This window comes from Sciurus carolinensis, chromosome 11 (genome assembly GCF_902686445.1).
Source record: "Sciurus carolinensis chromosome 11, mSciCar1.2, whole genome shotgun sequence".
Taxonomy (NCBI): Eukaryota; Metazoa; Chordata; class Mammalia; order Rodentia; family Sciuridae; genus Sciurus; species Sciurus carolinensis.
In genome coordinates this window covers 47,210,932-47,283,020 of record NC_062223.1, presented here as the reverse complement: position 1 = coordinate 47,283,020, position 72,089 = coordinate 47,210,932, and the positions used below count along the sequence as shown (strand labels likewise).

Sequence of the window (72,089 nt, the reverse complement as noted above, 5' to 3'; positions counted from 1 at the left end):
GAAACTAAATCAATCTAGTAGAAAATCCATGGGGAAAGATAAGATTTTAGGACTTCCACTGGTGATTGCCAATATTTAAGAACATTTAAAGAAGTAAACTGAAATGGCATCAGATTCCCAAGGAAACCAAGTTTAGTGCCAAACCAGTAGAATAATCCCCACCCCAAAGAAAAGGTTGTGAAAATGTCAAATGAAAAACTACAAACATACAAAATAAAAATGATAGTTGATTTTACCAAGTGAACTCTGGGGTAGAAGGCAGGAATGCCTAATCAATAAATCAGAGATAACTCTTAAATATCGTTACTGGATCCTTTGTTATTTGCATTTATTGGCTGGTTTTATCATCATACATACAAGAATCATGAAATTTTGACAACCTACATGCAAATATCCATGCCTTTACAATTCCATTCACATGATTTTTCTATTTCTTGTTTGGAGCCATGTATATGACAACTGAATATCCCAGATATTCACCACCTGTCATTGTGAGTATACAAACCAGTTATGTTCTAAAAGGTCTAGTTCCCAGTTGAAGGAAACACATGTAATTATTATGTTCATGTGTAAAGTACAAAGATTAGAACAAGCAAAGGTGTATGTAGCCTCCAGTCTATAAAGGTTAATCAAAGTTCAACTAGGAAAAAAAAATGTACCAAAAGACAGGAATAGTCTGAAAAAGAAAACAAGAAAGGATAACTTTACCCTGATAATTAGATATGGCAAGAAGGTACAGTAATTAGCACATGGACCACTAGAATGGAAAAAAGAATGAGAAGATCAATACAGACCTATTTTTTAAATGAATAATCCATGTAAGTGGTCAAAAAGAATAGATCATTCAATAAGTGGTGTTGAGTCAACTAAGTAACCAAATAGGAAGGAAAATAATAGAGCAAGATCCCTACCAGTTTGTAGAACTAAATCATTTTCAGAAAGATTTAAACACTTAAAATGTAAAACCATGAGTATTCTCAAAGAATCAGGGAATGCATTCGAAATCATAGAATGGAAAAGGTTGTTCAGAAGTCATGACTACATTAGAAATCACAGTCAAGAGACTGGGAAAAATATTTGTAAAACATATTAAAAAGGAAAACTTTAACATATACAAAAGTTATATGATTAAGACAAGTAATCTAATACAAATAAGCATAGAATGAATCACTGACTTGTAGAAAAATTGTTTAAACGGTCAATAAGCATGAAAAAAATCACAATTAAAGAAATGTAAACTAACGTAATGTTAGTTCTAGTCACAGAATGGCAAAAGGTTTTTAAAGTTTCATAACAACCAGCAATGACACTATTGTTAGAAACAAATTTGTATGACATAAATTTATAGAAATAATTTGATTATCTCTTCCAATATTTAAAGTATTATATTAGTCAAGGTTCTCTAGAGGAACAGAATCAACAGGAAGTAGGATTATAAAAAGGGAATTTATTAGATTGGCTTACACGACCAGAAGCTGGATGGTCCACAATGGACATCTGCAGCTGGAGAGCTGGAAGAACTAGCAACTGCACAGTCCAAGAGGCAGAAGCCCCAGAACAAGAAAGGTCAACAGTGCTACCCTAGTCCAAGACCAAGGCTAAACTACCTGGAGCATCACTGGGAGATTCTGTTTCGGAAAAGTGAAGAAGCAAGCATCTGATATCCTCAAATGATCCAAGCAGCAATCAAGAACCCTTTCAAAAAGAGCCTAGCTTGAGTGTGCATCTGCTTCCTTGTTCTTCCAACTTTTATTTCATTATATTGGGCAGCACTGCCCATGCTTAGGGAGGGGCTCCACTTCAGGTCACTATCCCACATTGCAATCATTCCTAGTCACGCCCTCATTGGCACACCTTGAAGTCTCTTAATCATTAGCATCTCTTAATTCAATCAAGTTGACAATTCAAATTAACCATTATAAGTATACATACCTTTTACCAAACGATTCATTTCAGGGAACTTACCTACATCCACACTTGCAAAAGTTCACTGAGATATGTATAGGGTGTTTATTGTAACTAAAAATGGAAACATCAAATGCTTACACATTATATTTCTTATTAAATTAAATATGATATTTTCAGACTATAAAATACCATGCAGCTCATGATATGAGGAAGAAGATCTGTTTTATTAGCTGATAATAGAAAATGACCAGCTCATATTATTGAGTTGCAACTGTAAGTACAGAATAATGTGTAAAGCATGCTGCTCCTTTTACATGAATGAAAAATAGAAATATCTTTATCCTGATATATGCATAATTTATTTTTCTGAAAGCACAGAAACTAATTATGATAGCCTTCTGGACTAGGGGCTGGTAGTCATTTAGAACCTTTCTATACTGCTTAACTATGAGTACTACGAACATATCGTATTTTATTTTATGCCACAGACATTACAACTCATTTCTTAAAAATACTTTTCATGTTTTTAAAAACAATGTTATTTAACACTTTAAAAGTATAAATCAATTATCTGGAGTTCAGAATAAATCACCCACTTAGGACAAGCCTAAGAAACCTTAGTCTAATCACACATGCGACTGCATATTCTATTTCTATTTTCAACTGACCATGAGGGCAAAAGGAACATAGATGAGATTTCTGTTAGAAAGGTAACTGGTGCTTGCCCACCCTTTCACTCTTCCTCTCCCTCTCCCTCTCCCTCTCCCTATTGGCATCAGCTGCTGCCAGTATTCTGCCACCCCACACACACACCATTTTACAATGCAGATCGTCACTCTGTGAACATCCTAGCCTGCCATTGGTTGACTCATAAGCCTGTGAACATTCTCATCACTCATTGGTCCATTGTTGTTAGCCTGTGAAGTTTGACTACTTAAGAATAGCTCCACCACTATTCTCTCTCTCTCCCTTTCTCTCTCTCTTTCTCTTCTCTCTCTCACTAACCCTGCAGGCAGACACTCTGCCTATCCACTTAATAAAATCTCTTGTGTGAGTTCCCAAGTCCTAAGAGGTTTCTGGGTACTTTCACTACCCTTCAAGAAAATAACAGAATTTAACTCCAAAAATGAAGTCACTAGAGGGTCTTGAATGTGGAACTGACATAATCAGATTTACTTTCTGAAGGATTCCCTTAGTTATTTTGAAAGAATAGGTTTACAGGTGTACTGGGTTCTCTAGAGAAACAAAACTAATAAGGTGGTTGGGGGGGAGGATTATTACAAGGAATTGGCTCAGACAATCATTATGAATGATGAGAAGTCCTACAACATCTGCAATCAGAAAGCTATAAAACTGGGAGAGCTGGTAAAGTTTCAACTTCAAAGCTATCAGTCTTAAGACTGAAGAGGAGTGGATGTTCTAGTTCAAGTTCAAAGGCAGAAGAAAACCAATGTCTCAACTCAAGGAAGTTAGGAAGAGTTCCTTCACTTTCTTTTTTTTTTTTTTCTTTTTTCTTCCTCTTCTTTTTATTGAGGAGAGACATAAGGACCAAATCCAGGGACACTTTACCACTGAGTTATATCCCTAGTCCTTTTTAATGTTTTTATTTTGAGACTGAGTCTTGCTTAGTTGCTGAGGCTGATGCTGAACTTGTTGTACTGTTCCTGCCTTAGCTTCTCTGGTCACTGGGACTACAGACCACTGCCTCCATGCCTAGCTAGTTCCCTCTTACTTATGTAAGCCTTATTTCTTCTCAGACTTAAAAATTATTGGATGAGTCTCATCCACATGAGGAAGAGTAATCTGCTTTACTCAGACTACCAATTCAAACAAAAACACCCTCCCAGACACACTCGGATTAAGGTTTAATCAAATATCTGGTCACCCCAGGGCCCAGTCAAGTTGGTATAAAATTAACCACCCACAGGACAAGAGTAGAAATAGGCAGAACAGTGAGGAGCTTCTTGCATTTTCCAGGCAGGAAATGATGGCTTAGACTTAGGATGTAGCCATGGAAGTGGTGGAAAGTGGCAGAATTCAAAACAAATTTGAAATTAAGCCAATGGCAATTGTTATTATTATTTTGTTGTTAACATATTGGTAGCGACAACAATAATTATAACTAGTAGTTTACTCTTAAATGATTCTTAGGAGGTGCCATCAGGATTTTTTCCAAATGGTTTATTGTATACCAATTCATTTAATACTCACATATTTTAATGTTTTTAATCTCCATTTATAAGGTAAACAAGGTACAGAAATTTTAATAATGTATCAAAGGTCACAGAGCTAGTCTATGAAAGTATACTTATGACTCCTACTATATTCAGAGCAGCTTCTTGTGTTTACTTTTCTTTTTAGGGGGAGAGGGAGGATGACAATAAAGTACAGATCAAGAACTTGGTTTAAGATTAATTAACATTAAGATGCCTATTAGGTATTCAAGTGGATAGGTCAAATCAACATTTGAATATGAAAGCATGGAGTTCAGAGAAGAGGTTAGCCCTGGAAATGTAATTTTGAGAATGATACAGGTGATACAGAATGATATTTAGAGTTAAGGGAGTGAATCAAGTCACCTAGAGAATATGCATAGGCAGAGATGAAAAGTGGTACAAGGACTGAGCCTGGGGAATCCCCACATTTAGAAGTCAGGGAGGGGAAGATGAGCCAGCAAAGGCAACTGAAAGCCAACAGTCTCTCAAGTAGAAGATAAACCATAAGAGAAGAGTTCCAAGAAAGAGGTCACCCCAGGGAACTGACTCCACCTGCAACCCTGAGTTCTCAGGTGACTTCACTAAACATTTTACTAATTTTTTATTGTGGTAAAATATGCACAACAAAATTTACCATATTTTCACCTAATTTTTTTTATAATTTATATTTCTTATTTATTGATATTCTACAAACAGAAAAAAAAACACAATTTTTATTTTGTTTTTATTTTTAGAAACTAAGGAAAGGAACTGGCTAAGGAAGAAGTTCTCATAATAACATATTGCTGGATAGAATAAGGTCATCTAAATTGTAGCACACTGGGTTAAAAATGAGAGAGAAAGTAAATGCCTGGGTTTTAGTATAATTTTCATCATAGAAACATAATAAATTTTGCATACGCTTAGGGACACCAGCAATGGCCTCTTATACTACCACAAAACCTTCAGTAGTCTTCATGTTTCTGTTTGGCAGTATGAATTTACTATTTTCACCTGCTTCATTCTCAAAAACAAAACATTTTCTCAGAATACCCTACTGTAGTTGTATATGTACTATATTCATTCATATAGATATTTCAAGAAGCTTAAAAAGTCATATTGATGGAGAATGCAAGGCTAAACTGCATGCTTTGTCTATCATACATCAAGAATGATCAAAGTGCCCCTCACTTCAACTGTTACCACATGAGTCAAGTGACTATTTTCAAATTCCGGCAGCAGTAGCCTCTATACAGTCACATGCTTTCAATGTTTCCTATAGTTTATTCCCAAAACAATAGCCAGAATGATCCTTTTAAAGTATGGTAAATAGCACCACTCTTCTTTTTTTTTTTTTATTGTAAACAAATGGCATACATGTTGTTTCTCTGTTAGTAGATGGCGTAAAGGCATACCATTTGTGTAATCATAAATTTACATAGGGTAATGTTGTTTGATTCATTCTGTTATTTTTGCCCTTCCCCCCCACTCCTCCCCCCCCCTCTTTTCCCTCTATACAGTCCTTCCTTCCTCCATTCTTGCCACCCTCCCTAACCCTAACTCTAACCCTAACAGTAACCACTCCCACCCCCCCATTATGTGTCATCATCCACTTATTAGCGATATCATTCGTCCTTTCGTTTTTTGAGATTGGCTTATCTCACTTAGCATAATGTTCTCCAATTTCATCCATTTGCCTGCAAATGCCATAATTTTATCATTCTTTATGGCTAAGTAATATTCCATTGTATATATATACCACAGTTTCTTTATCCATTCATCAATTGAAGGACATCTGGCTATTGTGAACTGAGCAGCTATGAACATTGATGTGGCTGTATCTCTGTAATATGCTGATTTTAACTCCTTTGGGTATAGGCCAAGGAGTGGGATAGCTGGGTCAAATGGTGGTTCCATTCCAAGTTTCCTAAGGCGTCTCCACACTGCTTTCCAGAGTGGCTGCATTAATTTGCAGCCCCACCAGCAATGTATGAGTGTACCTTTCTTCCCACATCCTCGCCAACACCTGTTGTTGCTTGTATTCTTGATAATCGCCATTCTAATTGGGGTGAGATGGAATCTTAGGGTGGTTTTGATTTGCATTTCTCTAATTACTAGAGATGTTGAACATTTTTCCATATGTTTGTTGATTGCTTGTAGATCTTCTGTGAAGTGTCTATTCATTTCCTTAGCCCATTTGTTGATTGGATTATTTGCATTCTTGGTGTACAGTTTTTTGAGTTCTTTATAGATTCTGGAAATTAGCGCTCTATCTGAAGTATGATTGGCAAAGATTTTCTCCCACTCTGTAGGCTCTTTCTTCGCATTGCTGATAGTTTCCTTTGCTGAGAGAAAGCTTTTTAGTTTGAATCTATCCCAGTTGTTGATTCTTGCTTTTATTTCTTGTGCTATGGGAGTCCTGTTGAGGAAGTCTGGTCCTAAACCGACATGTTGAAGCTCTGGACCTACTTTTTCTTCTATAAGATGCAAGTTCTCTGATCTGATTCCAAGGTCCTTAATCCATTTTGAGTTTAGTTTCATGCATGGTGAGAGATATAGATTTAGTTTCATTCTGTTGCATATGGATTTCCAATTTTCCCAGCACCATTTGTTGAAGAGGCTATCTTTTCTCCATTGCATATTTTTGGCACCTTTGTCTAGTATGAGAAAATTGTATTTATTTGGGTTTGTGTCCGTGTCCTCTATTCTGTACCATTGATCTACCTTTCTATTTTGGTACCAATACCATGCCGTTTTTGTTACTATTGCTTTGTAGTACAGTTGAAGATCTGGTATTGCGATACCCCCTGCTTCGCTCTTTCTGCCAAGGATTGCTTTAGCTATTCTGGGATTTTTATTCTTCCAGATGAATTTCATAATTGCTTGCTCTATTTCTGTAAGGTACATCATTGGGATTTTAATTGGAATTGCATTGAATCTGTATAGCACTTTTGGTAGTATGGTCATTTTGACAATATTAATTCTTCCTATCCAAGAACATGGGAGATCTTTCCAGCTTCTAAGGTTTTCTTTAATTTCTTTCTTTAGTGTTCTGTAGTTCTCATTGTAGAGGTTTTTCACCTCTTTTGTGAGATTGATTCCCAAGTATTTTATTTTTTTTTGATGCTACTGTGAATGGGGTAGTTTTCCTAATTTCTCTTTCTGAAGATTCATCACTTATGTATAAAAATGCCTTAGATTTATGTGCATTGATCTTATATCCCGATACTTTACTGAATTCACTTATGAGATCTAAAAGTTTTCTGGTGGAATTTCCTGGTTCCTCTAAGTATACAATCATATCATCAGCAAATAGGGATAGTTTGAGTTTTTCTTTTCCTATTCGTATCCCTTTAATTTCTTTGGTCTGTCTAATTGCTCGGGCTAGAGTTTCAAGAACGATATTGAATAGAAGTGGTGAAAGAGGGCATCCCTGCCTTGTTCCAGTTTGTAGGGGGAATGCTTTCAGTTTTTCACCATTTAGAATGATATTAGCCATGGGTTTAGCACAGATGGCCTTTACAATGTTAAGGAATGTTCCCACTATCCCTATTTTTTCTAGTGTTTTGAGCATGAATGGTGCTGTATTTTATCAAATGCTTTCTCTGCATCTATTGAAATAATCATGTGATTCTTGACTTTAAGTCTATTGATATGGTGAATTACATTTATTGATTTCCTGATGTTGAACCAACCTTGCATCCCTGGGATGAAACCCACTTGATCATGGTGCACTATCTTTTTAATATGTTTTTGTATGCGATTTGCTAAAATTTTGTAGAGAATTTTTGCATCGATGTTCATTAAGGACATTGGTCTGAAATTTTCTTTCCTCGATGTGTCTCTGTCTGGTTTAGGCATCAGGGTATTATTGGCTTCATAGAATGAGTTTGGGAGGGTTCCCTCCTCTTCTATTTTATGGAATACTTTGAGAAGTATTGGAATGAGCTCTTCTTTAAAGGTTTTGTAGAACTTGTCTGAGAACCCATCTGGTCCTGGACTTTTCTTTGTTGGTAGGCTTTTGATGACTTCTTCTATTTCATTACTTGAAATTGGTCTATTTAAATTGTGTATGTCCTCCTTGTTCAGTTTAGGCAATTCAGATGTCTCTAGAAACCTGTTGATGTCTTCAAAATTTTCTATTTTGTTGGAGTATAGATTTTCAAAATAGCTTCTAATTATGTTTTGTATTTCAGTCGTGTCTGTTGTGATATTTCCTTGTTCATTCCGAATTTTAGTGATTTGGGTTTTCTCTCGTCTTCTCTTTGTTAGTGTGGCTAAAGGTTTATCAATTTTGGTTATTTTTTCGAAGAACCAACTATTTATTTTGTCAATTTTTTGTATTGTTTCTTTCGTTTCAATTTCGTTGATTTCAGCTCTCAGTTTAACTATTTCCTGTCTTCTACTACTTTTGGTGTTGGTCTGTTCTTCTTTTTCTAGGGCTTTGAGCTGTAGTGTTAGGTCATTTATTTGTTGAGTTTTACTTCTTTTATTAAATGCGCCCCATGAAATAAATTTTCCTCTAATTACTGCTTTCATAGTGTCCCAGAGATTTTGATATGATGTTTCTTTGTTCTTATTTACCTCTAAGAATTTTTTAATTTCCTTCCTAATATCTTCTGTTATCCATTCATCATATAATAGCATATTGTTTAATCTCCAGGTGTTGGAGTAGTTTCTGTTTTTTACTCTTTCATTTATTTCTAACTTCAATCCATTATGATCTGATAGAATACATGGTAGTGTCTCTATCTTCTTGTATTTGCTAACATTATATTTGTGGCATAATATATGGTCTATTTTAGAGAAGGATCCATGTACTGCTAAGAAGAAAGTGTATTCGCTCTTGGTTGGATGGTATATTCTATAAAGTCTGTTAAGTCTAAATTATTGATTGTGTTATTGAGATCTATGGTTTCTTTGTTCAATTTTTGTTTGGAAGATCTGTCCAGTGGTGAGAGAGGCGTGTTAAAATCACCTAGTATTATTGTGTTATGGTCTATTTGGTTTCTAAAATTGAGAAGGATTTGTTTGACATACATGGATGAGCCACTGTTTGGGGCATAGATGTTTATGATTGTTATATCTTGCTGATTTATGCTTCCCTTAAGCAGTATGAAATGTCCTTCTTTATCCCTTCTGACTAACTTTGGCTTGAAGTCCACATTATCTGAAATGAGGATGGATACTCCAGCTCTTTTGCTGAGTCCATGTGCATGGTATGTTTTTCCCCATCCTTTCACCTTTAGTCTATGGGTATCTCTTTCTATGAGGTGAGTCTCTTGCAGGCAACATATTGTTGGATCTTTCTTTTTAATCCAATCTGCCAATCTATGTCTTTTGATTGATGAATTCAGGCCATTAACATTCAGGGTTATTATTGAGATATGATTTGTATTCCCGGTCATTTGGTTCATTTTTTAAATTTTATTTATTTATTTATTTTTTTGACACAACTTGGTTCCTCCTTTATTTGACAGTTCCTTTAGGATAATTCCTCCCTTTGCTGATTTGCTTCTTTGTTTTTTATCTCTTCCTCATGGAATATTTTGCTGAGAATGTTCTGTAATGTTGCTTACTTTTTGTAAATTCTTTTAGCTTTTGTTTATCATGGAATGATTTTATTTCATCGTCAAATTTGAAGGTAAGTTTTGCTGGGTATAAGATTCTTGGTTAGCATCCATTTTCTTTCAGAGCATGAAAAATGTTGTTCCAGGTCCTTCTAGCTTTTAGGGTCTGGATTGAAAAATCTGCTGATATCCGTATTGGTTTCCCCTTGAATGTAATTTGGTTCTTTTCTCTCACAGCCTTTAAAATTCTGTCTTTATTTTGTATGTTAGGTATTTTCATTATAATGTGCCTTGGTGTGGGTCTGTTGTAATTTTGTGTATTTGGAGTCCTATAAGCCTCTTGAACTTGATTTTCCATTTCATTCTTCAGATTTGGGAAATTTTCTGATATTATTTCATTGAATAGATTGTTTATTCCTTTGGTTTGTTTCTCTAAGCCTTCCTCAATCCCAATAATTCTCAAATTTGGCCTTTTCATGATATCCCATAGTTCTTGCAGATTCTGTTCATGATTTCTTACCATCTCCTCTGTTTGTTCAACTTTGTTTTCGAGGTTAAATATTTTGTCTTCAATATCTGAGGTTCTGTCTTCCAGGTGTTCTATCCTATTGGTTATGCTTTCTATGGAGTTCTTAATTTGGTTTATTGTTTCCTTCACTTCAAGGATTTCTGTTTGTTTTTTTTTTTCAATATCTCTAACTCTTTATTGAAATGATCTTTTGCTTCCTGTATTTGCTCTTTTAACTGTCGATTGGTGCGATCATTCAATGCCTGCATTTGCTCTTTCATCTCATCATTCAATGCCTGCATTTGCTCTTTCATCTCATTGTTTGCTTCCCTGATCATTTTAATTATGTACATTCTGAATTCCCTTTCTGTCATTTATTCTGCCATGCTGTCGTTGGATTTTATTGATGTAACATCTAGATTTTTTGGGGGCATTTTCTTCCCTTGTTTTCTCATAATGTTCAGGAATCAGTGGGTCATTAAGATATTGCAGATTTCCTCTATTGACTTATAATGTCCCTGAAGATTGCTAGTACATCCCCTCTTATCCTTCAGTAGCCTGAAGTCTTGGAGGAAGTTGATAATGCAGTGCTCCACAAGGAAGCTGCCTCTCTAAGATTGGTGACCCTCAGGTGGGGTATATTCCCTGCTAGTGGGCAGAGGTGCCTCCACTTGTTGACCAATGGTCATCCAAAGGGGAACTAGGCTGTGGGCTGAGGCAAGGCCTATTTGTGCCTGTGTCTCTGGTTTTACCGTCCTTGTGGGAAAACCTCACCCGGCAGGGAAGACTCACCCGGTGGGGAGGTCTTGCTGGTCAGTTCCCCTCCTAGAGGTTCCCCTCAATCTACAACTACTGCCTGGGCTGGGCTGCCTTCCTCTGCAATGTTCTCAGGGGCCCGGACCTACCTCCTGGGCCTGGGAGCCTCACCCTTCGCAGATGAGTCTCCTTAGGCTGCCTCTCCTCAGAGAATCTGCCCGCAGTCCTGGAACCTTCATTCCGCCCCTAGGCGTGTCTCTGTGCAGCTCTTTCACCAAGAAGCCGCCTAGGTCCTGCGACCCTGCTCTGCACCTAATCACCTGGCTATGCGGCCCCTCCTCTGAGCTGCCACCTGGAGCCCCATACAATAGCTCTGAGACCCAGAGACCCGCCACACACCTCTTCCTCCGGACAGCCGCACGGTGTTCCAATGCAGTCACTAGGAGTCCAAGCAACTCACTTCACGTCTCCTCCTCCTGCCAACCGCCCGTAGCCCTAGGCAGTCACTCCGAGTCCAAGTGACCTGCCCTGTTCCTCCTCCTCCTCTGGGTAGCCCCCCGGATGTTCAGGAGCTGTCGCTCAGAGACCAAGAGACCCATCGTGCTCCTCCTCCAGGCAGGCCATCGGTGTTCAGGAGCGGTCACTTTGAGTCCAAACAACTCACCACTCGCCTCCTCCTCTGGCAACCGCCTGTAGCTCTGATGCAGTCACTCCTAGACCAAGCGATCCGCCACATTTCTCCTCTTCCTCCGGGCAGCCCCCCGGGTGTTCAGAAGCGATCGCTCTGAGTCCAAACAGCTCGCCACGCAGCTCCTCCTCTGGCAACCGCCTGTGGCTCTGATGCAGTCATTCGTAGACCAAGCGACCCGCCGTGCTTCTCCTCTTCCTCCAGGCAACCCCCCGGTGTTCAGAAGCGACCGCTCTGAGTCCAAACAGCTCGCCACGCAGCTCCTCCTCAGGTAGCCGCCCGGAGCCCCAGTGGTTGCTCCAAGTCCAAGTGCTGTGCTGAGCAGCCACCTCTATGATGTTCCCAGTTTTCCGTGTTTACTGCTCCAGCGGGGGGGGGAGGGGGGGCGGCGTCTTGCCGGGCAACTCTACTTCACAAAGTTCCCTGCGTTCCAGTGCTACCGCCCCACCCGGGACACCTCCCCAACGGGAGAGACTCACCCAGCGGCTTTGAGTTGGTCCCAAGTCTCTCACTATCTCCTCTTTTGAATCCTGCGTCCTGGAGCAACATGAAATGCAGCCGCCCTCTAGTCCGCCATCTTGAAACCTCCCCACTCTTCTTTTTAAATCCTTCCAGTATCTCCTGTTTTTAGTCATTTGTTTCCTCACTGTTGTGACCACAAGACGTGGTCAAGAACAATTTTAACAAGACAATTTTAGAGGAGGAAAAGTTTATTTGGGACTCAGAGTTTCAGAGGTCTCAGTCCATAGAACACCAACTCCATTGCTCTGTGCCCAAGATGTGGCAGCACATGATGGCAGAGGAAAGCAGCTCAGGACATAACCACCAGGAAGCAAACAGAGCACACATTTATCAGGGACAAAACATAAACTCAAAGGCATGCCACCAATCATCCACCTCCTCCACTCACACTCTACCTGCCTACAATTACCACCCAGTTTATCCCTAGTAGGATATCAATGCACTTATTAGGTTAAAACTCTCATAACCCAATCATTTCACCTCTGAACTTTCTTGCATTCTCTCCCATATGAGTTTTTCGGGAATAGCTCATATCTACACCATAACACTTCCTAATTCTACTCACAGAAATATTCAGATTCTTTACAATGTCCTCTATCGTTAGCACTTAACTAACCAATTAAAACCACTCTTCTACTCACTCTTCTCCAAATGACTTGACATCCCTGATGTTACTTTCTGAAGCCAGATATGACCCTACCTTAAATATTTATATTGATCATTCCCTTTGTCTGGAGAGCTCTTCTCAAATAGTCACACGGTTAACTCTCCCACCTCCTTCAAGTCTTTTCTCAAAGCGTATTTTCTCAACTAAACCTTCTATAGATAATGGGTTAATAATAAAATCCTTTCTCCTTTTCTACAACCTTGACCCTGGGTTTACATTTTAGCACTGTTCCCCTGGAAACCTGATAAAGGTGGAAGAGCAAGTCTGTTACCAAGCAACAGTGCTTTTGGTGAAGACAACCCCTGATTCACACACAGAAGCTTCTGGATTGGAAGTTATGCATACAAACCCATATCTTTAGACTTCTCAAAAGTGGTAAATCTTATGATTAAACATGTCCCTTGCAGGACTCCAGAAGCTGTGCCTGAGACTATAAAGTGAGATACCATGTTGCATTTGGGACACAGGGCTTCTAAGCCAGGTTAGATATTATAATTCCCCCACTGGAACTTTTCTTCTCATAACTGAGTTAAAACTTGGTGTTGGTAATGGAGCACAAAAAAGACCAGCTCATGAATGATTGGATTTCTGCCAGGACTGCTCCCACTGAAAAGAAATATTTGACTGACCTGCTGGCAGGCTCTTTCCTGGCATTTAGCCTACCTGAAGATTATACCCAGTCTGGCCTATGGAAGTTTAGTTGAATTAAGTAAAACTTTCAAGGTGATAACTATGATAAGACCTGAAGAATAAATGAGCAAGAAATCAGCCATGTAACAGACAAGCAGGAATGTGGGAGAACTAGAAAGGGAAACAGAGAGAGTGCACAGAGCATTGATGCGGACAGCCCAAGAATGCAAGACCAGAAACATGAAGGAGCCAGTCTCTTCAAGGACTAAAAGAAGCAAGTAAGCTCATCTACACACCTAACCTCCTAACACCCACATCTAAGATGCCTGTGTTCAGCTCCTGGTGTTTGAGTGGATCCTATGGAAGAAACTAGTGAACTTTCTACTGCTGTTCTCACACCTAATGATGGAACCAAAAATCATCTGCATCTGCCTGGAATGGGAGCCATGGTCAATCAGCAGCATTTCCTGGAGAGGCCACCTGATAAAGCATAGTAGCCAAGTCAGAACCATAGTTGCTGAGTCAGAACCTTAGACACCCTCTACCATAACTCTGGCAAAAAGTGGGGAGCATGTGAAGAATGATAGCTCTAGCTCTGGATGTTAGGTCCAGAAACTCAAAATCCACCTCACATTCCTTCCTACCCTCAACCCAGATAGTCTCCTGCCACCAAAAAATCAAAGTGAGACAATATTCAGGTATATTCTTGATTCAATCTCTCAATTCACATGAAAGGGATTTTTGAAACTGAATGGGTCTGGGCAGGGAGCATACTTTTGAGCCATATTTTGAAGGCATAGGCAAAAGCTAACCTGCAAAATCTTACAAGGCACCAGCCCCTGTGTTTCTATTTGTTTCACTAGGGAGAAGTTCACATTATCCAGAAATATTTTGGAGGGTTCTATTTCCTAATCAGCCAGCAGACCATGCCTCTAGGAGAATATACCATTTCCAAAGACCCTTCACAGTGCAGCTCCTACCTGCTGCTCCATCTTCATCAACTCCACTCCACTACAGAACCTTCCTGCCCTGTACTTCTCATCATCACTTCACACATTAGACGTTTGCCCACCTCCTTACCTTGTGAAGCATGATTCCCTCTGCCAGGCATAGACTTGTCCACCTCACTTTCTCTGTCTGGCTCATAAAAACTCTGCAGGCCAGCTGAGAACTTTAACCCTAAGTCACCTTTCCTATTTCCTACTCTCTTCCCCCTTGAACCTGCCTGCATTTTCATCAAATTCTCCTCAAATTATTCATTTTATGCATGTACCAGATTTTCCTACTGGGCTTTGATAACATTTATGGAAATTCACTGAACTTTTTCATTTGTGCCTTTCTTCGTGAGGATCATACTTCCCTCAATTATTTTATCCTTTTGTTCAGTAGTTCAGCAAGTACTGACAATCTTTTTCACCATGTCAGAGATTATACTGGAAGCCCAGGGATAAAAATGACAAGTGAGAAAGACCATGCCCTTGTGGAATTTACTCTCTAGCAAAGGCTTTGTTGGCATTTTTAAATTTGAAGGCCATCACACACATCATAGCAATGTTTTTAAATGTATCTACAAAAATTTTGAAAGGAGTCTTATAATTTTATGAATACGAGTAAAATAAAATTAATGAATTTTTATGATTTTTCTAGCACTTAGGCTTATTGAAGACTTTGAAATTAAGAAAAAAACTTCTTTTGTGTGTGGTATGGGCATTAAAACCAGGGGTGCTCTACCTCTGAGCTACATCCCCACCCCTTTTTATTTTTGTGTTGAGACAGGATCTCACTAAGTTGCTGAGGCTGACCTCAAACTTACAATACTCCTGCCTCAGTCTTCCACATAGCTGAGATTACAGGCCTACACCACAATGCCCAGCAAGAATCAAACTTTTTAAATGCAATAAAATATTTATCAATACCCAATTTAATGACGAAATAATATTTAACTAAATGTTTGTTAATTTAGATTTTATTTTTTATTTTGATTTTTTATTAATTTGAATTTCCAGCTTTACTTTCATATTTTAGAATTTTCTGAAAACATAATATTGATATTCACCAATAGTTGGCCCTCCTTCTTTATGAGCAAAAAGAAAGTGGCATATCTCATACCATACACTTGAGTAAAGTCATGTGATTAGTCCTGTGTAATGGCAGGTGAGTGGAGAGGCAAAGAAAAGCCTTTGCTCAACTCTTCGGGCTTTCTCTGCCCCTGCCTTGGCAATCAGGAAAGCGATTTTCTAGATGGTACAACTAAAAGATGGCAGAGGGTCTATCAGTCTGGTTTCCTGAGTGACTCTTTAGATCCCAGACCTCCCAACTCCTTATTGTAAACCTACAGTAGAAATGTAATATAAGCTAGTAATAAATCTTTTGATAAGAAGCCAGAAAGACCTGAGAAATAATTGTTACTGCAGCACAACCTAACCAGAACTGACAAACGCAAAGCTCAATTCTCAATTTTAGTTTTTGTTTTCCTTTTTTCACATCTCTTACATTTTCAGAGACCCTGCATCTGGTACTTAGACACTATGCAAACCTGCATCTAATGAATAAAATAACCATGAGTCTACCAGGGAAAATGGAGTCCAAATGAAAAGTGAAAATGAAGTTCAATAGCTGCAAGTCTGTCAACCAAGATTTATTGTTTATAAGACATATTGCTATGTAGAAAGAGGATAGGGTCAATTTTCTCTGAGTCACATGACCTACCTGAGGGGGAGTAGATGCTGGAACAGATTCAGAGTTGAGTAGAAGAGGGGTACAGGTTCTGTAGGCAATCCGAGTGTCACAGGACAGCAACTGCAAAATTATAATGAGCTACTTTCACCAATGAGCCCAAGTTGAAACAAAGATGCTAGAAGAAATACTATTTCCCTAGGAAGACATGCCAGCACACTGTACTGTTATGCCTTAATTAAGGTGGCCAAGAAGGATGGACTCAAAAAAGAGTCCATTCCATTAAAGACAGGAGAAAACACTTTTTTTTTACAAGTATAGTATAATAGAAAAAGAAATTGGCTGATAAATGATAGTGGCTGGGGAGAAAAAGACAGAAACAGAAGGCAAGGAAAAGCTTTCAAGGCTTCTGGCTCAGAGAGCTACTCTTCTCCACAGTATATTTGGCTGTTGGTAATTCTATCACTAAGATGTTACCTTATAAAATACTCATTGTAAGACTGTAGGTAGAAGCTCAGGTTCTTTTGACAGTTAATATTAGTGTTTTTGCAAAATGTTATAATTTTTAAAATACAATTTTCTGTATGTTGTAACAAAATCAGATAATAATCCTTCTTTATATTCAATTGTTTTATTAAGGCCTAATATAACTACAATAAAACTCATCAATTTCAAGTTTACATTTTGATGAGTTTTAAAGGCATAGTCTTACATCCAGCACCACTATTGAGATGTAAAACACACACACACACCCCAAAAAGTTCCCACATATCCCTTTGATATGCATTCTTTAAAATGTGGACTGAAGAAACTTTGTAATCCTCAACTCCATATGTAGACTCTAATTAGACTGCATCGAAAATGGTAATCCCATAGTCTTTGCTGGTGATTGGCTCAGGAATAAATGTGAAAGTCTAATTCTGACCTGGGAAAAAATTTCAATAGACTTTTGGGAAAGAAGAGCCACTCTCTTCCTGCCCTGAGGGAGTAATGGATACTGTCATTTATATCTAAAATAAATAAATAAATATGTTTTTTAAAAAGATCAAAATAAATAAATAAAAATAAAAATAAACAATTAGAAAGCTGAAAAAAAATGGTGAAGGAATTGGTTTTAGACACCAGACAGCAGGCAGTGTATGACTGTGATCCTTATGTTCACTCTTAATTTCTGCCCAGAGGTATGAGCCAAGTAGAGACTAGTTAAAGAACTGGAAAGAAAGAGATCAGAGTTTGGGAGGTTGAGCAGCTAGAAGTTGTGAGGTTGAGTATCAGAGAGAAGTAGAAAAAAAGTGCCAGAAATACACATCAGATCTGGTAGATTCCCAGAGGCCATGCGACTGGTCAAAGAAGAACCACAATGAAAAGAACGAATGTTAGGTTGTTATAAGCTGTGTATCTATTGGGAATGTTTAATTGTGATCAATTAGTTGAAGCATTCAACAGAAACCCTAGAAAGGTCACACATTACCATGTGTTCTTTAGCTTCCCCTAATGACATTCCAACTTAATTACTGCAATGCATGTTTTAGTTTTTCTTCCATAATAAATAAGCAACGTTTTTAAATGTCATAAGCATTTTCCAACTTAAATAAAATGAATATATTCTTAAAGTGGTACAAATTACCAATACATAAAGAAAAAGAAATGTGAATAGATAAATATCTATTAAAGAAATTTAAGTCATAATTTAAAACTTTGCTAAAAAAGAACAAACATAACAGTCTCATTTTCTGGCTTCATCCAGATAGAGAATTGCATCAAACACAGAAGAAAGATATAACATCAATCTTACACAAATTCTCTTAGGTAACAGTAGAGAACACTTCAAATCATTTCAGGCCAATATAATCCTTACACCAAATTGTGCCAAAAACATTACAAGAAAACTACAGATTAATAATCCTTAAAAATATAGATGCAAAATTATTCACAAAATATTTAAAAATTGAATATATAAATATGGAAAAGTAACACATCACAACTAAATAATAACTCCCAACTTTGCATGAATGTAAAGTTGGTTTAACATTGTTAAATCAATCAATATAACTTACTATATTATCTAATAAAAGCAAACAGGTATATGATCATAGATACATAGAGGCATGTAAAAAGATAAAGAGAATTCGACAAAAGTTTAAATTCATTCCCCTAAAAATCCTCAGAAAAATAAAAAATAAAAAATATAAAGAAACAACCTGATAAAGGACATTTACAAAAAAAAAAAAAAAAAAAAAAAAAAACAACAACAACAAAACCTACCGGTACCTAATTTTAATTCAGAATAATTAAATATGCGACTCCTAAGATCAGGAAGAAACTAATTTAACTTCTATATACATCATAGTAAGTGTCCTAGCCAGTACAATTAATAAGAAAGAAAATCGCAAAGAAATAAATTGTCCTTGGTGAAGGACTGACATTACTACATAAATACAGTCTACAGAATATAGAAGACAAAAATAACTAGAATGAATAAGTAAATTTAGCAAGAGTTCAGGATGCAAAGCCTATACACAAAAACAATTCTATTTCTATATGTTAACAATAAAACAATTGAAAAAAGAAACAATAAAACCAACAATACTTTTGGAAGTATCAAGTGTTTTGGTCAGCTTTTTCACTACTGTGACTAAAGGATCTGACCAGAACAATTTTAGGGAAGAAAAGTTTGAGGGCTCACAGTTTCAGAGGTCTTAGTTCATAGAAGGCTGACTCCGTTCCTCAGGGCTGGAGATGAGGCAGGACATCATGGCAGAAGAGTGTGGCGAGGAAAGCACTCTCATGATGCCCAGAAAGCAAAGGCTCTCCCCTCTCCAGAGACAAAACATATACCCCATAGCCACGCCCCCAATGAACCACTTCCTCCAACCACACCCCACCTGCCTCCAGTTACCACTCAGTTAATCCCATCGGGGACTAATTCACCGATTAGGTTAAGGCTATAGCCAAATCATTTCTCCTCCAAACCTTCTTGCATTGTCTCACACAGTGAGCTTTTGGGGGACACCACATCTAAACCATAACATCAAGTAAATATAAATTATTTAGGTAACAAAAATATGTGTAAGACCTGTGCACTGAAAACTATAAAATGATGTTGACAGAAATCAACGATGATGTGTATAAATAAAGAAATATACCATGTTTTGGGTTATGATATTTAATATATTTAAGATATAGATTCTCTGTAGATCTTTAAATTTAACACATTATCAACCAAAGCTCCAGCAAGATTTTTTAGAGAAATTGACAAGTTGATCCTAAAGGTTATTTGGAAATGTAAAGGAACTAGAATAGGGAAACAAGTTTAAAAACAATGAACAATTTTGGAGGACTTACAATATTTAATAATAAGAATTATTCTAAAGCTAAACTAATAAGGACAGTATTCCACATATAGTCCAATGGAAAAAATGGAAAATAAATAGACCCACATGTACATGGGCATATCATCTGTTTAAAATAAAGATGGCAAAATAATGCTATGGGGAAAGGACCGTCTTTCCACCAAATAATGCTGCAACAATTAAATATTTGTAAACAAAAATAAATAGCCTCCTAAAATCAAACACAAAAATAAATTTATAAGCATATAGTACTGGTACGTGAATATTTTAAAGTTCTACGTATAGTAACCAAAAGATAGAAAAAATTTAAATTGATGGGTGAATGGTTTAACAAATTGTGGCATTTCCATACAATAGCATACTCCTGAACAGTAAAAAGGAATGAAGTATTCAAATATACCATGACATGTATGCATCTCAAAAGGATTACACTCAGTAAGGGAAGCCACACACAGCAAACTGAATGATCCCATTCACACAAAATGCTAAGAAATGCAAAACTAATGCTTAGTGACAGAGATCATATTAGTATCATCCAAGATGCAAAGTGGGATGGGGAGATCATCCAGAAAAGACCTCTAGGGAACTTCTAGGGATGAAAGTTGGAGAGGATGAATAAATTTGCCCAAATTCATTGATCTTAAAAATGGGTGAAATTAAATGTAAATCATATCTCAATAAAGTTACTTTGAAAAACTTTTTAATTTTAAAATTTTTTTAATTTTTAAATTTGTTCTGGTTATACATGACAGAATGCATTTAGACACATTGTACACAAATGGAGCACAAATTTTCATTCCTCTGGTAGAACATGGTTCAGAGTTACACTGTTAGTGTAATCATACATGTATATAGGATAATAATGTCAGTCTCATTCCACTGACCTTCCCATCCCCAAACCTCTCCCCTCCCCTCTGCCCAATCCAAAGTTCCTTCATTCTTCCCTAGCCACCCTTCACTATGTATGGGCATCCGCTTATCACAGAAAACATTTGGCCTTTGGTTTTTGAGGATTGGTTTATTTCACTTAGCATGATATTTTCAAGCTCCACCCATTTACCTGCAAATGCCATAATTTCATTCTTCTTTAAGGCTGAGTAATATTCTATTGTGCATATATACCACATTTTCTTTATCCATTCATCTGCTGAAAGGCATCTAGGTTGATTCCATAGTTAAGCTATTGTGAATTGAGCTGCTATAAACATTGATGTGGTTGCATCACTGTAGTTTGCTGATTTTAAGTCCTTTGGGTATAAACCAAGGAGTGGGATAGCTGGATCAAATGGTGGTTCCATTCCAAGTTTTCTAAGGAATCTCCATACTGCTTTCCAGAGCAGTTGCACCAATTTGCAATCCCACCAGCAATGCAAGAGTGTATCTTTTTCCCTACATCCTCATCAACACTTATTATTGCTTGTATTCTTGAAAATTGCCATTTTTGACTAGAGTAAGATAAAATCTTAGAGTAGTTTTGATTTGCATTTCTCTAATTACTAAAGATGATGAACATTTTTTTCATATGTTTGTTGATCAGTTGTATTTCTTCTTCTGTAAAGTGTCTGTTCAGTTCCTTAGCCCATTTATTGATTAGGTTATTTGCTTTTTGTTGTTTTTTTGAGTTCTTTATATATCCTGGAGATTAGTGCTCTAACTGAGGTGCATGTAAAGATTTTTTCCCATTCTGTAGGCTCTCTCTTCACATTGTTTCCTTTGCTGAGAAGGTTTTTAGTTTGAATCCATCCCATTTATTCTTTTTGTTGTTGTTGTTGTTGTTGTTATTCATTTAATTATTATAGTAAACATGTAATGGCTACTATTTTCCTTTTTTAAGTTAATTTTTTATTTGTTCTAATTGTTTATACATTGATTCTTCATTTTACTTCTTGTGCTTTAGAAGTCTTGTTAGGGAAGTCAGGTCCTAAGCCAACATGATGAAGATTTGGGCCTACTTTTTCAATACATTAAAAAAAAAAATGAATTATGGTTTCACTGGATTCAAGACTTGCCAATCAAGTTAAATGTGATTAAAACCAGGAAAGTAGGGCTGGGGAGATAGCTCAGTTGGTAAAGTGCTTGCCTTACAAGCACAAGGCCCTGGGTTCAATCTCCAGTACCGCAAAAAAAAAAAAAAAAAAAAAAAAAAAAAACAGGAAAGTAATATAGCTCTTGTCTAAGCATGGAGTCACAAAATTACCAATGTGGAACAAGATTTTAAAATGCAACTCCTTTCTCTAACAATTTGAATTACCACTTTTGAGATTTCAATTAGTTTATTTCCCCAAGTACAAAAGGAATTAGTTTTTTGCACTACTTAGTTCATGGAAGATGGTCATCCTTGGCCTTTGTGGGTTCTCTCTCTTACTCTCTCTTACTGTATTACTTATTTTTTACCCTAGATGAACACAGTCATTTCCCAATACTCACCAGAGGAGACAACAACTTGAAAAGTTTAATTTATGTATTGATTATGCTCATACATCTCATAAAATGGTCCATTGTTTTGTGTTTGTATTTTTTATTTTTGTACTTTTTAAATTTATCACAGGATTTCAGATCATGTAGCCATATTTAGGTTTACTTTGTTGTTTTTGATGCTGTATTCTCTTCAGCATAAATTTCTGTACTTTGGTCCCCCATATTTTACTTACCCATTGTTATGGTACAGATATGTGCAAGACAATGCAAGAATGTTCAGAGGTGAAATGATTAGTGTAGGAGAGTCATAACCTAATCAGTGGATTATTCCACCGATGTGGATTAACTGGGTAGTAACTAGAGTCCAATAGGGTGTGGCTGGAGGAGGTAGGACACTGGGGATATGCCTTTGGGGTTTATATTTTGTCCCTGGTGAGCAGAGTGTCTGTTCCTCACTCTGACCCCTGGTTGGCATGTTCTGAGCTGCTTTCTTCTGCCACAACCTCCCATAATAATGTTCTGCCTTACTTGGGTCCAGAGCTATGGAGTCAGCAGACCATGGATGGACTTAAATCTCTAAAACCATTAGCCAAAATAAACTGTTTCCTCCTTTAACTTGTTCTTGTCCCATATTTTGTTCACCACCACAAAAAGCTGACTAAGACAGAAATTGGTACCCAGAGTGGGGTTCTTGCCGTGACTAATATGGTTATTCCTGACCACGTGGTCGAGAAATCTTTGTTGCTGGTTGGTGGGAGAGATTTTAAAACGTTTACAGATGCCAACTGAAAAAGCTTTATAATATTGTAAACATAATTTAATGGATGGTTCTGGTAGGAGCTCGAAAGATCAGAATGCTGATAGGACTGTGGACAAAGACAGGGTTCATTAGGTTTCAAAGGAGAAGACTCTATTGGAAATTTGACTAGAAGCCATTCATGTTATATTCTGGCAGAGAAGTTGTCTACATTTTGCCATGTCCTGAGACTTTTTATGAGATTGAATTTAAAGGTGATGGATTAATGAATCTGGTAGAGGAAATTTCAAGGCAGCATGCTACTCAGGGGTGGCATAAGTATTGCTGGCAGCTTTTAGCCAAGTTTACTGTGATAATCAATAGCAGAAAGGACAGAAAGATAAGAAAAACTTGCAGTTTAGCCAGAAAAGTGCAAGTAAAACTGGGGCTAAGGAAGATGCAGTTGTTAAAGAAATTATAGCAACTAAAGAAATGCTAAATACTTTACACAGAGACAATAGGAAAGATAACTTGAGGGCATCTCAGGAATTAGCAAGACCATGTGCATCTCAGGCTCAAGAAGAAGTCATGGGGACCCCCTATCTGCACAGGGACCTAAGAAGTTGTATCATCATGCTTAGCCACCCAGACACTGAGGGGCTACCATGGTCTCAGCTCGGCTATTTGCTCTGGACGGTGGCAGACCTTGGCACCAGCCACAACTATATGGTGCTGGTTATGTAGGATTGCAGAATGCTGGAGTTAGGGGGTCCTGGAGGCTTCCACCAAGATATCAACGGAAGGCCTGGGAGGCCAGACAAGGTGTAGCATGGCTGGAATTCCTACAGACTGCGCCCAAGTGGGTGATGCAGGAAGATGTGAGAAGGGAAGCAAAGTTGCAGTGCAGCCCCCAGAAATTAAAAGATGACAGTAACATGGATCATTTGAAGAAGAAAGCTGCAGAAATTGAGTAGAGACAAGCCAAGAGAGAGGCCATGCGAGTCACAATCAGCAAGGCCATGAGGGAGGAGCTATAAGAGGAGCTCTTTGGAGAGAATATCACAATCCAGAAATTGGATGTGTAGCTGTGGGACTTATTTTCACATCTGTGTTTTATCTCGCTTTGGTCACTTCCCTTCTTTCTATGCCTTTATTTCTCCCTTGTGGAATGGAAACTTTTATTCTATGCCATGAAATTTTGAACTTGGACTTTTGGGCAATGCTGGAATTGTTAAGACTAGGGTGACTCTTGAAAATAGACTAAACATATTTTGCATTGTGAGATGGACATGAGTTTTGGGAGACAGGGGCAGAATTTTAGGTTATGAAAGTCATAATCTAATCAGTGGATTAATCTTCTGTATGGATTAACTGGGTGGTAACTATAGGCAAGTAAGGTGTGGCTGGAGGACATAGATCACGGGGGATGTGACTTTGGGGTTTATATATTTCGTACATGAGCAGAGCTCATTCTCTCTTCTTTGTCTCTCTCTATCTCTCTCTCTCTCCCCCCAACCCCCACCAGAATGATCTGCCCCATCCTGAGTCCAGAGTTATAAAATCAGTCAACCATGGACTGAACCACTGAAACCATGAACCAATATAAACTTTTCCTACTCTAACTTGTTCATGTCAGGTATTTTGGTCATTGTGACAAAAAACTGACTAAAACATTCCCTAGTGATGACCATCTAGGTTGCCTTTGAATTCCAGCAGTGATGTATATCCTTACAGATGCATGTGTAGAAAATTTTCTGTGTGATACATCCCCTGAAATAAGATTGCTGATTCATAGAGTCACACTGGACTTTGAGCTTAATTTCCAGAAATCTTGCACCAAGTTCTGTTGCCATAGAAAATGCATTGTGTATTTTAAACTTAAACTTATTTAAAATGTACTCTAGCACTGTTGAAATATTAACTTCATTTTGTTTCTGCCTAGTCCACACTCACACTCGTAATGAAGAAAGGAAAGACATTGTTCATTTCCACCACTGGAGGAGACTTGATTTCTAAGGCCTGGGCTCTTCATAAGATCTAAGGAAGAGTATATTAAAACAACAACAACAAGTAATGGTAGTTTAGAATCTATAATTAAGCAAGTAGCTAAGGAAGAAGAGAAATTTTTAGGTCCTGTTGCTTTTCATTGCTGGGCTCACAGAACTTTCTTCCAAGTCAGAAAGTAAAAGAAAAGATTCCACCTAACATTCTCTACTTGGTTCAACATAGGACTCTGAGTTAAAAAAAAAAATAATAATAAAGCTATTATCCATAATGAATGTCATGGCATTGCTAATTTATTTAAATGAAGAATCCTCATCTGTGATTTCTTGTCCTTGCTTAGCCAGCTGAATTTTGCCTGAAGCAGAAAGCATACTGGTGGTCACTAGACTATTACTAATATTAGTGGGTTTAGCTCGTTAAAATGATTTTAGAGCTTCTCAGTACAATAAGCATGCCATGCTGTCACTATTTCTACATTTATTTCTTTGGGATATCAAACTGGACTGGATGATAACAGCAAGTGACTGCAGCTAGCTTCTGGGGATGTGAAGAACAGGGCCCTCCTAAGCTTTTGCTACATTCTCAATAGGTAGGAGGTGATTGGATACTTTAGTCAGTGAGATCTGCATTCTGCAGAGAGAAGTTACTTATCCACTCTGAGCCGTGCCATTGTTATCAGTGAAGTCAGAGCAGTAATGCATACGCTACAGAATTGTTAATAATTAGAGGCGACATCTAACATACATCTGAGAAGTGATTGATAGATGATACGTTAATATAGCTCTCAGAAGACTGAAAAAAATCTGTACAAATGGGCCCCCTCTCCTCAAGTTCATTATCAGTCAAGTATATCCCCTTTCGTCCAGTTCTACTTATGTAAGACTGTCCATTCTTCATCAAGCCGAATCACAAAAATACACAGGTCTCTCTGTTTCACTGGATCTTCACTTCTGAAGGCTCCTGTGTCTTGTAAAACTTATATTACATAAATTTTTATGTTTTTCTATTGTTAACTGATCTATGATTAGTGGTTCCTGAACCATGAACCTTGTAATTGGTAAGAAATCTTTTGTCTCCTATAAAGACAAATCAAGAAATAAGATAAAAATAAAATCTAGACAATATAAACAGACATTCAACATATCTAAAATCAGTGTTGTCTAACAGAACTGTTTGCAACAATGGCAATGTTCTGTCTTCAACTGTAACTACAAATCTAGCTATTGACATCTAGCTACTTAATATAGGAACTGAATTTCTATTATTTTATTTCGATTAACAAATTTTTATATTGTTTGTTCTATTTAGTTTTACATGACAGCAAGAATGCATTTTGATTCATTGGACACAAATGGAGTACAACTTTTCATTTCTCTGGTTGTACAGGATGTAGTCACAACATTCCTGTAATCATACATGCACACAGAGTAATGATGTTTGTCTTATTCCACCATCTTTCCTACCCTCTGCCCCCTCACCTGCCTTATTTCCCTCTACACAATCCAAAGTTCCTCCATTCTTCCCTTACCATCCTGTCCTCCCCCACCCATTATGTATCAGCATCCACCTAGCAGAGAAAACATTGGCCTTTGGTTTTTTGGGATGGCTTATCTTGCTTAGCATGACATTCTCAAGCTCAATCCATTTACCTGCAAATGCCATACTTTTATTCTTCTTTATGACTGAGTAATATTCCATTGTGTATATATACCAGTTTTTTTTTTTTTTAATCCATTTACCTATTGAAGGGCATCTAGGCTGGTCCCACAATCCAGTTATTGTGAACTGAGCGGCTATAAACATTGATGTGACTGCATCACTGTGGTATGCTAATTTTAAGTCCTTTGGATATAAACTGAGGAGTGGGATAGCTGGGTCAAATGGTGGTTTCCAGAGTGGCTGCACCAATTTGTAATACCACCAGCAATGCATGAGTGTACCTTTTTCCCCACATCCTCACCAACATTTATTATTGCTCATATTCTTAATAATTGTCTTTTTTGACTGGCGTGAGATGAAATCTTAGAATAGTTTTGATTTGCATTTCACTAATTGTTAGCAATGTTTAACATTTTTTTCATACATTTGTTGATCAGTTGTGCTTCTTCATCTGTGAAGTGTCTGTTCAGTTTGTTAGCCCATTTATTGATTGGGTAATTTGTATTTTTGGTGTAAAGTTTTTGAGTTCTTTATAAATTCTGGAGATTAGTGCTCTATCTGAAGTGCTTGTGGTAAATATTTTCCCCTACTCTGTAGGCTCTCTCTTCACGTAATTGTTTCCTTTACTGAAAAAAAGTTTAAAAATTCCACCACTTCTAGAACTAATAAATGAATTCAACAAAGTAGCAGAATATAAAATCAACAATCATAAATCATAAATTTCATAAGTGATGAACCCTCTGAAAGAGAAGAGAAATTAAGAAAACTTCCACATTCACAATAGCCTCAAAAAAATAAAATAAAATACTTGGGAATCAATCTAACAAAAGAGGTGAAAGACCTCTACAATGAGAACTACAGAACACTAAAGAAATTAAAACTTTAGAAGATGGAAAGATCTCTCATGTTCTTGGATAGGCAGAATTAATACAGAAAAAATGGTCATACTACCAAAAGCGCTATACAGATTTAATGCAATTCCAATTAAAATTCCAATGATGTACCTCATAGAAATAGAGAAAGCTATTCAAATTCATTTGGAAAAATAAGGGAACCAGAATAGCCAAAGCAATCCTTAGCAGGAAGAGTTAAGTAGGAGGTATGACAATACCAGATCTTAAACCATACTACTGAGCAATAGTAACAAAAACAGCATGGTATTGGCACCAAAATAAGGCAGGTAGATCAATGGTATAGAATGGAAGACACAGAGACAACCCCACAAAAATATATTTACCTCATACTAGACAAAGGTTCCAAAACATACAATGGAGGAAAGATAGTCTCTTCAACAAATGGTGCTGGGAAAACTGGAAATTCATATGCAGCAAAATGAAATTAAGCCCCTATCTCTCATCCTGTCCAAAACTCAACTCAAAATGGATCAAGGACCTAGGAATTACACCAGAGGCCCTGCACCAAATAGAAGAAAAAATAGACCCAAATCTTCATTATGTTGGCTTAGGACCAGATTTTCTTAATATTTAAATTTAAATTTAAGGAGCTACATATACCCAGTGGTTACTGTAATAAACAGCACAGTTCTAACCACTAATAGAATGCATAATTCTCATGTTGAAGAATATTTAATATATTAAGTATATTATGTATGAAAATTTAATTAAACTATTTGATTCATCCACCAAAGGAGGAGAAAAGCAACAAAGAACAAATGGGACAAAAAAAAAGATATTATAGTGGTCAGTATATACTCAAATATATCAAAATGATATTAATTACAAAAAAGAATTGAGAAAAATAAGGATTGTCAGACTGAAAAAGGAAACAAAGGACTCCATGCTGCTTACAATCAATACATATTTAATTCTGGAAAATCCTTTAAATACTGCCTCTCTTCTACTTGCTCTTCTCTCATCCTCTAGAATGTTCAAATAGTAGATATATGTTCAACCCATTCAGTCCAACTCTGTTTCAAACTTTTTGCTCTATTTTTCCATTTCTTTATATCTTTGTTGAATTTTAGTTTTCCAACTCTGCTTTCCATTTCAACAACCCTTATTTTAGCTATGGCCTACTCACTCTTCGACCTACCCAGTGAGGTTTTTATTTCAATGATTTCATTTCTTGGCATTTTCAATTAGTTTTCAAATTCACATGTCCTTATATCATAATATCATATCTCTCTGGTTTTTATTCTTACCTTTTTCACTGTAATTGTACTAAGCATAGTAACTACAGTACTTTTGAGATTGTTATAGGTTCGCAAGCTCTAGAAATTCTAATATTCCTGTTCACCATGTCTAATTGTGCTCTGTCATGATCAATTATTTTCTTTTATGATTTACAAATATTAATCACAAGCTCCACTTGAGAGTCCCCTATTGGGTGGAGTGCTGCAAGGGTAGCCCCAGAAAGGTTTGCTTATGCTAAACACCCTACGATTTCATTGATGTGAAAGATTAGTGTCCATGTTCAAATTCTAGGGAGAATGTCAAATGAGACCTCACATTTGAATATGGTAAAGGCTTGGAGCTTTGGTTTCACAGAGAAGATTATTTCTTTTTTGGTTTTCTAGTGCCCCTGTCACTGAGAGATAGCAACTCTAAGATCCTGCCTTGGTGCAGGAACATCAGTTCCAACCTCCTCACACAAGTCAAAGTCTTGTCTTCTGGACCCAGGAGGGCTTTAAAAATACAGACCCTAGTTCCTAGTGGCTATAGCTGGTCTAAAACTCCCCCAGGTCACAGTAGTAATTGTTCCTTTTGTTGTTCTGACTTTAATTTTCCTTTATTTGATACTAGTGGCATCTCCCTTATGATAAACAATTTGTTACTTATTTATCCATAGTTTTCATGTGATTGTAGGGGATGAGTAGCTTTGACTCAGCCACCAAGCTCCCAGAACTAACCCCATGAGCTCTACACCATGCTTTCTCCTTTTTCTGCCTCCACTCCTAAATTTGTTCGGGTCTGTTTGCTCCATGCTACCTTGGATCTAAAGGCTTCATTAGCGTACACAAAACTTCCAATAATATGTCTTGTTTTTAATAGGCTTTCTAAAGTTCTGTGATGCCACAGGGGTAAGAGAATCTCACTGAAGTATGTATTGCTGTCTGCATCTGGTTTGTGTCAACCATCATCTTCATACTTCTCAACAAGACCCTTTATTCTCCGACTTTTCCAAAAGCCCGTGCTCTCAAATGTCTTCTTCCTGAGCATGCACAGGAAGGCTGGTTCTCTTCACTGAAAGTAAACCTTGCTTACCCAAAGCAGATCTGTGTTCTCCTAATTCTGGGTGAATAATATTTTTCCTGTCTCCTTAGACTCTCATAAATGATGCAGAAGAGGACAGAAGACCAAACAATGCCACATTGCCAGAGATTTTTTTTTATTTAGAAAACTACAGTTAATCCATAGAAAAAGAGAGAGAAAATGAGAAACAGCAGATTTAAGAATTGTTTTGACATTTACACACACACACACACACACACACACACACACACACATGCTATAAAACATTCAACAAATATTTATTAAGCACTTAATAAGCAATATTCTAGCTTACAAGAATATAATTAAAAACAAAATCATTTAATTGCCTCCCTTTCCTTCTAAACTATAAATTTTAGGAGGGCAGAAGCTGTGTTTTGTTTATTCATTGGGGGACCCAAACATTTAGCTCTGTGCTGGCACTTAACTGTATTTGTTAAATGAATAAACGAGAAGTCATATTAACACACACATAAATGATGTTACAAAGATAAAAAGCCTAAAGAGAGGCTGGGTGTATAGCTCAGTAGTAGAACACATGCTTAGCATGTATGAGACCCTGAGTTTAATCCCCAGCACCAAAAATTTAAAAACAAAACAAAATAATACCTAAAGGGTAAATCATATGAAATTGTTCCTTAATACAGCAACTATTAAAAAATAATAAGACATACTCCCTTCCCTGCTAGTTTACTCATACGGTCAACTTTTTCTATGGGCAAGATCTTAATAACCTCTACACACTTGTTTCCTTCACTTTCTCCCCATCACCTCTTCTGTTTCCTTGCCTGCTATTATGGTTTAGATATGAGGTGGCCCCGAAAGCTCATGTGAGACTAGGCAAGGATGTTCAGAGGTGAAATGGTTATATTATGAAAGATGCAACCTAATTAGTGATTAATTCACTGATATGGATTAATGAGGTAATAATTGTAGGCAGGCAAGGTATGCCTGGAGGAGGTAGGTTCACTTGGGGTATGCTTCTGGGATTTAAATTTTGTCCCTGGTGAGAGAGCTCCTCTCTCTCTGCTTCCTAGTTTCCATGTCCCTAAGTGCTTTCCTCTGTCATGCCCTTCTGCCATGATGTTCTGCCTCACCTCAGACCCACAGCAATGGGGTCTGCTGACTATGGACTGAAGCTCTGAAATCTTGAGCGAAAATAAATTTTTCCTCCTCTATTTTCTTGTCAGGTCTTTTGGTCAGTCACCGTGATGCAAAGCTGACTAAAATACCTGCTCATCCTGGACCTATGACTACCTTTCTGAAATATTCTCTTGCTAATATAACTAGCACATTATGATAAAAGTCGTGGTTTAGTTTTTTATATCTGGTTATTTATTTATTTCAGCATCACTCTTAGTTTGTTCAGTCAGCTATAATAAAACAACATAAACTGGTGATTTATGAACATTGGAAATTTTTTTCTCATAGACCTGAAGAAAGAAAATCCAAGATCAAGTTTTTGGCAAATTCGGTGTTTGGGGAACACACATTCCTGGTTCACAGATGGCATCTTCTTGCTGTGTCCTCACATGTTGGACTCTTCAGTTTCTTATAAGAGCATTAATCCCATTCATGACGGTTCTACCTTCATGGCCTAACCTCCTTCCAAAGACCTCTCACTTTCTAATATCACCACCTTAGGGAACAGGACTCAACATATGAATTTTCAAGTTGTAGCATCTCAACTCATTAACTGTATTGTGCAAATTATTAGATGACTGTATCATATGGTTCAACCTAGTACTTAGTCTTTTTAAGCTTATTTTTCCCCATCTGTAATTGATGATTACACAAAAGATTGCTGTGAAGATGAATTAAGGTGATACATGCAAAGCGCTCAGTCCTGTTTAAGACATAAGTGCTCAATAAATAAAGTTCCTTTATAAAACTCACCAAATTCTATTTAGTTCCAAAATATATATGGAATTTCTCTCCTTTATTTCATCACTATTTACTTATTCACTCTCTTAGCATAATAACCATATGTTCCAGGTACTAAGACAGATGTTGGAAATGCAATGATGAAGTAGACATGACTCCTGTTCCAGTGGTGAGAGGAAGGAAGACTGCTGAATAGCAATTTAAATGGAAGTAGTAAAAGGTAATGACCCTATGGCTTTGCTCTGGTTAGTGAGGGAATATTTTCCATGTCCCATTCCTTTCCTCCAGGGTCCTGGGTAAGGGAACAAATGATAAATACAGAAACTCTTGCCACACTGATTTATCTAAATCACCTACATGCCTTTGTCACTTGCTATCTAAACCATTCTATGGCTCTTAGTTGCCTTCAGGGTAAACTCCTTAAAGTGATAGATTTCCCACCTCTCTCTTAGCACTCTTCTTCTCATTGTATGTTTCAACAAAACTGCACTATGCAGCCCATGAAACGTCCTTCACCCTCTGCCTTGGCAACTTCTCACACCAATTGGGATTCTTGTGGCTGCAAAGGAAAGAAAACTATCTCAGAGTAGTTCAAAAGAAAAGAAAATTGTATTATAAGGATACTGGGATGTCTCATAAAACAGAGCAATGAAGTGGCTGCACACTTACTATAGATAAAAACAGAATGTATTCCTCTGGGAGATGCAGGGAGGATGCACTTCCTTCACAGTCCTCTCTGCTTCTCTCCGGTTTCAGTATAACTCACATGGTTGTTACTATTGTTTTTCCTCTATCAAATGGCAAAAACAAAGCAATTGATAGTACTCAAGCTTCTCTGAGTCCCGTGGTGCAAAATCCTAGGAAGGGACAATGATTGGCTCAGTATGTTTTGGGCACCCACATGTGGCCCTGGGATGGAGTACATTAATATACCAAATGGGTGCCCTCACCATAACTATGTAGACTGGGGAGGGAAGCACACATAAAGCAGATAAGGAGGGACAGGGAAGAATAAGAAGTGGGATGCATTTCTGCTCATCCTTTATGACTTAGTTCAGGTAACCCTCCTCCAAGAAGTACTCCAGATTTCCTTTGTTAAGTTAGGTGCCTGTGTTGCATGCACCTTTAATGTCCCATGAATATGTCCAACACTGTTGTTAAAATTCTCAATATTATGTTTTTGTGACAGTTCATTATGAATTCTTGAAGTGCAAGTGTGTAATACACTCAGTTTTGTACCTCTACCTCTGAGGATACTAAAAACAAAGCAATCATGAATGTGCAAATGTACTTAGAGGAGTTTTGGAAAAATGAGGAGGTACTTCAACCAATACTTGAATTTTATTCTAAAACTTAAGCTATAAAAAGTCATCATTAGGGCTGGGGTTGTAGTTTAGTGGTAGAGCACTTGCCTAGCATGGGTGAGGCCCTGGGTTCGATCCTCAGTACCACATAAACAAAACAAACAAAAATAAGAGTTAAATTTTTTTTAAAAAGTCATCATTATAAACTTTCTCTGAAGTCAATATTCATTTATACTCTTACATAGGAAAATCAAGAGACTAAATAATTCCAAACCTTCTTGATACATTGCTACTTTCTCTTAGGAGTAATTATTAAAGGTAAGATAATCTATATAATGGGTTTGAACATATGTGTGTACATTTACAATCAATTAATACAATATTACAGAGAAAAGCAAGTGAAAGCTTATAAGTAAGCTTCTACTATGCTTAAGAAGTTTCCAAACCAGCTGAGTTGATGGCCAGTTAAATAAAACTCTAATTCAATAATGGAAACATTTTCTGCCCTCCCCAAAAGTACAGGAAAGGGTAGTGGTTTACTCACAATTGTCAAGAAATGTACTAAGTTAGTGGGTAAAATAATCAAAATACACAACAGAACGAGGAAAAGGTTGATGAAAAATAGCAAAACAATGTTCTGTTCTCCCTCTGCTGGCATGTGAGCAGCATAGCTCTTCAACATTTTGCCCAAAGAACCAAAGGAAATTATTTTCAGGGAATTCCAGAAGCATTTGGAATTATTCATAGTGTTCATATGAATAAGACCCACCAAAGCCAAAACTTCCCCACCAAAGCCATCGGTAACTTCTCTCCCTAGCACTAATTATGACTGATACAGAAAAGAGAACAGTAGAATCTAATGACTTAACTGATTTTCAAGACAGCAATTCAAAAGAAGATATGAAATTATATATTATATGTACTATATTATATTTTCTGATTTTTCTAAGAATATGATCCCCACAGATTGAGATGCAGCCTGACAGAGTAGTGGAACACCACCTCTTGAGTTAGAAGTTAGAAATTAGAAGTTAGTATGTTTGAGTGAGTCTGGACTCCTCCTTTTTTCTTACCAGTAGTATAACCCTTACAAATACTGGTTGTCACTTATACATATTGGTTGTATAATTTTGGCATTTCTGAAATTGAGTTTCATCAACCTCTAAATGAAGATGCTGTGCAACAGAACTGTTGGCTCTGTTTCTAGTTCTAATATTTTAAAATTCTAAGTGCTGTTGAATTACAAAATTTTAATGTTTTATTTCTGCTTTTTCTTTATGTCATTTGGGTCATTCTGAGACATAAGCTCAATGGTTGAAGCCATTCCTGTAGATATCCACTTCCTTCTTTGACAGAATGCCAAACACACTGTGGACACCCAGATGAATCTTAATTGACACAATAATGATTATTATGGCAATGGAGGGCCCTGGGACTTTAATTTGAGCCAAATTCTCTCCTGGCTATATGGCTAGTATTTTGAGTAGCAGCTGTGAGAAGATCTGTATTTCCTTCCCCACGCCACCCCCGCAACAGTCTGAAATCTTCACTTTAAATGAGAAAAATCAGAAGCTTAAAATGCAGTTTCAATCAATCCTACTAGCCAATCACCAGTTAAGCTCCCTATGTCATACTTCTTTAAATCAACTGATCATTAAATATTGTTGTCAGGAAGGAGGGGACAAGATGGGTGAGAGGGAACTCAGGAGTTAACAATTCAAAGAGCAACTCCACCTTTCAGCTCAATATGATCTTTTAAGATTGAAACAGCATGTCATGAATGAGAGAACATGTGTGCACTGATCCCCCAGTGTTTCTAGACATAATTGGAGGTCCATAAATGGCAGCAAGAATAATTATAGCTACCAGTTATCAAGTGCTTACTATGTGCCAGGCTAAACCCTTTATACCTATCTTTATGTGCATATACAAAGGGTTACTTATACACCCACATACAAAACCACACACTAATCTATTCCACAAAACAATCCTACAAGGTAGATGTGATTATCTTCATTTTATACAGAATTTGAAGCCTATAGAATTACAGTAATTTTCCCCAGGTTACACCATTAACTAGTAGCCAAATCAGATTTGAATCAGGCATTCTGATTCTAGAGTTCACTTAGAGTTTTGTTTGTATCCCCAAATTGGAAAATGAAGCAACTTAGCTTTAGAAAATTACTTCTGTACTCTCTAGAATAACTAAAATGAAAACCTACAATAGCAACTGGAGACCCCAAGCATTGGTGAACATGCTTAGGAATGTAAATTAGTGCTGGGAGGTGTATGAATTTGGAAAACTCTTAGAGCATAACTTTGGAAAACTCTTTGTCAGTATCTACTCAAACAGAACATATATATTTCCTATGATCCAAGAGTTCTGCCACTATATACCTGATCAAAAGTATGAATTTATGTGCACTGAAAAGCAGAATGCACATAGCAACATTATTTGCAAATGCTCCAAACTGAAAAAAACCCAATGCCTACCAAAAGTGAAATGAACAGAATAAAATTTTAGCACCTTCATGTAAAAGAAATATAATTGGCAATGACAAAGAACTATTACTACATACAACATGAATGAATGTCACATAGTATTGAGCACAAGTAGACAGACACAGAGGAGTATACACGGTACAATTCCAAAGTTCCAAGTTCAAAAAACTTCCCAAACTAATCTATAGTGAAAGAAGTAAGAACAGTAGTTACTTTCAGCAACAGGTGTTAAAAACTGGGGTGCAGTACAATGGAGGATTATAGAATATTAGTAATTCTTGACCTGGGAAATACATATAGGAAAATTCATTAAGTTCTAGACTTAGAACTGTGTTAAAATTTAATATGAAAGTTTGCAAAGAGAAAACAATTACTAAGAATTCATCCTCCTTCATTTATCATATCACCCTTCAAAGTATTATACCATCTCATCCCAAAATTGGGCCCCACTGCATGCTAATATTTCAAGTCTCCTATTTCCTGGTTCATTTTCACATCCATGAGCGTCTTTCATGAGAAGGTGAGACTTGTCACAAGAACAGCTCTATCGGCTGATATCCTAAACTTCACTTCTATTCTCTAACCGTAACTATTTACTCCTCCAATTTGTTTGCAGTTTTCTTTACCTCCTTACCTTCTGTTTTGATTGGAGGGCTCTAGTTCTTTTCATTCTCATAGTCATCAGAATTCTATCTTGTTTGTTTGCAGAGATTTCTCACTTCAACCACTCCATTCACTTAACTAATAATGCTAGGCTCTGGTAACACTACAGTAAACTAAACAGACATTGAATCTTCTGAAGAATTCTTGTCATCAAGTGACTTCCCTGATAAACCCTTAAACTCTTTTTTCCCTCGTCCTTCTTATGCAACTGACTGACCATTCTTCTACCTTGAATTAATTCAGTTGTCTGCCTTCACTGGTCTCACCCAAGAACACCCACATTTTAGAAGAGAAACTGAAATTTTCATGTCATGCATTTATATATTTGCATATTATATGATCTCTAACTTCATGTAGTCCCCAAATCCTGTTCTTATAATATGTCCATAGTTGGCTATTTTTCCTTTTAGCTGAAATCTGGCATTCCATTTATTTGCACATGTAAACAACAAATTACTTGTACCAGTAGTACCCATTAGTACTGCTATAGTACTAGTAATTTGGTCTACAATGCCAATAACTTGACAATAGAAATCCCCAATTTTTTATAATAGAGTTGTTACAAATCTTTTGATACTCCTCAAAATTGCTACTTTGAAAATATGGTAATTATTAGATTTGATGCTAGATCCTGCGATTTTATGCATTAATATAAGCATAGCAGCATTTTAAAAACAAATCTGTGTGTTTTCTAACACTTCTCCAGTCAGGTAAATAGAGGCTGTGCCCCTTCCCCTTTGAATCTGGGCCAAGCTGAATGACTCTCGCATACAACAGAATGTAGAGAAAGTGACACTACATTACTCCAGATGCTGTCTTACAAGGCAAAGCAAATTTCACCCTATTTGTCAGCCCTGGGAGCCCAGAGCCATAGTGAAAGAAATCGAACTATCCTGTAGATGCCACATGGTTGATGGAAACACAAACTGTTTCCATCCCTGTTACAAATACCAGAAATTGTTTGGTCTATTGCTTTAGGGGCTTTTTACTTCATCCACATTGAACTTCACCCTTTTATTGCATATATCAGTATTCAGTCAAAGGTACAAGGGAACACTTCTATAGATGTCCAAGACTCTGTTTCTATGCCACCTCTTCTTCCCTGATACTCTTGCCCATTGGCCTCCCTGAATTCCCATTTGTCTCTTCCATTCAGCTAAATGACTGGCCTCCATATGAATCCCCTCCTTTCTCTAATCACTCCCTGGACACTTCCTCTACGTGGTAAGCTAGAGTCACTATAAATCTCAACATTTGTTTCCCTTTGCTCAGGGATCACAATCCTGCATAGCCTGCTGTCCAAAGTCTGAAAGCAATTATTTCTTATATTTAGCCCATGTTTCTAGTTGTTTCTAGTAGGACAGCAATTCTGTTGAAGCAAAAGTTCAAATGTAATTCTTAAATCTTAATATTAAAAGACTTGAATTGTGTTGTTTGATCTTAAAATTCATATTCAAAGGTATGAAAAGTAAAGTTCTTCACATTTAACATAGTAAAGTTTCTTGAAAATATTCTCTAACTTTTCAATCTTTAACAGGGTATATGCTCTCTTCTACCCTTATCTTCACTTCTTTGAAAAAACTGTTTTCACACCCTGTATGGCCATCATATTACACTAGCTGAAGAATACATTTTATTCTTTTTTATTTCATTTCTTTGCAGTTCTTCTCAATTCTTTTTTACATGACCTTCGTCAGTTGTACTATCCAATGCAGTAGCCACCAGTCACATATGGCTACAGATACTTTAAATGTGGCTGATCCAAACTGAGACATGCTGAAGGTATGAAACATATCAGATTTGTAAGATAATAGGGAAAAAGATATGACATACCTCATTAATTTTTATGTTAACACATGTTTAAATGATTTTTTTTCGACATTTGGGTTAATAATGTGTTTCTGTAATTAATTTCACCTGCTCCTTTTTCACCTTTTTAATATTGCTACTAGTAAATCTGCAATTCCACTTGTGACCCATATTATACTTCTAATGACCAGTACTGCCCTACAGCAATCTTATCTACTGCCAGAACCCTGCTTTTAAATTCTCTCCTTTATTGGTTTGTGGAATTCTCCTCTTCCCTAGTTTTCCTGTTACCTTATTGCTTCTTCTCCAACTTCTTAGAGTAAATCCATTGTTCTGAAATTTCATAGTGCTTCAAAATAACTCAGGGTTGCCCGCAAACAGAACAGATTCTTGGAACTTACATGCAGAAATTCTAATCTGATAGACTGGCCTGGGGCACTTTATGGTTTAGATATGAAGTGTGCCCCCAAAGCTCATGTGTGAGACAACACAAGTAAGTTCAGAGGTGAAATGATCAGGTTATAAATCCTTAACCTAATCAGTGTGCTAATCCACTTGAATGGACAAGTGGGTGGCAACTGTAAATAGGTAGGATGTGGTCACTGAAGGTATGCTTTGGGGTATATATTTTGTCCCTGGTGAGTGGTGCTCTCTCAGCTTCCTGATTACCTTTCCTGAGCTCCTTTCCTCCTCCATCTGCCTTGATGTTCTGCCTCACACTGGGCCCAGAGCTATGGAGTCAGTCATCCATAGACTGAGACCTATGAAACTGTGAGCACCAAATAAACTTTCTTCCTCTAAAACTGTTCTTGTTAGATATTTTGGTTACATTGTTGAAAAAGCTGATTTAAAAAAGGACAGAAATTCTGATTCAGTAAAATGGAATGAAGGTCCAAAAATTTGGATTAATCTTCAGTCCTATTCTTTCTCATTTTACCCTATATATTCCTTGGGTAATTCATCTTCATTGCCCTACTCCATCCCCAAGGATAAAACTATTGTTTCTCACAGACCAACATTTGCCAGATTCCTCTCATCTCCTGACCGTTCCTTCTAACTGCCAACTGTTCATCTTCACTTGGATGTCCTAAACTTAGCATATCCAACAAGTAAGTCTTTATCTCTATTCTCCCTAACCCATTCCTCTTTTTGTCCTCCCAGTTACCCAAACCAGAAGCCTAAAATCACCCTCTCCTTCCTAATATTGCTATCTAATCGGTTACAAAATCCTACTCTTCTTGCTTAACTTCTATCTGCTTCATGCCTTCTTAATACCTTCAGTTTAGGATTTCTCAATCTTGGAACTACTAAGGAATTTAGTCAAATAACTCGTGTTGTAGGGGGTTGATTTGTCACTGTGCAATGTCCAGCAATTTCCCTGCCCTTACCCTCCTACATACCAGTAGCATACCGGTCTCTAAACATTACCAAATGTTGGAGGCAGGGAGTGGAGTGAAGGGAATCAATCCTCATCCATAGGGTAACTACCTTAGTTAATTTAGTTCACTGAAGCTCTCACTATCAATCATCTATACTAGGATGAGAGATTCCATGTCTTGCCCAGACTGTATCTCTCCTCCATTCTCCATATTCCTTATGGTTTTATAGTTTCCATCAGGATAAAATATGGTATCTATAATAAGGCATAGAAAGGGTATTGTCTTCTACTTATCTCTCCAGCCATACTGAATTCTTCTGCAGTTTAATTAGGGATGTATGAAATTCATAAAAAGTGTTGTAAGAAAGCTAGTAGCTTATGAAATAAATGCAAAACTCCCAGGGTGTTTTAAATATAGAATATGAGTAAGCAAGTACTTTATGAAACATAGGCAGAGTTGTGTTAAATATGCATAGTAAGTTAGTAAACTATAAGGCATGCCAAAGTTAAAATACATAGAAAATATGATGGAACAGAGGGTCACTTATAGTTAAAAAGGGATTGAAAAATGAGTCATGAATAATCATGACATCTCTAGACTGACAACTATGTCACTCCTACGTCGGCCACATACTGGTGAAAGCTACAACAGTCTCATATGTTCTCTACCAAAGAAATGCAAACAAATGTTCAGCAGCCTACTTTGTAAGTTTTGGTTGTGGCCAGGCATACCTTCTCACATCTACCCAACACAGCACGTACTTGCCATTGGCCCAAAGCATTTTCCACCTGCAGGCCTCCTTGGTGAAACCTCACCTCTGGTTGTCTTAAGCACAGCTTCAGTGGAGAAGGCAAAGATGGCAGAAAGGTCATGTGAACATTGCTTAACCAGTGATTCAGGTAGTTTCCATCTGCTTGCACCCTCTCCTAAACATGTCAACTTACTACAATTCCTTCCTATTGTTTTTCATTTGATACTTACATTGATTCAATAGGCCATAACATTCAAGAATCTTAATTTGGTCTCTTGAGCCTGCTGTTTCACACCTCTGCCCTACTAGCTAGCCCAGTGTTCACCCAGAGGTCACCAATGCATCAAGTCCATTTCCCGTCTGACAATACAATTCAAGCATTAATCACTTCCCCCCACAGAATGCCCTTGCACATTAATTAGTACCTCAAATTTTATCCTGTTCATATCCCTATGCTTTTATTATAGCACTTATCAAATCACACCGTGATTAATGATTTATTCCTATCTCACTAATCTGTGAACTCCTTGGAAGCAGGAATACATTTTATTCATTTGGAGTCAGTATATACTTAGCAAAGCGCCAACCACAAAATTACCAGCAAAAGAACTATCCAAGGCAACCTCCTACCCACACAGTTAAGGGAATTACCCATGGATTTTGCCTTTCTCCCATCCCCTAATTCTAAGATTGGTATAATACGGTCAGTGTCAAAATCCTGCCTACCTGAGCAGCAGTATGAAAGATCAAAATGTTGGAACGGACCATAGGCTCACTTCAGAAAACAGTTTCCAGTAGATATATGAAATTGCCAATAAGCATGAACTCCCTGTCCTATGTTGTTCATTTGCAGGTTAAAACAGGAATAGTTTTTGGGTTTTGTTGTCCTCTTATACCCACATTGATATGGTTAAAAAATCATGAACCTTCAGTGAAAAAGACATTAAGCCTTATGTATGAGTGTCTGATAAGAACTATCAGAAAAGACTCTGCTAAAATTGTTTGCCCTGAGTTAATATGTCTGATTTGACAGACATGCTTTTGAAAAAGAAAAAAGAAATTCATATCCTAAGATATATATGGACAAATAAAAACTATTAAAGCTTACCTGCATAGATAGCCTCACCTGACTGTAATTACTACTAGGACCTCTGGTAACTACACTTTGGCTCCTATTGCTCAGTCCTTGTCTTTTTAATCTCCTAATAAAGTTTGTATCTTCCAAAATTAGAAGAATTACATGTTAAGAGGGTGGCAACAAAAGAATTCCAACTCATCCCACAGCTGAGAGCAGTGTCTATCTCCTTTAGGTCAGTCAGGATGAGACCTTTGATCTCTAAGGAGGCAGGGTTATCACCCCAAGCCAGCCTAAAATAGTCATAGAAAATGGATCTTTCCCACTCACCAACTCTTTGGATTAAGGGATCAGTATCTGGGGCAGCTGTTAATTAGGAATTTGGGATAGAGAGATATACTGAGTCTATAAGCACCCATGAGCCTTTGAGGTGCAAAAAGCGCTCAGGAACAACTGCAACTCCTAAGCAACATGACGTTGGCCCATGCCCTTGTAACGTGAGGGCAATGTTCAAGTGCAGAGAAAACTGGCGGGAAATCATGCAGCTTTACCCTGCTTCTACCTCTAGTCCAGTCCCTAGCAACCAGTCCTCTATAGATGTTCATACACCCACCACTGAGTTGCTGTCTGTCCCTCTAGAGATAGCCAGCATGCTCTCTTGAATGTATATTCCCTGTTTTACCCCAAAGCCATCTCTCTTGAGATTGCCCCCATTTTCCCTTGAATATGTAGGTACTTTCCTAAATAAACCTCCATCTATGCCTTTGCAAAAGAAAGAGGGTGGGCGAGAGGGAGAAGGATGGACATGAGCTCTAGATGAGCGTAGGTGAATAAAGTCCAATTTAAAAATTAATGAGCGCCTACTTGTGGCAGACAATAGGGACACAAGGAGGCCATTTCTTCCCTCTGAAAATCCCTGGAGGCTACAGTTTACTCAAAATAATATCTATTTCATGGTTCATTATTTAAAAGGGGGGGGTAAATTTTTTAGAATATATTTCGTTTGAACGAAAGAAGCAAGATAAAACCTGTGACCTTAAAATCAAACGCTCGTTCTTGAGGTGCTTTTGACGCGTCCACTCCCCTTCAGGGGTTAGGGGTATCTGGGAGCAAAAGTTTGGGACCGTGCACAGGCGGAGAGATTCGACGGCAATTCAAGTTAGCAGAACCTGCGTCTCCTAACAGATGAACCCTAGAGACCTCCCAATTCCCTAACCGAGCGGGGACGGTAAATACCAGTCAGCGTCTGAAGCAACTATTGCCTCGCGTTGAGTCATTTGCTCATTCTTGCCACCGAGTCCTTTTCACCCCACGGACGTGGCCAGGCGGGGTTCCGCTCTAGGCTGCTGTCGGGCCTCTCTTGATGGTGGCGCTGGGCCTCTCTAGCCGGCCCTCGCCGTCCTCTCGGTGGTAGCGCGGGGACGACTCGGAAGGCGGGCAGGCGAGTTAGGCCTTCCTGAACGCGGTGCTGCGGAGACCCGGCGGAGAGCTCCCGCTAAGGTAGAAGGGGACTGGGGGCGGCTCTGTGGAGGTGCGCGATTGTGGAGACGGGTCCCTGGGTGGGGAGGGAGCCCGGGGGCCTCCAGGTGTCTAGGGAGTTGGTAGAGGGAGCCTGCGCGGTGAGGGGTTTCCAGCTGCGGGCTGGGGCCTGCTCCAGCCTCCCAACCGGCGGGGCCCCCAGCTGTTCCTCGGGTTCATCTGTGACCCCATTGGGTAAAGGCCCAGCACACTCCTGTCACCTCCGCGGCTGTCGCCTCTCTTGGGGAGGCTCAGAGCCCTCTAAGCTCTAATTTAGGCTTGAACTACTTAGGATTATTGTGGGCTCGAACCCCGTAAACAGTTTGTCTTTCCTGTTTTGAATTTTTTTTTTTTTTTTTTAAATCAAAAGTCCCTCACCCTGAACAGTTTGGTTGAGGCCTGAAACCAAGTGATAATTTTTTTCTTTTTCTCTGGTACCATGAGCTTAGTAGGTGCTCATTGGACGTATCTGCTTACTTCAGTTATTTTGATGTAACTATGAACCAGGGGCATTGTGTATGGGACCACTACAGGTTTGGGTGAGAATAATCGAAAGATCCTGGGACTTAGCCACATTGATTTGAGGGAGATTCAGCCTTCCTGATTTGAGATTCTGGGAGTTTCTGAACATGTATTCATTCAAAAGGTGTTAAGTGTCTGTGAAGTCCCAGTGTTGTGCTAATTAAAGAAGCCACAACTGTAAACAGGACCCAGGGGATTTCTTGCCCTCACAGAGCTAAATATATAAAAGACTAACAAGTAACAAAAAAAAAAGTGATATTACTATGAAAATTGAAGTTCCCAAAGTTATTCTTTTACATTGGTTGGTGGAGAAAATAACATCATAATGCTGTTTTCTGCCATCTGAGAGGTAATAGAGAAAAAGTCTCAATACATTGAAAGTGTATGCAAACACAGGAAGAGGCCCTTTAACAGTAGTATTTCTGTAAGACTGCCTGATATAAAGAGGCTGGTGGTATCTTGAAGGTTAAATAATTATTGCATGGCACAGAAAGTGCCAAAGGTTTTTTAAGCAGAGAGGGCACTGTAGAAGCATAAAGTGTAAAAACTTCGTAGGTAGTGTAGTTTAACCTGGAATATGTGGCAGTTGGAACAAGTTATTCCAGAGTCCAGACTTTATTTTGTAGGAAGTGTTGCAAGTTTTTCAACAGTACAATTACAATTCATTTTCCCACTTTACTCAACATCCTAGGGCTAATAAATACTGTTTGGTAACATCTTAGAAGACCAGAAACACAGCATTAAGAGAAATCAACATATTAGAACATACATTGCCACACCTTTCCTACAAAATCCACAGCGTTCCTACAAAATGTGGGAAGAAAAATTAAGTTCCCTGATTAATCCTCACTTCCCTCTGCTATTATTAGATCAGTGACTATCTTATTTGTTTTGTTAATTGGGTCGTTATTGGCTATTTTGCTGTAGTTTTTGTTAGTGATGGTAGTAGTGTTCTTTCACCCACAGTAAGAGCCTTAAGACTTGTGTGCACCCTGGCCATGTGTGTTTGCTCAGCTTCCTCAATCCACCTAACCTATTTATCTTATAGTTTGATAATAGATAGCAAGAGATAACACGTAAAAGTTCAATTTGAACTAAAGACATGAAGTTAAGCTGAATAATTAATTCCCTGATTTGGCAGTGTTCAAACTGCATGAGAAACAAATGCTTTGTTTACTACCTAAAGTAGTAGAAGTGGTCTAATAAATCTACTCTACATTATATCCTTCTCTCTTGATTCTTCTGGTAATGCTAAGAAAACATTAAATGTTAATCTTAGAATCAAAACATAATATTACCAATTAAGTTATTAAAATAGTGACAGCAATCCTAAAACGGGAGAAAGTCCAAACTGCAGATTCATTTAAGAGAAAGTGTAAATTTAAAAGTTTGGAGTTAGAAGCAAAGATTTTATTCCAATAGTTTACTGCAAGAAGAGAAAAGAGTGTTTTAATGGGAAGAACTGTGACCAAAAGATTTGCAGGCATTGCAGGGGAGAAGTAAAGAATGCTAGAAAGAATTGTTGTTAGGAAGTGGGATATTAAGGTGTTTTGATCTAATAGTGGATTAGAGAACATTTTACCCTGAAGCACATCAGTTCTTAGGAGGAGTTTTTTGGCTGTGATAGTTGACCAAAGTTCAGGAACCTGGGAGAAGAAAAGAACTTCAAGTTTGTTTAATAAGCATTTTGTCCCAGTTGATCATCATGGAGAAACAGTTCAGCAATCATTCATAAATTAATAAATGAAGAAAAAATTGGAAGTTGAAGGGGTTTTGTTTGGCCTGGTCATAGGTAAACAAGAGGTCATCCTCTTGGATGAAATCCCAGAGGATTTCTTTAATTATGGCTGTTAAGGAACCAGGAGTTCAGGGCTCAAGTGAAATACAGCTTGTCAAAGGTATTTCTGCTGTTTGAAATTCAAAATAAGTACATAAATATCTATACAGGAAGGCCTGAGAAAACCCATTGACCCATTCAGGAACTAAGTAAGTTAATATTTGTAAATTTACATCACTGGGTGTAGTTATTCAAATACTTGAAACCCTATATTTCATCTGTACCTTGGTGAAATCTTCCTAAGCAGGTGGGGGCATGGGCTTCCAAATTAATGAACTCTAAATGAACACATTTAGGGTTTTTGCATGTTATTGGTTTGCTTGTTATCTGATAAGAAATGGGATATTTTTTCTTCTATTAAGAATTTTAGATATTACGCTAATCAAAATGATTGGCTGGAACAAATTGATATATTCCTCTGTTGAAAGATACATTTACACAAAAGGGAAGAGGATTAAATCATGACTGTCACACATATAAAATGAACACATGTTGAAGATTTTTATTTAACTTATCTACCAGGTAACTGGTAAGATGGTAAAGTACATTTAAGTGAAAATGAAAAGAGCAGACACATTTATAGATAGGGAATATTGAAATAAATGAGCAAATGGGGGCAAAATGACTTCTTCCACAGTAGAGGCAGGGAAGTTCATTGAACCTTCACCAGTCAAAATTTATAAGAATATTGACAGTTATTGTACATTGCTATTGGTTATCTCCAATTGTCAGTTGTAAAGTAGTAGCTCGAAGCTAGTGGAAGACAGAGCTTTCATATAATCAAAATGTGAAAACCTGAAAAACTGTGCCCTCAACAATATACTTTTCTATTGAAGCAGATAATTTTTCTCTGTATCTATTTTATCAGATTCAAAATGCACCTCATCCCATAATCTTCCCTTGTGTTAGGCTTCCTAAGAGGCAAGTACATGTGTATCTAGTTTTGGATTTTTTTGTTGTTGTTTACTTTTTTTATATACTCTACACAATATGCAAGATGCCTGATAAGATTTTTTTAACTAAGTTATTTGTAGCAGTGCATCTCAAATTTATGAATCATCTGGCATCTGTGCAGTTTCTAATTCAATGGGTCTGGGTTTTGGTACTGAAATTCTACATTTCTACTAAGGTCCCCAGTTGATGCCAGTCCTGGTTCATAAACAGTAAATAGTAATGCATTTTGACTATGTTAATTAGGGAAGGGGTTAGATTGATCTTCATTTTGATCAATGAGAACACCTCTACAGGTGAAAGGAACAACATGAAGCTGTTCGACTGTCACTTGAAGAAAATAAATATTAATTGTAGACCACACTGCCAGGACACAAACCAAAAGGAGCAAAGAAACAGTTGCTAGGAAACGGATCCAAGAGTTGTCCAGCAGAACTTTAAAGGAGGACAGAAAGAGCTGGAAATGAGGACATTGAAGAATATAACAGAGGCACAATCAGAGTGTATAATGTTTAGACAGCAGACAGTGACCACTTAAGATCAATGCCTGAAATTTTGTGCTTGAGCTAGCCTGACTCTTTGTCAGTAAATGAACAGACTGCCTAATCATACATCAGGAGCTTTAAACATAAACTCTTTTAACTCAGACATGTACACTTTTACTTTGGTAGTTTACATAGGTCAATGATATTGATATGTCACTTGAGTTTTAGTCAATATGTTAAGTTTATCTTTTACTATATCATAAAATTAATTAAATTTTTTAATTTGAAAAAATTTTAAGCTAAAATGTTCGATGACATTTTAACACTTTAAGCTTCTATTTTTTAATCTTCTAAATTCAATATGCTGACTTAAAACAAAGCTGTACATTTATTCACCATTTTTTGTTATATAAGACCCAGGGTCTTATCTTTGTGCTTTTATAGTTTTTCTCTACAGAAACCACATCAGATAGTATCAAAGATTTCTAACCAGTTTTGTTTCTCTCTTTGTTTGCTTTTAATGTGGAGCAGAGCTTACAAACACTTGAAAAATTGCAGAATCCTAGATATCACAGTTCCCTACCACCATCCAGATTTCAGTGTTTTACGTCTTTGTTCAACAGCATTTTTTTTTCTCATAACTTGAATTTGTTGCATCTTCTCTTAAAATTCAACTTAGTTTTTTTTTTTTTTTTTCAATTTGCTATGAGAAATTTCAAACAGGAAGTATAGAAAGTAGTGAGACATTTATACATGTCACCAAACCTTATTTTATATAAATCTCCTTGTGCGGGTAGGGAAAGTTCTTTCCTCCTCAGACATATTCATAAATTTGGTGACTTACTGTCATATATATTTTATATGTATTCATGTTTCCATCCTTAAATCTTATATACTATTTTATGTGTTTAAAATTTTACATTAAATATATCCCGTACATCCTTTGGCAACTTTTTCATTTAAGATTGATTTTGAAATTTATCTATGTTAATTCATGTAATTTATTCATTTTAATAGTTATATAGAAGTCACCTGTATTAGTTACCCAGTTTCTCATCCTAAAGTTAGATTATTTCTTACTTTTCACTAGCAAAAACAATTTGAATGCTTAGTACTTGTATATCACTTGTTCTCATATCAGAGATATTTTCTTCCAGTAGAGGTATCCAGCATTGGAAGTGTAAAGCTCAAGGTTTATGCTTTTTCAATTTTGTTGGAAATTGCCAAAAATATTCTAAAGCAGTTTTAGCAATGTATATTTCTTCCAATATATAAAGAACATGTAAGAGTTTGCTGTATCTTAGCTAGATATCAGATGTTTTAATTTTTTTCAAGCAAATATTCAACAAATGGTATTTAATTTTCATTTTCCTGAGAGTTATGAGGTGAATGCTTTTTATGCTTTTGTGGATTTTGTTCTCTTTTCTTTGAATTTCCTGTATATAATTATTTAGTTTTCTAATGGAATCTCTGTCCTTTTTAATCAATTTTTAAAAGTCAGGATTTATTCACATATTTGGGATAAAAATCCTAACAATACCTTTCAAATTTTTCCTCTTTTAGTTATACAAAAATGTATAATGTTTATATCATCAGGTGTGTCAGTTTTATGATTTAATATGTGCTTTATTTGAAAAATTTTTCCTTACCCTATAACACATAATCATCTTTGTTTTCTTACAAACATTTTGTAATTTTTCATGTGTAATTATTTAATCCATCTGTAATTGATTTTTGTTTGCAGAAGAGATATAATTCTGTCCTTTTCCATATGGTTAACCAGTTAAAATTCTTTCCACATTAATGTGTAAGGCCCATTGATTTATAATACCACATGTCATATACCAAGCCCTCATCTATTCATGGATCTGTTTGTCTATACTATAGCAGTACCACACAGTTTTAATTATAATAGTTTTATAGTAAAACTATTTCCCTTCTTAGACCTTTGTTCTTCTGGAGTTTGTTTTGTTGTTGTTTTTTTTTGTTTGTTTTTTTGTCTGTTTTTTTATTTGTTTTTTGACCTTTGACCTTTCATTTAGGTCAGCTTGCTAACTTCCATCAGGTTAGGAGTAAAATACCTAATAGATTTTACTGGAATGGCATTGAATTTCTAGATGGATTCTGGGAGAATTGACATATTTTACTGTAGTCAAGCTTTCCGTGATACATAGCTTTATTTAGTTACAGTGTCTTTTTTTGTCTTCAGTTTGGATAATTTTCTCCATAAATGTCTTGCATATCCTTTATAAGATTTATATCTAGTTGGAAGGTATTTTGTAAATGGTTTTGGTTTCCATCATCCCTACTAAATTCTCTTACTAGTTAAACCTCTTGTATTTTCCATGTAGATATTTGTGTCATCTTCAAATAATATTTCTTGGATCTTCCATTTTAATCCTTATACCTTTTAATATGGTCTTACATAGAAGGTATGATAGCAGGTACTCTTGTATGGTTTTGATTTTACAAGGAATGCTTCTGACATCTGATGATTAGAGATAATAGTTTATTTTAGAATTCTAGTAGAACACCTCCCTATGCTTCGTTTACTGAGAGATTTCTTTCTTTTAAACAAGTATTGAATTTTATCAAATGCTTTTTTCGGTTTTCCAGATAAAACAGTTGATAACACAAATCTATCTTTAATGTTTTCTCTAGGGTATTCAGCACATGACCTACTAAAGAAAAATCTCTAGACAAAACAGGGAAAGATTGCAAGAGTCAAGAATGATGGATCCCTGTTCAGTTGGAGTACAGCTTCGCACCACAAATGAGTGCCATAAAACATACTATACTCGTCACACAGGTTTCAAGACTTTACAAGAATTATCATCGAATGATATGCTTTTACTTCAACTTAGAACTGGAATGACACTTTCTGGGAACAATACGATTTGCTTCCATCATGTAAAAATTTACATTGACAGATTTGAAGATTTGCAGAAGTCATGTTGTGACCCATTTAACATACACAAAAAGCTAGCCAAAAAAAATTTGCATGTAATTGACTTAGATGATGCCACTTTTCTGAGTGCAAAATTTGGGAGACAGCTTGTACCTGGTTGGAAACTTTGTCCAAAATGTACACAGATAATCAATGGAAGTGTGGATGTTGATTCTGAAGACCGCCAGAGAAGAAAGCCTGAATCGGATGTACGTATAGTAATATATTTTCTATTATTTGATGTGTTAGTCAGCTTTTTGTCACTGTGACCAAAATATCTGACATGGGCGACGTAGAATGGGAAAAGTTTATTTTGGATTCACGGTTTCAGAGGTTTAATCCATAGTAAGCTAAGTCCATTTCTCTGGACCCAAGATGAATATCATGGTGAAGGGAATGGCATAAGAAAGCTGCCCCGCTTATGGCATCTAGGAAGCAAAGAATAGGGAGGGGCCGCAGGCAAGCCCCCACTGACCCTGACTTCTCCAGCTAGATCTATAGTCACCACTAGAATGAACCGATTATGTTACAGCTCTCATAATCTAATCATTTCACTTCCAGGCATCCCTGCATTAACACAGGCACTTTAGAGGGTTCAACTTATATCCAAACCATAGCATGTGACTTCTGTAACATGGAATTTTGCTTAATTATAAGGAAATAATATTTTCATTAATATATTCATTAGTATGTGATAAATTTAAAATTGGAGAGGTGAAAGTAAATGGTGTTTCACAATGTTTCCACATACTCAAGGTCAAGTTTGGGTGATAAAGTAGGTTTGGGAAACAAAGAAAACATTATGTCCAAGACTCCAAGCTACAACTTCTAATGCTTAAACATTAGGAGTTAATTTAGAATATTCTGGCAAACCAGGACTTAGCTAACTTTTCAGATACCAAAGTAACCAAATAGAATATGCCAGCCAGCAAAGGACTGTAAGCCAGGAAGAATCCTCTTTATGAAGAACTTAAAGATCATTGCTTCCAAAGGCATATCAGAGAAGTGGCATGCAATAGTGAATTTTTATTTCAGTCTTTCTCCTTTGGCACTATCCCATTTTAGAGTTTTTTAAAGGCCTCTGAATTTCATAGCTCTGAATTCTTTTCTTTTTCCTTTTTTTGGTATTGAGGATTGAACCAAGAGGCACTTTACCACTGAGCCACATTCCCAACCCTCGCCATTTTGACAGTGTCACTAAGTTGCTTTAGGCTGTGCTAAATTGCTGAGGCTGACCTTGAACTTGCAATTCTCCTGCCTCAGCCTCCCAAATGCTGGGATTATAGGCATGTGTCACCACACCTGGCTAACTCTGAATTCTTAATATGGTCAAGGCTAATTTTTTTTTTTTTTTTTTTTTTTAAACGGTGCTGGGGATTGAACCCAGGGCCTTGTACTTGCAAGGCAAGCACTCTACCGGCTGAGCTATATCCTCAACCCAAGGCTAATTTTAATAAGACTCCCTGTGGTCAAAGAGCATACGTTTTTACATTGTAAAGTATTAAATATTTTATGCCTGTCTTCCCTGATCACATGTCTACATGCAGCAGATCATTTAACCATATCAAAACCCCTTCAAGCAGGTTGGGTTTGTGGTTCAGTGGGAGAGCACTTGTTTGTTATGTGTGAGGCACTGGGTTTGATTCTCAGCACCACATAAAAATAATTAAAGCAAAAATCAACAACTGAAAGAAAAAAACCTTCAAAATTTCATGAAGCTGTCTGTTTTGGGTATAGATAAGGAGAAGTTTGTCTCAAAAATTTTATTTACAATCATTTTATAATTCTTGCTGCTGGAATATTTTTCTGAATTTCTCCTTTTTCATTATATTAATAAGATAAAAGATAACTAAAATTTTAAGTTATATAAGTTATATGTACTATTTTCCTTTTGTTTTCTCAGAGGCATCTCTACAACCCATTGTTACCTTCAGTTCATTAGAGATACTTGTTGATACTGTAACTTTAGATGTCTTCATCTTATGTGTACATTGCTCTTGTGTTATTGTGTTATTCCTTTCTTAAATCCACTCTTATCACCCAAACTTGACACTGGGTATATGCAAACATTTTGAAACACCATTTACTTTCATCTCCCTGAATAACAAACTTAAACCCTTGAGCACCAAAATTGTGTTTTATCAAAGCTATTTAAAAACATCATACTATTTCAGAACTTGAAACCTTCTTGCTTCTCTCTTCTTCGTAATAGAAACTTTTCCTAAGGACCAAGAATTGTTATCAGGAAACTCAGTTTTGTGCCATTGGGTTGTATAGCAGTTTTTCTGCCTTTCCTCCCATGAACTAGCAGCCATTGCAGTTGTAACCATGCCAGCCCTCCTCTACATCTAATAGGTAGAGACTAAAATCAAATAATGGAAATGTTATCAATTAATAAAAACTATTTAAAGTTTTATATGGTCAAGGGCTAAGTAATTTTTCTTGCACTTGGGTTCTAAAACCTTTTTTCTGTGTTCCGGGTTAAGAAATAATCTGGGTCAACACAAAGTGAAGTATTTATTTATTTTCTGATGACAGTATTTTAATGGATAATTTGCTTGTCTTTATTCAGGGAAGAACTGCAAAAGCTTTGAGGTCACTACAGTTTGCAAACCCAGGAAAACAAACTGAATTTGCTCCAGAAACTGGTAAAAGAGAAAAAAGAAGGCTTACAAAAAATGCGTCTGCTGGTTCAGACAGGTAGTCTATGCATTTCTCATATTCTAATTTGCTACTTCACATCTACATTGTTCCTTTAGTTTTCCATTAAATTTTGAATTTTCTGAAGAGACATTTTAAATTGGATAATGTGGAATTAGTAAAAACCTCCAAGGACCTTGGGTTTTATTCATATAAAATTAAGACATCCCTTTCAGCTCTAAAAGTTGAAGGTAGCAATGAAGTGAAAAGGTAATATTTTGGCATGAGGGTTATTAAAGCATTGTACACCTTAGAATTAAAGTAATTCACCTTTTGAAAAGCACTAATGATATTATTGGTATGTCTCTCTATGAGTGACAGCTAAAAGGTAATTAAATTTTATGAGAATGCAAGATTGCTTTTTATTTTTTACCTTTTTTCATAGAGCTGAAATAGAAACGGTTCTGGTACAGTGAACAGAAAGAATGGGAGAATAAATTATTTAAAATATTTCACTATTTCTAAAATATAATCATTCAGAAATTTCACTATTTCTAAAATATAAAGTGCAATCATTCAGAATTAAGTGCAATCAACATTTTTGTGTATTTCATTTATTCCATCTATTAAAGTTTTCCATTGAGTAGTTTAAATATTTTCAGGACAATTAAAGAATAAGAAACAGACTAATTATACTATAAACAGGGTGGTATACTATAATAAAAATAAAGCTATGTTCACAAAGTAGTGAAGAGTTTGATAGCCAATAAAATGAATCAATACCAACTAGCCATTATTTTTTCTTTAAAGGAAAATTATTTTAGCAGAAATTTATGTATGTTCTGGACAAAGGTCTTGTCTATTCCTTTGTTGAGTTGACCTTTAAATGGACTTAAGGGGACTAGAGATATAGCTCAGTGGAAGAGTGCTTGCCTAGCATGTATAAGGTTCTGAGTTCAATCCCCAGCACCACAAAAATGAATGAGTTTACTTCAAAGGGCATAGTCAAACATTTTGGATTTCTCTCAGCACTTAGAATTAGATCACCTCCTCTCATTTACTGTTTGTAGAATTGGCTGTAAGCCTGGTGAATCACATACCACTTTAGCAGGTCCTTATCCCCTAATTCAAAATATTTAATCTCCTTAAATTTTTTTCATGATCTTATTTTCAGTTAAATATTCAAAAATAATATATTCATGAGGTATAAGTCATTGCATTTTATTTTACAGACAAGTGATACCAGCGAAGAGTAAGGTCTATGATAGCCAAGGTCTCCTGATTTTCAGTGGGATGGACCTCTGTGACTGCCTGGATGAAGATTGCTTAGGATGTTTCTATGCTTGCCCTGCCTGTGGGTCTACCAAGTGTGGAGCTGAATGTCGTTGTGATCGCAAATGGCTATATGAGCAAATAGAAATTGAAGGAGGAGAAATAATTCATAATAAACATGCAGGGTAATTTGTGATGTCAAACCACTGGAGTCTAAAGGTCCTCTATTTCTGAAATTCAGTCACTCTAAGATACATTTTAGGCTTGGTGGTCAAATAACAAAAATTTAAAACCTACCAAAAGTGTATGCTAATGTTTTGTTTGGGGTTCTTCATGGTTCATTATTTGATGTAAGTTTATATGGGTTGTTTCTCAGCAGTCAGTTTTAAGTCTGCCTGGGCGGTGGAAGTAAGAAGGGTATGGGCAGTCCTCAATTTGCATGGCTCCCAGAGGCACAAATTTCGTGACCATGATTTAGTTAAATAACACCAGCTTCCTAACAGCATGGTTCAGATTCAGTTAGGGTATCAGATCAGCTGTTAATTACTGAAGTATTAGCACCTGTGTCCACAAATCACTAAGTAACAGATGTGCTTCATAGTCAGTGACCAACTGTGTAACGTCTTTCAAATTCTGCCTGTGATTGGTCCTTGAACATGTGTGTTTTTAGTCACCTACAGCAAAGCATTTAGTTACATTGTCATCACCTGTGTGACATTTTACAAAAGTGGATAATAGAATTGACCATCTAAGATTGAAAGTTAAGTAAAGAAGTGAACAATGATAATGCTAACAAATGAATGGAGTTTTAGAAAAATATCACTGATCCTGGGAGTGTGGATGCTGCTGCTGTTGCAGTGACTAGATGAGTATCCAGAGGAACTTGCCAAAGGCAAACTTACCTATATAAGTGAGAAAAGCAGTTGTGAGGGAGATGACTGTGTCCCAGAAGTAATGGCAATACTTTCACATTAGAGGATATTTATTGTGAACACAGAAGTAGGTCACAACATCAAAATCACAAACAAATGGTGGAAGCTGATCCCAACTGAAAAGGACTATGACAAGTTCCTTTAGTATAGGAGATGCTGACTCAGCATCAGAAGTTATTTAATGAGGGCAAGCTGTGTTCAAACTACTGATTAGTTTTTTACAATAAAATAAAACTTTGATTCTTGATGTTTAAACTTTCTTTCATTTTCATCTACATTTATAATTGGCAGTTAAGAGTGTTTAATGCTCCTACAAGTTTTTAAAGGTCATAGAATATTCATAATTTTCTTTATTGATCATTGCAATTGCTTTGCTTGGACATCTTTATAAGTCCTATACTACCATGTAAACGAGGACCACCTGTAGCTGGGAACAATGCCTCCTTCAGGGAAAACTGATTTTGATACTACTGACATTATTAAGCTATTTTGGAAATAATCTATATATCTAAGTATTAAAATATATTTCTTTTCTTCCAATTTCAAATAAAAATAAAGTAAATGTCTTAGTACTATAAGCCTTTCATTGTTTATACTGTGCATTCTTTGTGGGATAAAAATATTCTTTTTATGTATAAAGCATAAAAATACATATAATACATAAACATAGATTCTATCTATTCTTGAAATTGTATGAGGTAATTGATTAGGATTAAGAAATCTAAAAATATTCCTTAAGGGAATGATAACGAAAAAAAGAGAAACAGTTATTAAAACATAGACTATAAATAAAGTTTTTGGAAATCGATTGAACTGTGGTGTGAGAATTTGGAGGATGGGATAATGTTACTTCTGCACTTTATTTTTTTAAGGTATCTACCCACCATTTTGTCTAAAGGCTCCTGCCACCTAGAATATTGTTAAGCTGAGTTTTTGTTTTCTCCAAATACAGTACCTCTGTTAATCAAATGAACTTTGAGCAATTTAAAATGTTTTGTAGCTTTTGACACTAAATTTCTACGGCCAGTTTAAATTGTCCATTGGAGATTTTTTATCTTTATTTTTATTATGCCCTCTTAAATCACTGGTTTGACTTTGATGGGATGTCATTTTCCACTTTGGAATTAAATGTCATTTTGAAGTAATAATTTTTCTTTGACCTAATTATTAGCTCAATTGACTTGTCAATTCCTTGATCTATGTTTGAACTGAGCACTGGCAAAAAGAATATTTTAACTATATGTTTAAATCAGGTGTTACATCGTTTACTCTTTCTGAATTAAGGAAATAATTTGTTACAGAGGTTACAGACTGCAGTTTTATCTGAACTAGGATCATTAGATCTTAGGGTTTTTTGGAGGGATTTCTAAGTATGAGTTAGTATTGTACATTGCTTAGGCTCTTCAGAGAGAGATAGTCATACTCTTTGCTTAAAACAGGAACACATCTGATGGAATAAATGACTAAGTTTTAAACGGCTATATTGAAGCATTCATTCAAATAAATCTGTTACTTTTCAAAGACAGTAATGATTAAATTTTTCAAAGGCAAGTTTCTTGAAACAATTTTGCTAATATTTATTCTTCATGCCTACTTGGGGGCCTAAACTTACTAAGAACACAAAATGCTTGGAGACAAAAGTATGTTTTATTTAGCATAGACTCTAATAGGAGCTGTATTATTTTAAAAAAAAGTCACAGGTTTGCTTACTATTGTTAATCTAAAATTATAAATATAGAATAAAACGAAATCATGTAGTTCACTTTTATATTGCAAAATGTTCCTGAAGTCGTTAAACTATTATATATTCTATTCATCTAAAATGCAAATAAAAGTTATATAAATACTTAAGCTTTATAAAGGTTCTATAGAGCATTTAATGTAAAGCCACTAACATTGGTCTTATAAAATATTGGCCACAAATGTTAAAGTAAAAATGCATGTATATATTTGAACAAGATAAATGTCATCCCATGTGAACTTATTCCAGTTTTTTACAATTGCATGTAAGAAAATAGCTATTTACCTTTGGAATATAATACATAGGATTCTCCTATTTTTTAAATATGTCTTAATTCTACATAACAAACTGTTCTACAACCTGAGACTCTTCTAAAACTGCTAGCCTAGAGTCCAACAAGTAATTTTGAACAAGTGAATTTTGCAACATGCATACATATATACATACATATATAGTGATTTGTTAATAAACATCTATAAATTTAGTAAGCTTTAGCATCGTTCTTTATAGAAATCAAAGACCCCTGTGGTAAGCTGATGAAATTTATGGACTATGTTCCCAGGTAAAAAATATTCATGTACTCACAAATACTGTTTTCAGATACCTGATCATGGAATGCCTGGGTAGTAGAAAATCTGCAAACCAATTATTTTAAAATGAAGATGCCTGTCTAAAGTGTGGTTTGTTTTATTATGTGGTGGTGGTGTTTTAAACATAGTTTGGTCCTTGCAAAAGCTATTACTGTCCTGAAAAATTAGATCCCACTATGGCCTCTCACACCACCTCCAGAAAAGTAATTACAAGTTGAGTCACAATGTAGAAGATCAAAGTGTCTTATCTGGACTGAACCTTGGTTATTAGAGATTTTTCACTTGCATTATAGTTACCCTACTACAAATAGCTTAACATTCTTGTGTAAAACTCATGTGACACTTTAGTTTTTGCTGACATCTGCTGGTATCTTCATGAAAAATAAACTCTCCAGTGCTGCTGCATCTGCTTCATCTCTTTACTTCTAAATTAAACTATGAACACATAATTACATAATAGTCTGCCAACATGAATATTTTTAAAAAATCCTTGAAATAGTTTGTAGCTTTCTTAAGTCTTTCTTAGCAGCAGTCAAGTATATTGGGTTTTATTTTATAAGAATATGAGTGAGGATACATAAATAAATCTGGGCAATTCTGGGTTTATTTTTATTTTTATAAAGAGGGGATACTTGGAGAGATAATGCTTTTATCTTTTTTTTTAGAAATCGCTAAACCCCATTGAACACTTAGTTTGAAAAGTGTAATAGACTTCTGTACAGCATATGTCCCAACTTGTGGATTCTTTATAATGATTTATGTTATCAAGATAGCTGCCACAAATTAAAGGAAATTAAACAGTTGAAGTAGATACTCAAGTTGCAATAGTAATAACATCTTTAAATGCAAAAAGTAAATTTGAAAATACTTTTTAAGTTTGACAGTATTTTATTACAGTCCCATGAAGTGGCGTAACTACGTTGTTTTCTTCCTCCCTTGAACCTACAAGTGAATGCTTTCGTTACACTCAATAATTAGAAATTCGTAATCACTACAAGTGTATTTTCTATCCATCATTACAACAAATGCCTGAGATAACTTCTAAATTGAAAAGATTTATCTTGGCTCAGTATTTTAGAGGTTTCTGTCTGTGATCTGTTGGTCCCATTGTTTCTGGTCCTGTCAGTGAGGCAGCACATGACAGGAAGCATGTGGTAGAACAAAGCCACTCCATGTCCTTGAAAGAAAGGGAGGAAGAGGCTGGGATACCACTGCCACCGTTAAGGTCATGCCCCTAATGACCTGAAGCCCTTCCACCTGGCTCCACCTCTTGAAGTTTCCATCACTGCCAATAGTACCAAGCTGGGGACAAGCCTTGAAAACAGGTCTTTAGGGGACATTCCAGATCCAAAGAATAGCAACAAGCAAACAAGTATTTTTTAGAGAGTTGCCATCAACTGGACAATGGTTTTTACAAGAATGGGCTTATTAAAACTAAAATGTTTACAAACATTTCTACAATTGGCAAAAACTTTCAAACCTTCCAACTTCAGTAATTAATATCTGAAAACAAAAGTTTGAGTTTGCAGTCTTCATTTTGAGTTTGCTGACTGATTATAATTTCTAAAAATTTTTTGACTCGGTTCGTCTTGTAGGCACATTTTCAAGTGAGAGCCCATTTTACTTTAAAGAAATTAAAAAGACGGGGATTCAGTGGTGCACATCTAATCCCAGAAGCTAGCAAGTCTGAGACAGGAGGATTTCAAGTTCAAAGCCAGATTCAGCAATTTAACAGGCCCTAAACAACTCAGTGAGACCCTGTATCTAAGTATAAAAAAAGGGCTGGGGATGTGACTCAGTGGTTAAGTGCCCCTTGGTTCAATCCCTGGTACAGAGAAAAAGAAAAAAAAAAAAGAAAGAAAGAGACATACACCCATTGTTTCAGGGTTATAGGACCTATGTTTTATCAAGAAGAAACTTGTCTAAATCCAAAACTGGAGAGTGTAAACATTAAAAGGAGACTTGAAATTATTCAAAATGCAAGTTCTGTCAATATCCCTTTATTTTCAACAATTGATTAGTTAACTTGAAGAATTTAATAAATTCAAATTAAACTCTGCTTTTTACTATTTTATATTCTGAGTTCCCAAATTTGTGATTGGACTTCAGGTAGCATTTACTTATGGCTATTTTAAAAAGTATTATTGGTGGCATTAGATAAAATAGCCAATAGCTGCAATCAGCATTTAAATATGTTCTACAAGTTCTGGGTAAACTACAAATTTAATTTTGACCTTAAGCAGAACATCATAATATAGAGATGCTCAATGAATTTGGGCATTATTAAAATAATAACAATCTCTTGCCTTCCCTAGAGGTTAGTTCTTTGATTTGGATTGAACTCTTTCTGGTTTTCAGTTCTTCCTCAGTGAGGTCAGTTATTATCAGTTATTAAAAGAGCCTAGAGTGCCAATCTAAAATGATCAAGATAAAACTGTCACTTGAGTTGGTTTTTTTTTTTTCTTTTTCTTTTTCTTTCTTTTTTGTTGTTGTTAAAAAAAGTTTTAAATTTCCAAGCTTCTAGTCACTTATGCTTAGACCATGCCAAGAAAATATATGCATAAATTATAAAACTTATAATTTGATGCATGCAAATAAGATTGAACACTTCTAGAATAATTTAGATCATGGCATTCTTACTCTAGACAAGACTATCCTATAGAAAATGTCGAAATATTTCCTAAATTATTTAGTAATAGTTTCCAGGTTATCCCCAAAAGGGGCATGTATAGTTGAACGAGTGCTATTTTCTTCCTGATGTCTTTTTGTGTCAAAGAACTACACATAGATTTAAGGTTCAGTGAATAGCTACACATCCCTAACAGACCTGGCTTCACACATACCCACACCTACATTAGAAGGTTCTGCAAACCTTTTAAGGGAAATGGCCCTTAGGAGATTCTTAACATTCCTTTTTGTTTTTCCCTGGACCTAACTGAATGAGCCTGGAGGGAGACCTGACTCAAGGAAAGTCTATCTTTATTTTGGTTAGAAGTTTGGAAGTCAACCAAATTTTACAGGAACACTACCAGAATGATGAAAGTGATAAACTGAACCAACCAGGTTCTGTCAGGAATTTATACAAAGGAGAAAGGAGAAAAAATTCAGTATTTAATGTAAGGAGAAATGAAATTGTTAACAGTGGATCACTTCATGCTTTGAATATAGTCCTTGCTGCTCTGCCACTGCAAATTATTTTTAAAGCAGACATGTTTCTTTCTCTTCCTCACTCCCTGCTCCTAATCTTCCCTCCCTAATTTCAGGGGAAACAGGATTACCTTTCTTTCCCCCACTTGAGGCAGATTTGTCTATCCTTGAGTACACACTCATCATAGGAAGGAAGGAATCCAGACTTTGGGGATGATCCGAGAAGATCTCAGAAGTGACTAATCTCAAAAATTAACAAGTGAATTACAACTCCAAAAGAGAACACCTGGAATGTAACCTTTGAATCATCTCTTTAAAAACCTCCTGTTTCCCCTGATGGGGAGAATCACAGCCTCTACGATAAGAGTCCCCTGTGTTGCTTTTTTGCTAGAAAAGCAATAAAACTTCTTTTTCCTTTTTCTCAAAATTATCCTTGTTATTGGAGTGGCATCAGGGACAAAAGCTGAACTTTTGGTAACAACCAGAGCTGCTATCAGAAAATACCCAAACTTGGTCTGGAGATAGAGCTCAGTTGGTAGAGTGCTTGCCTTGCAAGCACACAAGGCCCTGGGTTTAATCCCCAGCACAAATAATAATAATAAAATAATAATAATATCCAAACTCAAGGAAGCCTGGACATGCAGTCAAGGTCCTTCTTGTTTTCATATGTATCCTTGGAATGAACAAATCTGCTCCTAAGGAAACCTTAGGCAAGAGTTAGTACTTTCACTCAAATGTACCTGCCCATCTAGTTAAGAGAAATAGGCTGAAGGTATACATATCATGCTCCTGCATATTTCAGTATTGTATTCTTAGATAACTCCAGACAAGTGTTTCTCAAACATGATCATACATTAGTCACCTGGAGGTCTCAAACAACTGGCTGCTAAATTCCACCCTTAGAATTTCTGATTTAGTAGGTCTGGAATGGAGACAGGGAATTTGCACTTCTAGCAAGTTCATGAGTGAGGTTGAAGTTGGCTAGTCTAGGAACCACCCTTGAAAACCAGCACTTAACGGCCATTCTCAACCTTGGATGCACATTAGGATCATCTGTGCAACACCAAAAAATACTTTAAACTGGGCCTCATGCCCAGATGATTAATTTAATTGGTCCAGAGTTCAGTCTGAGCATTAGGAAGCCAACTCCATTCTGGCTTTAGTGTGGGAATCACTCAGAATTCAAGCTGGTAACTGTGATGGTTAATTTCATGTGTCAAGTTGGTTAGGCCTTGATACCCGGTTTTTGACCAAATATTATTCTAGATGTTGCTTTTTGTGAAAATACTTTTATTGAAGATGTTATTAACACTATGTCAGCAGACATCAGGTAGAGCAGATCACAGACATGCACACACACTCATGGAGACACACAGATAGACTAATCCAATTGGATGTGCTTCTCTGGAGAACTCCGATAATACAGTAACCTAATTAACTTCTATTCCAAATTAGTTCCCAGAAACTAAGAGAATTTAAACACTACACTGGATTGTTATGCTCTATATGGTCTGAGGTGAGTCAAGCAGTCATTTTAACTCCCTTTTTGATTCATATTATTAAGCCCATTGGGTCCCTTCAGAAGATTCTTGAATCTGTTTTAGGTTTTCTGTTTTGTTTTGGTTTGGTTTCCATAACATTGAAATTCAGTTGTGTTTTGTATACCCAGTATCAACTCCTTTTTTAGGTATTAACACTGCAATTTGCCATGGAGAAACCACCCTTCCACTCAGCCCATGTAATTCAGATAGAGTTGGCCTCACTTGGTGCTTCCTGGTATGGGTGTATTACCAAGGTCTAGCCTTTGAGGGTGCAGCATCCCCCTAGCCTTTGTGAATGTTTTTAGGATAGATGCTGACCAGCTAAGCCCATTGCAGACAATAAACATCAATTTGCTGAGACCACAGAAAAAGCAATGCTTTTTTTCTAGAGGGTTGCAAAGCTTATACATGTAAGACTAGACCTCTTGCTGGATAATCTTGGCACCACTTAATGAGAATCTGCCTTAGAATAAAAATAATATAGGTGAAAGCATAAGCCAAAGGCCAAGACAAACATAGGATTTGAGTATCTGGATTGAACTATGTCTAAAGTCAAATCTGGATTTTTCAATTATATGAGTCATCTTTTTTTCTTTTTGTACATGATTGACCATGAAGTGTTCAAGTACAAGGTAGTGACCAGATGGAGAATTAATGCTATCATTTGAGGATTCCAACAAAACTCAAAGGTAGAATGGCCTGCATAAATCTCATAGCCTTGGGAACTTTTATATATTTTAAGAAAGGAGAGCAAACAGCTGTGACCCACAGCCACATCTTTGATTCTACTCTAAATCCTTGCAGAATCTTCTCATAGTAGTTCTCATGAACCTTAGCTCAACCTCCTTTACACAAATATAGCATGACCTCAGTCATTTGCTAAGATGGTCTGAAATTCTATAAGAAAAATAAGACATTTAGAATTAAGTTATCAATGTTTGGTATTTTTATTGGAGTCACTTGCTTTTAAAGCACTTAGCATAGTTGAAATTTTTTGAATATTTCTAGCATGTTCTCTGTAATCCTATGCTTCATAGCTAGAACTCAGTCCCAAGTCAAATGAACAGAATTTTATAATAGCTGAGTATCCTGAAAATTACCTTCTCAGGCAATTAGAAGAATAGTACTGACTCAAATTTGTGATTTGGTAATATAATGCTAGCATAGTTAGCTTTAAGTGTCAGAAGCTCTTTTTCCCTCTGTCCTTACAGGACACCCCAGTCAGTGATGCTGAAGAGTGGAATACGAAGTGGTAGTTCCCAACAAACAAAAGGGAACTCAGCGCAGCTCAACATTTTCTTCATGTCATTTCCAATAATAGTGGTGAAAATAATCAAACGTGTATGACTTTCTGATTCTTGATAATATTTTAGGAAGTTGGATAATCTCGATAATTTATGATATTTAGATGCTTTCATCATTTTTGATATTCTAGAATACTGATGTATTTTAAAATCTTTTCTCAGTTTTGAAACAGGATAAAACAAAACACAGATTATCTTCGGCATGAATTTCATAGGTTCTCATATTTCCAAGGTTTTTGTTCCAAATTATCTTTGTAGGGGTATCATTGATTTCTTTGACAAGTATAAGGCTCTAAAATTTGGATAAATTTAGAGAAGTAGTTGGTTTATTATACCTTTGCCATTAACCAAAACTTAGGTAAAAATAAGTAGAACAGTTAAAAAAAAAAAAACCATATTGCATGTCTTAGTCCATTTGGGCTGCTACAGGAAAGCTCCGTAAACTGGGTGCACATAAACAACAGAAATATATTTGCCAAAGTTCAGGAGGCTGGTAAAGCCAAGATCAAGGTGCTAGCAGATCCAGTGAAGGCCCCCAGATACATGAACCAATGTCTTTTTGGAGATCTCTGGGAAGCCTTTTTTACAAGGGCACGGATCCCATGAATGAGGGCCCTACCCTCAGGACTAAGGACTTCCCACCTCCTAATATCATCACATTGGGGATTAGGTTGCAAAAATGAATTTGTGGGGGACACAAACCTTCAGTTTATAGCACTTCTGTACTTCGAAACTTAGTTGATTTTACAGTTAATAAATGGGATAGACCTAATTTTAATATATCATTGAGTCTAACCCTTAGCTACATGCTACTTTTTAAAAAAAATTTTATTAGTTGCTGATGAATCTTTATTTATTTGTATGTGATGCTGAGCATTGAACCCAGTGCCTCACACATGCTAGGCAAGTGCTCTACCACTGAGCCACAATCCCAGCCCACACATGCTACTTTTTTTTTTTTTTAATTTTTTTAATTATTATTATTTTTTTTATTATTGTAAACAAATGGGATACATGCTGTTTCTCTGTACATGGCGTAAAGGTATACCATTTGTGTAATCATAAATTTACATAGGATAATGTTGTTTGATTCATTCTGTCATTTTTCCCTTCCCCCCCACCCCTTCCACCCCTCTCCTCCCTCTATACAGTCCTTCCCTCCTCCATTCTTGCCCCCCTCCCTAAACCCAACTCCAACCACAACACTAACCCCTCCCACCCCCCATTATGTGTCATCATCCACTTATTAGCAATATCATTCGTCCTTTGGTTTTTTGAGATTGGCTTATCTCATTTAGCATGATATTCTCCAGTTTCATTCATTTGCCTGCAAATGCCATAATTTTATCATTCTTTATGGCTGAGTAATATTCCATTGTATATATATACCACAGTTTCTTTATCCATTCATCAATTGAAGGACATCTAGGTTGGTTCCACAATCTGGCTATTGTGAACTGAGCAGCTATGAACATTGATGTGGCTGTATCTCTGTAATATGCTGATTTTAAGTCCTTTGGGTATAGGCCAAGGAGTGGGATAGCTGGGTCAAATGGTGGTTCCATTCCAAGTTTTCTAAGGAGTCTCCATACTGCTTTCCAGAGTGGCTGCACTAATTTGCAGCCCCACCAGCAATGTATGAGTGTACCTTTCTCCCCACATCCTCATCAACACCTGTTGTTGCTTGTATTCTTGATAATCGCCATTCTAATTGTGGTGAGATGGAATCTTAGGGTGGTTTTGATTTGCATTTCTCTTATTACTAGAGATGTTGAACATTTTTCCATATGTTTGTTGATTGATTGTAGATCTTCTTCTGTGAAGTGTCTATTCATTTCCATAGCCCATTTGTCGATTGGAATATTTGCATTCTTGGTGTAGAGTTTTTTGAGTTCTTTATAGATTCTGGAGATTAGTGCTCTATCTGAAGTATGAGTGGCAAAGATTTTCTCCCACTCTGTAGGCTCTTTCTTCCCATTGCTGATAGTTTCCTTTGCTGAGAGAAAGCTTTTTAGTTTGAATCTATCCCAGTTATTAATTCTTGATTTTATTTCTTGTGCTATGGGAGTCCTGTTGAGGAAGTCTGGTCCTAAGCCGACATGTTGAAGCTCTACTTTTTCTTCTATAAGATGCAAGGTCTCTGGTCTGATTTCGAGATCCTTAATCCATTTTGAGTTTAGTTTCGTGCATGGTGAGAGATATGGGTTTAGTTTCATTCTGTTGCATTTGGATTTCCAATTTTCCCAGCACCATTTGTTGAAGAGGCTATCTTCTCTCCATTGCATATTTTTTGCCCCTTTGTCTAGTATGAGAAAATTGTATTTATTTGGGTTTGTGTCCGTGTCCTCTATTCTGTACCATTGATCCACCTTTCTATTTTGGTACCAATACCATGCCGTTTTTGTTACTATTGCTTTGCAGTAGAGTTGAAGATCTGGTATTGCGATACCCCCTGCTTCACTCTTTCTGCCAAGGATTGCTTTAGCTATTCTGGGTTTTCTATTCTTCCAGATGAATTTCATAATTGCTTGCTCTATTTCTGTAAGGTACATCATTGGGATTTTAATTGGAATTGCATTGAATCTGTATAGCACTTTTGGTAGTATGGTCATTTTGACAATATTAATTCTTCCTATCCAAGAACATGGGAGATCTTTCCATCTTCTAAGGTGTTCTTTAATTTCTTTCTTTAGTGTTCTGTAGTTCTCATGGTAGAGGTTTTTCACCTCTTTTGTGAGATTGATTCCCAAATATTTTATTTTTTTCGAAGCTATTGTGAATGGGGTAGTTTTCCTAATTTCTCTTTCTGAAGATTCATCGCTTATGTATAAAAATGCCTTAGATTTATGTGCATTGATCTTATATCCCGATACTTTACTGAATTCACTTATGAGATCTAAAAGTTTTCTGGTGGAATTTCCTGGTTCCTCTAAGTATACAATCATATCATCAGCAAATAGGGATAGTTTGAGTTCTTCTTTTCCTATTCGTATCCCTTTAATTTCTTTGGTCTGTCTAATTGCTCTGGCTAGAGTTTCAAGGACAATATTGAATAGAAGTGGTGAAAGAGGGCATCCCTGCCTTGTTCCAGTTTTTAGAGGGAATGCTTTCAGTTTTTCACCATTTAGAATGATATTAGCCATGGGCTTAGCGTAGATGGCCTTTACAATGTTAAGGAATGTTCCCACTATCCCTATTTTTTCTAGTGTTTTGAGCATGAAGGGATGCTGTATTTTATCAAATGCTTTTTCTGCATCTATTGAAATAATCATGTGATTCTTGACTTTAAGTCTATTGATATGGTGAATTACATTTATTGATTTCCTGATGTTGAACCAACCTTGCATCCCTGGGATGAAACCCACTTGATCATGGTGCACTATCTTTTTAATATGTTTTTTATGCGATTTGCTAAAATTTTGTTGAGAATTTTTGCGTCAATGTTCATTAAGGATATTGGTCTGAAATTTTCTTTCCTTGATGTGTCTCTGTCTGGTTTAGGAATCAGGGTAATATTGGCTTCATAGAATGAGTTTGGAAGGGTTCCCTCCTCTTCTATTTTCTGGAATACTTTGAGAAGTATTGGAATGAGCTCTTCTTTAAAGGTTTTGTAGAACTCGGCTGAGAACCCATCTGGTCCTGGACTTTTCTTTGTTGGTAGGCTTTTGATGACTTCTTCTATTTCATTACTTGAAATTGGTCTATTTAAATTGTGTATGTCCTCCTCGTTCAGTTTAGGCAATTCAGATGTCTCTAGAAACCTGTTGATGTCTTCGAAATTTTCTATTTTGTTGGAGTATAGGTTTTCAAAATAGCTTCTAATTATGTTTTGTATTTCACTCGTGTCTGTTGTGATATTTCCTTGTTCATTTCGAATTTTAGTAATTTGGGTTTTCTCTCATCTTCTCTTTGTTAGTGTGGCTAAACGTTTATCAATTTTGTTTATTTTTTCGAAGAACCAACTATTTACTTTGTCAATTTTTTCAATTGTTTCTTTTGTTTCAATTTCGTTGATTTCAGCTCTGAGTTTAACTATTTCCTGTCTTCTACTACTTTTGGTGTTGGTCTGTTCTTTTTCTAGGGCTTTGAGCTGTAGTGTTAGGTCATTTATTTTTTGAGTTTTACTTCTTTTATTAAATGCGCTCCATGAAATAAATCTTCCTCTAAGTACTGCTTTCATAGTGTCCCAGAGATTTTGATATGATGTTTCTTTGTTCTCGTTTACCTCTAAGAATTTTTAATTTCCTTCCTAATATCTTCTGTTATCCATTCATCATATAATAGCATATTGTTTAATCTCCAGGTGTTGGAGTAGTTTCTGTTTTTTACTCTTTCATTTATTTCTAACTTCAATCCATTATGATCTGATAGAATACAAGGTAGTGTCTCTATCTTCTTGTATTTGCTAACATTATCTTTGTGGCATAATATATGGTCTATTTTAGAGAAGGATCCATGTGCTGCTGAGAAGAAAGTGTATTCGCTCTTGGTTGGATGGTATATTCTATAAATGTCTGTTAAGTCTAAATTATTGATTGTGTTATTGAGATCTATGGTTTCTTTGTTCAATTTTTGTTTGGAAGATCTGTCCAGTGGTGAGAGAGGCGTGTTAAAATCACCTAGTATTATTGTGTTATGGTCTATTTGGTTTCTAAAATTGAGAAGGATTTGTTTGACATACATGGATGAGCCACTGTTTGGGGCATAGATGTTTATGATTGTTATATCTTGCTGATTTATGCTTCCCTTAAGCAGTATGAAATGTCCTTCTTTATCCCTTCTGACTAACATTGGCTTGAAGTCCACATTATCTGAAATGAGGATGGATACTCCAGCTTTTTTGCTGAGTCCATGTGCATGGTATGTTTTTCCCCATCCTTTCACCTTTAGTCTATGGGTATCTCTTTCTATGAGGTGAGTCTCTTGCAGGCAACATATTGTTGGATCTTTCTTTTTAATCCAATCTGCCAGTCTATGTCTTTTGATTGATGAATTCAGGCCATTAACATTCAGGGTTATTATTGAGATATGATTTGTATTCCCGGTCATTTGGTTCATATTTAAAATTTTTGACACATCTTGGTTCCTCCTTTATTTGACAGATCCTTTAGGATAATTCCTCCCTTTGCTGATTTGCTTCTTTGTTTTTTATCTCTTCCTCATGGAATATTTTGCTGAGAATGTTCTGTAATGCTGGCTTTCTTTTTGTAAATTCTTTTAGCTTTTGTTTATCATGGAATGATTTTATTTCATCGTCAAATTTGAAGGTAAGTTTTGCTGGGTATAAGATTCTTGGTTGGCATCCATTTTCTTTCAGAGCTTGAAAAATGTTGTTCCAGGCCCTTCTAGCTTTTAGGGTCTGAATTGAAAAATCTGCTGATATCCTTATTGGTTTCCCCCTGAATGTAATTTGGTTCTTTTCTCTCACAGCCTTTAAAATTCTGTCTTTATTTTGTATGTTAGGTATTTTCATTATAATGTGCCTTGGTGTGGTTCTGTTGTAATTTTGTGTATTTGGAGTCCTATAAGCCTCTTGGACTTGATTTTCCATTTCATTCTTCCGATTTGGGAAATTTTCTGATATTATTTCATTGAATAGATTGTTTATTCCTTTGGTTTGTTTCTCTAAGCCTTCCTCAATCCCAATAATTCTCAAATTTGGCCTTTTCATGATATCCCATAGTTCTTGCAGATTCTGTTCATGATTTCTTACCATCTCCTCTGTTTGTTCAACTTTGTTTTCGAGGTTAAATATTTTGTCTTCAATATCTGAGGTTCTGTCTTCCAGGTGTTCTATCCTATTGGTTATGCTTTCTATGGAGTTCTTAATTTGGTTTATTGTTTCCTTCATTTCAAGGATTTCTGTTTGGTTTTTTTTCAATATCTCTAACTCTTTATTGAAATGATCTTTTGCTTCCTGAATTTGCTCTGTTAACTGTTGATTGGTGCGATCATTCAATGCCTGCATTTGCTCTTTCATCTCATCGTTTGCTTCCCTGATCATTTTAATTATGTACATTCTGAATTCCCTTTCTGTCATTTATTCTGCCATGCTGTCGTTGGATTTTATTGATGTAACATCTAGATTTGTTTGGGGCATTTTCTTCCCTTGTTTTCTCATATTGTTCAGGAATCAGTAGGTCATTAAGATATTGCAGATTTCCTCTATCGACTTATAATGTCCCTGAAGATTGCTAGTATATCCCTCTATCCTTCAGTAGCCTGAAGTCTTGGAGGAAGTTGATAATGCGGAGCTCCACGAAGAAGCTGCCTCTCTAGGGGTGGTGACCCTCAGGTGGCATATATTCCCTGCTAGTGGGCAGAGGTGCCTCCACTTGTTGACCAATGGTTATCCAATGGGGAACTAGACTGCAGGCTGAGGCAAGGCCTGTTTGTGCCTGTGTCTCTGGTTTTACCGTCCCTGTGGGAAAACCTCCCCTGGCAGGGAAGACTCACTCGGTGGGAACGTCTCGCTGGTCAGTTGCCCTCCTAGAGGTTCCCCTCAATCTACAACTACCGCCTGGGCTGGGCTGTCTTCCTCTGCAATGTTCCCAGGGGCCTGGACCTACCTCCTGGGCCTGGGAGCCTCACCCTTCGCAGATGAGTCTCCTTAGGCTGCCTCTCCCAGAGAATCTGCCCGCAGTCCTGGAAACTTCGCTCTGCCCCAGGCGTGTCTCCGTGCGGCTCTTCCAGCAAGAAGCCACCTAGCTCCTGGGACCCTGCTCTGCACCTAATTGCCTGGCTATGCGGCCCCTCCTCTGAGTCGCCACCTGGAGCCCCGTACAATAGCTCCGAGACCCAGAGACCCACCACACACCTCCTCCTCCGGACAGCCGCCCGGTTTCCGACACAGTCACTAGGAGTCCAAGCAACTCACTTTGCGTCTCCTCCTCCCGCCAACCGCCCGTAGCCCTAGGCAGTCACTCCAAGTCCAAGTGACCCGCCCTGTTCCTCCTCCTCCTCCTTGGGGTAGCCCCCCGGGTGTTCAGGAGTGGTGACTCCGAGACCAAGTGACCCACCGCGCTCCTCCTCCAGGCAGGCCACCGGTGTTCAGGAGCAGTCGCTTTTAGTCCAATCAACTCACCACTCGCCTCCTCCTCTGGCAACCGCCTGTGGCTCTGATGCAGTCACTCCTAGACCAAGCGACCCGCTGCGTTCCTCCTCTTCCTTAGGGCAACCCCCCGGTGTTCAGAAGCGGTCATTCTGGGTCTAAACAGCTCGCCACGCAGCTCCTCCTCAGGCAGCTGCCCGGAGCCCCAGTGGTTGCTCCGAGTCCAAGCGCTGTGCTGAGCCGCCTCCTCTACGATGATCCCAGTTGTCCGTGTTTACCGCTCCAGTGGGGGGAGGGGCGTCTCGCCAGCAACTCTACTTCACAAATTCCCTGCGTTCCGGGGCTACCGCCCCATCCGGGACGCCTCCCCAAAGGGAGAGACTCACCCGGCGGCTTTGAGTTGGCTCCAAGCCTCTCACTATCTCCTCTTTTGAATCCTGCGTCCTATTTATCTTCATAATATCCTTAGGATGTAAATACCATTAGTATCCCCATCTTCTTCTTCTTCTTCTTCTTGTTCTAATTAGTCCTAAGAGGCAGTGGAATGCATTTTGACACATCATACATAAATGGAGTATAACTTCTCATTCTTCTGGTTGTACAAGATGTACACAGGTCATTTCCGCATCCCCTGAAATTTGACCGGCTCTACATGCTACTTTTGATAAGTAATATCTTAGTTTATTTGGGCTGCTATGAGAAAATAAGGTAACTTTATTTAGCTGGGTGACTTATAGACAACAGGAATTCATTTTTCACTCTTCTGGAGGCTGAGAAGTCTAAGGCACCAGCAGATTCCATGTCTGGTAAGGGCCTACTTCCACATAGGCAATCCTTTCTTACCTCATGTGCTGGAAGGAGTAATGGGTCTTCCTGAGGCCTCTTATATTATTGCACTAATCCTATTTACATGGGCTCTGCCCCTATGACCTAGTCACCCCCCAAAGGCCCTGCCTCCTAGAGTAAGGCTTTCAATATGGATTTTGGAGATATGTAAACATGAACACCATTATAGAACTATGGCATTTCATTTTTCCACCTGTCCTACTTAGCGATTGCTTTTATAGTTATCACTTTACAGATGAGAAAACTGAGGCTTAAGGAATTTACATAACTTGCCCTAGGGAAGGTCACACAGCTTACAAATGGAAGAGAAGGAACTCAAATGAAGTCTATTTGACTTCAGCGTGTCTATGTGACCTATGTGACCTATGTTCACGATGTTCTTTTTCTCCATTCATCTCATCTGTGTGGAGTTTTTCCTATTCGGGGCTCATTGGAGCTAGTTGCTTCTGATGACTTAGGTATTATCACAGTGTGATCACTTAGGGTATGTCCTGCTGCTGAAGACTTCCATCCCCTCCAGTCAGCCACCTCCACAAAAATGAATGGGAAATTATTGCTTGCTCCATTCTAAAATGTGTTTCAACTTCCATTCTGAGAACTCATGTGGAAGAAAAAGTGATTACTGCCTCTGTTCATCCTGTGAATGGACACATAATTGAATTGTACTTTTGTTCTTACTTGTAAAAATCCTTTGTATCCATTGCCAGTGTATGATTCCCATCTTTCCAGAAGAGGGCGATGTTTCACTACAAACTTCCAGTGCAATGACTGCCCCGCTTTGGAGAAGCCATAGAGAAAATGAGGTTTCTTAAGGTTAGCAGGAGTATCATTTGCATAAGTGCTTTTGGGGCAAAGATGTTTCTTCTAAGCATGTAGAGAAAAGCAAAATCTCCTATTTCTCATCCACCTCATTTTTATATAAGTTGTTCTTTCAACTAGAAAAGCAAATATACTACTGAAGTACCGTTGAAGTGGAATATTCCAGAATCAGTTCATAAGTGTAATTACAAATATTTATAATCCACAGAAAAGAACATGGGCCTGGGTGTCAGAATATTGACTTTGTGACTTTAGACAAGTTTTTGGTTTAGAAAGGCTTCAAATTCCTTGCATGTAATAGAAATACCTAGCCTGTACAGATATTATTAGGATTCAGTGTGTCAAGCTAATAGAGATGCTCAATAAATGGCAATTTCTGGTTCAATAGAAATAGTGTTACCAGGTAAAACACAGAACACTGAAGTTTGAATTTTCAACAAACAATAAATAAATTTTTAGTATGTTTCAAGCAATATTTGGGACATATACAAAGCTATTACATGGAATATGATAAAAGGTATTTATTTAACTGAAATTCAAAATTAACAGAATGTCCTGTGTTTTGGGTTAAGATTTAAAATCTTAAACAGAAAATTCTTTCCCACAGAGGGGAAATATAAGATAAAAATGGCTAGAGACTTCAGCCTGAGATGTTTAGAATGCTATTAGTGTAGGCCTTGATGTTTCTAGTGTCTAGGAAAATTAATATAGGCAATATTCTAAAGTTTGGACTGAGCAACCAACCTAAGCAAAGTTAGATGAAATTTTCCTTTAAATTAAGCTTAGGTCATTTGCATTACCTATTGCATTACATATAATGCTTGCTTCATAGTACATATTTAATATATTTGGTTAAAGAAAATATTTAAAATTGCAAAAAGAAGTCCAACTTTGGGCAAAAATATGCATGAAGCCAGAGAGAAAACTTGGAGGTACAGTCTAATCACTGTGTCTCTACATTTTCTCCTTTCCTTTCTACTCCCTGTTCCCCCAAAAGACGGCAGCCCCCTCCTTTGAAAAGGCAAAGCAAGTTTGACCAAGTATGAATAAGGTTTTGGG

The 72,089-nt window shown here is 36.9% G+C and overlaps 1 protein-coding gene across 1 annotated transcript; it reads left to right on the top strand.

Annotated features, from left to right (window-relative positions):
* The first annotated feature begins 42,261 nt into the window (after positions 1 to 42,261).
* Positions 42,262 to 54,563, top strand: Arl14ep (ADP ribosylation factor like GTPase 14 effector protein). Its single transcript, XM_047519350.1, has 4 exons — positions 42,262 to 42,387; positions 48,862 to 49,356; positions 51,720 to 51,847; positions 53,020 to 54,563. Exons 2-4 carry the CDS (start codon positions 48,931 to 48,933, stop codon positions 53,246 to 53,248), a joined length of 783 nt encoding a protein of 260 aa, XP_047375306.1. The 5' UTR covers positions 42,262 to 42,387; positions 48,862 to 48,930; the 3' UTR covers positions 53,249 to 54,563.
* The last annotated feature ends 17,526 nt before the right edge of the window (positions 54,564 to 72,089 follow it).

What these genes read in the sequence shown, in the direction of transcription:
- Arl14ep (XM_047519350.1), top strand. Translation starts at nt 48,931, where the DNA reads ATGATGGATCCCTGTTCAGTTGGAGTACAGCTTCGCACCACAAATGAG. An exon ending in GAAGAAAGCCTGAATCGGAT is followed by an intron (nt 49,357 to 51,719) that starts GTACGTATAGTA and finishes GTCTTTATTCAG; the next exon opens with GGAAGAACTGCAAAAGCTTT. An exon ending in GCGTCTGCTGGTTCAGACAG is followed by an intron (nt 51,848 to 53,019) that starts GTAGTCTATGCA and finishes TTTATTTTACAG; the next exon opens with ACAAGTGATACCAGCGAAGA.